Raw genomic sequence first — 66606 nt, 5'->3', positions numbered from 1 at the left:
TAACTATTGTTACACAATTAAAATGAAAACTAGAAAAATTGCAAATCAAAAATTGAAGAAATAAAAAACTGAAGAATCGAAAAATTGAAGAAACAAAAAAATTAGAAAATTCAAAAGCTAAAAAATTTCAGCCAGTTTTTCAATTTTTCAAGTTCTTCATGTGTATTTTTCATTTCCTTGATTTTTTAATTTTCATTTTCATTATCTCGCCACAATTTTTCGCTCTCTCATTTCTTTTATTTTTTCAATGTTTCTTTCGATTTTATAATTTTTTGTTTATTCAATTTTTCATTTCTGCAATTTTTCGTTTCCGATTTTTCTATATTTCATTTTTTTGTTTCATCAATTTTTAGTTTTTTATTTTCTTTATACAATTTTTCGATTTTCCATTGTTTTGGTTGCATAGTTTTTTGATTTTCCAATTTTTCGTTTCTTCAATTTTTCGATTTGGGAATTTTCAATTTTCCGACTTCCATAATTTTTTAATAAAAATATCGACTGCAGATTTTTCTTGGTATTTCTCGAGTTTTCAGACTGATGTTTCTCAGTTTAAATTTTTTGGACTTTTCCATTTTTTGTGCCCTTAGTTTTTGGATGTTTCATTTTTTGAATTTTTCAGTTTTCCGATTTTTCAATTTTTCGTTTCTTCAATTTTTCGATTTGCATTTTTCAATTTTTCATTTTTGTTTCTTGAGTTTTTCAATTTTCAAAAATCGAATAAATGAAAAAGTTTTAAAATCCAGTAAGTAATAGAAAAATGGAAAAATTTTGAAGTCGTAAAATTGAAAGACTTTTTTTCCTTTTAATTATAACTCTAATTACACAATTCAAATAAAACTAGCAAAATTGCAAACCAAAAATTGAAGAAATAAAACGCCGAAGAAACGAAAAATTAAAACATCCAAAAATTGAAAAATTTCACCTCGGTTTTTCAATTTTTCAAGTTTTCAGTTTCTCAATTTTTCAAGTTTTTCTTGTGATTTTCTTTTAATTTTCATTTACCCGATTTTTTAATTTTCATTTTTTCGATTTTATTTTTCGCTTTCTCATTTCCTTAATTTTTTTAAAGTTTGTTTCGATTTTATGTTTTGTTTATTCAGTTTTTCAAATTTTCAATTTTTGATTTTTCAATTCCTCGATTTTCCTACTTTTGAATTTTAAATTTTGCAGTTTTAGAATGTTGCAATTATCCGATTTTCCGATTTTTTTAATTTTCAATATTTGTTTTACAATTTTTTTTTTTGATTTCGCACTTTTTTGTTTCTTCAGTTTTTCAAGTTGTTCATTTCCAATTTTTTGATTTTTCAAAGTTTTCTTTTTGGACTTTCGCTTTTTCATTTTTATTTTCCAACTTTATAATGTTGCAATTTTTCCGATTTTTTTTTCTAAAAAATCGGAAAAATTGAAAAATTGAAAAAACTAAAAAAAAATCGGAAAAATTGAAAAATCGGAAAACTAAAAAAACGAGAAATTGCAAAATCGAAAAGTTGCAAATTGAAGAACTGAAGAAACGGAAAATTGCAACATTCAAAAACTAAAAATCTAGAAAAAAAATCGAAAAACTGGAAAGAAGAAAAAACGAATCGAATCGAAAAATTGGAAAACCCAAAAACTGTAAACTCGAAACATTACAGAATCATAAAAATTCAAAAGTCGAAAAACTGTAATACTGAAAGATCGCAAAACTGAAAAGTTAAATATCGAGAAATTCAAAAACTACAAGTAGAAAAATCGAAAATCGAATAAATGAAAAAAAAGGAATTGAAAAATGGAAAAAATTTAAAATCGTAAAATTATTATTACACATTTCAAATAAAACTAAAAAAATTGCAAATCAAAAATTGAAGAAATAAAAAATTGAAGAAACGAAACATTGAAGAAACGAAATATTAGAAAATCCAAAAAGTGAAAAATTTCACCTCAATTTTTCAGGTTTTCAGTTTCTCAATTTTTAACTTTTCGATTTTTCAATTTTTTGTTTTCTCAATTTTTCTATTTTCTCATGTGTATTTTTCATTTCCCCGCTTTGATTGTCACAATTCTTCGCTTTCTCATTTCTTTTATTTTTTCAATGTTTCTTTCGATTTTATAATTTTTTGCTTATTCAATTTTTCAAATTTTCAATTTTTGATTTTCCTATTTTTAAATTTTCAGCACATTTTGCACTTTTTCGTTTCTTCAGTTTTTCAAGATCTTTGTTTTCAATTTTTAGGTTTTTCAAAAGTTTTCTTTTTATAATTTTTTATTTTTGACTTTCCAAATTTACAATGTAGCAGTTTTTCAATTTTTTTGATTCGAAAAGTTGTAAAATCGGAAAACTGAAAAATAGAATAAACTAAAAAATCGGAAAAAATTGAAAAATTGACAAACTGAAAAAACGAGAATTTGCAAAATCGAAAAACTGGAAAATCGAAAAATTGCAAACCGAAAAACTGAAGAAACGACAATTACAATAATCGAAATCTAAAAATCGAGAAAAAAATCGAAAAATTGGAAAACCCAAAAACTGTAAAAAATTACAGAATCATCAAAATTGTAAAGTAAGAAAATTGTAATATTGAAAGATAACGAAATTGAATAAATATAGAGAAATTAGAAAACTACACACAAATAGAACAATCTAAAAACATTTTTCTATTATTATAAATCCAAAAACTGAAAAATTTCACATTGAAAAATAAAATAAAATCAGAACATTGAAAAACCGAAAAATTGAAAAAATAAAGAAATTTAAAAACCTAAAAAAATCGTAAAATTGAACTATTACTTATTACAAAATTAAAATGAAAACTAGAAAAATTGCAAATCAAAAATTGAAGAAATAAAAAACCAAAGAAACGAAAAATTAAAAAATCCAAAAACTAAAAAATTTCACCTCAGTTTTTCAATTTCTCAAATTTTCAGTTTCCCAATTTTAAATTTTTTGATTGTTCAATTTTTTGTTTTCTCAATTTTTCAAGTTCTTCAGGTTTATTTTTCATTTACCCGATTTTTTAGTTTTCGTTTTCTTGATTTTATGTCACAATTTTTCGCTTTCCCATTTGTTTTATTTTTTCAATGTTTCTATCGATTTTATAATTTTTTGTTTATTCAATTTTTCAAAATTTCATTCCTCGGTTTTCCTATTTTTAAATTTTAAATTTTGCATTTTTTGGATTTCTCAGTACTGGAAAATCGAAAAGTTGCAAACCGAAGAACTGAAGAAACGAAAAACTGGAAAGAAGAAAAAACGAATCGAATCGAAAAACTGGAAAACCCAAAAACTGTAAAATCGAAAAATTACAGAATCATTAAAATTGTAAAGTCAAAAAACTGTAAGATAACAAAATTGAAAAGTTAAATATCGAGTAATTCACAAACTACAAATTGAACAATCGAAAAATCCAATAAATGAAAAAGTTTTAAAATCCAGTAATTGAAAAATGGAAAAATTCTAAAATCGTAAAATTGAAAAAGTGACTTTTTTAAATTATAAATATTATTACATATTTAAAATAAATCTAGAAAAAATGCAAATCAAAAATTGAAGAAATAAAAAACTGAAGAAATGAAAAATTGAAGAATCGAAAAATTAGAAAATCCAAAAACTGAAAAATTTCACCTCAGTTTTTCAATGCTTCAAGTTTTCAGTTCCCCAATTTTTAATTTTTTGATTTTTCAATTTTTTGCGTTCTCAATTTTTTGCGTTCTTCATGTTCATTTACCCGATTTTTTAGTTTCCGTTTTCCCGATTTTGTCACAATCTTTCGCTTTCTCGAATTTGTTTTATTTTTTTAATGTTTCTATCGATGTTATAATTTTTTTTTGTTTTTGATTTCTCAGTAATCCAATTTTCCTGATTTCTTTAATTTTCAATATTTCCGTTTTACGATATCTCGTTTTTTTCGATTTTGCACTTTTTCGTTTCGTCAATTTTTCAAGTTTTCGTTTCCAATTTTCAGATTTTTCAAAGTTTTCTTTTTACACTTATTCGTTTTTTCATTTCTGATTTTCCAACTTCACAATGTTGCAATTTTTCAATTTTTCAATTCGAAAAGTTGTAAAATCGAAAACTAAAAAATCAAAAATTAAAAATAGAAAAACTGAAAAATCGGAAAACTTGAAAAATCCAAAAACTAAAAAAAAACGAAATACGGGAAAACCGAAAACTTCAATAACTAAAAATCGAGAAAAAAAAAATCGAAAAAATGGAACGAACAAAAAACGAATCGAATCGAAAAAGAAAGATCGCAAAATTCAAAAGTTAAATATCGAGAAAATCAAAAACTACAAATGGAACAATCGAAAAATCCAATAAATGAAAAAAATTTTAAATCCAGTAATTGAAAAATGGAAAAATTCTAAAATCGTAAAATTGGAAAAGTGACTTTTTTTAATTATAAATATTATTACATATTTCGAACAAAATTAGAAAAATTGCAAATCAAAAATTGAAGAAATAAAAAACTGAAGAAGTGAAAAAAATTTTATTTTTTTGTTTTCTCAATTTTTCAAGTTCTTCATGTTTATTTTTCATTTTCCCGATTTTCTAATTTTCATTTTCCCGATTTTCACAATTTTACGCTTTCTCATTTGTTTTATTTTTTCAAAGTTTCTTTCGATTTTATAACTTTTTCTTATTCAATTTTCCAAATTTTCAATTATTAATTTTTCAATTTCTCGATTTTCCTATTTTTAAATTTTAAATTTAGCATTTTTTGGATTTCTCAATTATTCGCTTTTCCGATTTCTTTAATTTTCAATATTTTTACTTAACAACATTTCGCTTTTTAGAATTTGCACTTTTTCGTTTCTTCAGTTTTTCAAGTTCATCATTTCCAATTTTTAGATTTTTCAAAGTTTTCTTTTTATACTTTTTCGTCTTTTAATTTTTGATTTTCCAACTTTACATTGTCGTAATTTTTCAGTTTTCTTGATTCGAAAAGTTGTGAAAAAATGGAAAAACAAGAATTTGCAAAATCGGAAAACTGGAAAATCGAAAAATTGCAAACCGAAGAACTGAAGAAACGACAAATTGCAACATTCGAAAACTAAAAATCTAAAACAAAAATCGAAAATTTGGAAAAAAGAAAAATCGAATCTAATCGAAAAATTGGAAAACCCAAAAATTGTTAACTGAAAAAATTACAGAATCATCAAAATTGTAAAGTCGAAAAACGGTAAAATTTCATACTGAAAGAAAAATGATAAAATCAGAACACTGAAAAACCGAAAAATTGAAAAAATAAAGAAAATAAAAAACCGAAACGAAAAACGGAAGAAATGAAAATTGAAAAATCGAAAAATCGAAAAAAAAAACAAAAAAATTATAAAATCGGAACGTTGAACAATCGAAAAATTGTAAAAATAAAGAAAATAAAACATAGAAATGAAAAATTGCGAAAAATTTGAAGAAAATCGAAAAATAAAAAACTAAAAATTCAAAAAATTTTAAATCGAAAAATTAATTCGCACAATGCAGTTTTATAATTTTATTGCCAAGTGTAACAGGAGCCAAGGATCCAAGGAAGCTCCGTCTACATGACCTTCAGGCCCAAACATAATGCAAGAAATAAGACATAAAAAAATTAAGTAAGAAATACCAAATAATAATGTTCAATATAAAATACTGTGGATCGGATTTTTAGGATTTTTTTTTCTGAAAACTCTCTTATAAAATTTTATATAATAGGACGGATACGGTCCTGGCGAAAACTGGGTCATCTTATTAGTATGCCGATCTATAATTTAGAGTTTCCAAGACAGACGTAAAGTTCATTGGTATGCATAGCGTAAGTACATAAAAATATCGTCAAAAATCTACTCAATAATTTTATTTTCATCCTGAAAAAACTCAGAACTGATGAAATAAAAAAATCTCTATAAACAGTTGCAGTTTCAATTTTAAGTGTGTCGGAGGCATTTAAATAGAACTAAGTTTTACGTAAATAAAAAACAAAGTTTTCAAAATCAATAATGAACAGAAAAACGAAACTTTTTATTTTTATCGCTTTGACAGCTTCACGACACCAGCTCCCTCTACCAATCTTACAAGAATCACAGCTACCGTAAAGATCCCACAGGTGGCGCAGGCGTCATTTCCCCGCTACCAACCCAACACTCGAAATTCTCCTTTGGTGAATTTAATCAACATTCCAAATTTTTCACACCACATTCTCAACCAAAAAAATTCCAACCCCATCGCCCCGACCCAAACCCCGTCGGCCGCCCCGTCACATTCCCCGAATTTCGAAAACCAAGATGGTGTCACCAGCTGACATTCATACGTCAAATTGACCCCGTTCCCTCCGTCATAAATTCAAGGATGTTTGTAAAATCAGTGAAAAATTCACAGAGATTGAAAAAATAACCACTCGAAACCCGCAAAACCGCCAAGACCTCCAACCCCCGCAAAACTCCCTCGACGAGGTGACAAAAAATAAAATTTATTAATAAGCCCCCCCAACCAGCCCAGCATTCAGGATTCGTGTTTATGTTGTGACAGAGAAATTTTGCGCATTATTTTTAGAAACGCTTTGTCATTTCCAACTGTCAGTTTTGAGCGAAGATGTCTTTGAAACCGCGCCGTGTTGATTTTAACCAAACTTGGGGGGCTATCAGGGACACGATCAAAGGGGTCATCACGCTGGACCACGTGCCGAGGCCCATATGGAACGACCGCTTCTCGTAAGTACCCGACGCCGCTAAAACGACCACGGCTATAAAACCGCCCTTAGGGACGTCTACTCGCTGTGTGTGGCCCACCCGGAGCCCATGGCCGATAGGCTGTATGCGGAGACGAAGCAGTACCTCATCGACCACGTCTCCAAGCTCCTGGTCCAGGTGCAAGAGGAGGGCGAACAAAGCTTGATCAAAAGTTACTACCATTACTGGTCGCAGTACTCCGTGGGCAGCCAGTACCTGCACAGTCTGTATTTGTATTTAAATCAACAACATATAAGGACGCAGAAGATGTCGGACGCTGAAATTATTTACGGCAGCTCGGACTCGTCAGGTGGCGAACAAATGGAGATCGGGGAGTTGGCGCTGGAAGTGTGGCAGTCTGGGATGATAGCCCCATTGGGGCAGCGGTTGGTGAAGCTGCTGCTGGAGGCGATCGGGGAGGACAGGACCCAGAAGACGTGCTCGATACCCATAGATGCAGTGCGAGGCACCATCTTGAGCTTTGTCGAGGTAATTACAACCAATCAAATTTAAATATGAAATGGGAACGGTTGCCGCAATTTCAATAAAAGAAACATTGCCAATTTTTCGCAATTTCCATATTTGTATTTAAAATGAGTGAGTTATGAGGTCACACACTGTTTTTGTTTTTATTCAAAGGTTACAATAAAAATGAAAACAATTTGGAAAGCAACCATGTTCAGTAAATAAGAACCTCAAATAATACGTAACTCTTTAATGACAAGTGATTGAACGTTTGTTTGAATTAACTTAGTTTTTGTTTTTGTTTGGCGTAGCCACTTGCGAGCCCAAATTTAATGCGCAATCGTTAATGAGGTTAAATCTATTTTTGAACAAACTGCTTAGTCACACGTAAGAAAAATACAAAGAGAAATTTTGGCGTTCACCAAATTTGAGCTCTTGACCAGCTATAAAAAACAAAGACAAAATCATTTTAATTTTAAATGACGTCCTTATATTTTTACTTCCAAACATGGTAAATCGCCAATCCAAATCTGTTTATTCCCTTTCAAACCTTGATGACGCGTCTCGAAATTTCGCCAGATAAAACAAAATATAAATTTTTGTTGTACGACAAATGTTCAGCTGTACAGTTAATACTATAGGAATCATTGTTTGATGAATGATGACTACCAAACCTTGATGACGCGTCTCGAAATTTCGCCAGATAAAACAAAATATAAATTTTTGTTGTACGACAAATGTTCAGCTGTACAGTTAATACTATAGGAATCATTGTTTGATGAATGATGACTACCAAATTTTCTTTCTTCATTTGGCAATTTTGACATATTTTCTTAGAGAGTATTTCTTTTACCAAAATCAGTTTTATCTTATCAGGTACTACCCCCGCCCACCCACCCTCTGTCTCTTTTCTTAGAGGGTATTTCTTTTACCAAAATCAGTTTTATCTTATCAGGTAGTAGCCCCCCCACCCGCCCTCTCTTTTTTTAGGGATTATCTCATTTGCCAAAATCAGTTTTATCTTATCAGGTAGTAGCCCCGCCCACCCGCCCTCTCTTTTTTTCGATGGTATCCCATTTGCCAAAATTACTCTTATCTTAGCAGGTACCAGCCCCACCCACCCACCCTCCGTCTCTTTTCTTAGAGGGTATTGATGCGACGTTGCCACATTTTATTCCAATTTTCTTGATTTTTTTTAGTAGTGGAAGTTAGCGCAAAAACTCAATTTAAAGATATATTTAATGATATACAGGGTGAGTCACTAAGCGCACGGTCCTCGATTATTCATTAATTCCTAAAGGTATAAAAAAGTCACAGACCACAGTTACACGATTTTTTGAGTAGTATACATCAAAATTATTCTGGAATATACAGAGTGTTTTGTTTATGAGGCTAACGTACAACTTAGTTTTTTTTATATATAAAACACCCTATATATTTTCAGATATTCCCATTGGCCTCTTCCTAGACATTATAATCATAGTTTATTTTCGAAACTCTAATGCAACGTTGCCATATTTATTTTCTTGAATTTTTTTGTAGTGGAAGTTAGCCCAAAAGTTGAAAATTTAAAGAGATTTGATATATTGGGTGAGTCACTAAGCGCGCAGTCCCCGATTTTCATTAATTCTTAGAGGTATAAAAAAGTCTCAGACACGGGTTTTTGATGAGTATACATCAAAATTATTCTGGAATATACAGAGTGTTTTGTTTATGAGGCATAACATGCAACATAGTTTTTTTATATATAAAACACCCTATATATTTTCAGATATTCCGATTGGCCTCTTCCTAGACATTATAATCGTAGTTTATATTTTTGAAACTGCAATGCGACGTTGCCACATTTATTTTCTTGAATTTTTTTGGTAGTGGAAGTTAACCCAAAAACGCAAAATTTAAGATTCTAATATACAGGGTGAGTGACTAAGCGCACGGTCTTAGATTAATCATTAATTATTAAAGATATAACAAAGTCAGACTAGAATTACACTGAAATTATTCTCGACTATACAGAGTGTGTTGTTTTTGAAGCACAACATACAAATTAGTTTTTTATATAAAACACCCTATATATTTTTAGAAATTCCCATTAGCTTCTTCCTAGATTTTATAACTAGTTTATTTTTGAAAATCCGATGCGACATTGCCATGTTTTATTCCAACTTTCTTGAATTTTTTTGGTAGCGGAAGTTAGCCCAAAAATTCAAAATTGAAAGAAATTTTGATATACAGAGTGAGTCATTAACCGGGCGGTTCTAGAGTATTAATTAATTATTAGAGATATAAAAAAGTCAAAGACTACAGTTACACGGTTTTTTGAACATATGCATTGAAATTATCGTCGAATATTCAGATTTTGTTTTTGAGGCACAACATACAACTTAGTTTTTTTTTCTGTATAACCGTAGTATATTTTCGAAATTCCTATGCGACGTTGCCATGTTTTATTCCAATTTTCTTGAATTTTTTGGTAGCGCAAGTAGCCCAAAAACTCAAAATTTAGAGAAATTTTGATATACAGGGTGTATCACCAAGGGTGCGGTTCTAGATTATTCATTAATATATAAGATATAAAAAAGTCAGAGCCTACTGTTACTATGGTTTTTTGATTAGTATACACTGAAATTATTCTCGACTATACAGACTGTTTTGTTTTTAAAGCATAACATACAACTTAGTCCCTTTTATATAAAACACCCTATCTATTTTTAGATATTTCCCATTATTTTCTTTCTAGACTTTATAACTGTAGTTAATTTGGAAACTCCGATGCGACGTTGCCACGTTTTATTCCAACTTTCTTGAATTTTTTTGGTAGCGGAAGTTAGCCCAAAAATTAAAAATCTAAAGAGATTTTGATATACAGGGTGAGTCATTAACCGCGCGGTCCTAGATTATTCATCAATTATTGGAGATATAAAAAAGTCAAAGACTACAGTTTTATAGTTTTTTTGAACAATATACACTGAAATTATCCTCGACTATTCAGATATTGTTTTTGAAGCATAACATACAACTTAGTTTTTCTTCTAATATAGAACACCCTATATATTTTTAGATGTTTCCATTAACTACATCCTACACGTTATAACCATAGTATATTTTTGAAATTCCTATGCGACGTTGTCACGTTTTATTTCAATTTTGTTGAATTTTTTGGTAGCTCAAAATTTAAGGAGATTTTGATATACAGGGTATATCACTAAGCGGCTCTACATTATTCATTAATATATAATATATAAAAAAAGTCAAACTACAGTTATATGATTTTTTGATTCGTCTACACTGACATTTATTCAATTTGTTTTTGAAGCACAACATATAAATTAGTTTTTTTTTAATGTAAAACACCCTATATATTTGTAGATATCCCCATTAGTTCTTCCTAGACTTTATAACTGTAGTTTATTTTTGAAACTCCGATGCGACGTTGCCACGTTTTATTCGAATTTTCTTGAATTTTTTTTGGTAGTGGAAGTTAGACTATTCAGATTTTGTTTTTGAGACACAACATACAACTTTTTTTTTTTAATATAGACCACCCTATATATTTTTAGATGTTTCCGTAAACCACGTCCTAGACTTTGCAATCGTAGTATATTTTCGAAAATCCTATGCGACGTTGCCACGTTTTATTTCAATTTTCTTGAATTTTTTTGGTTAACCCAAACACTCAAAATTTAAGATTTTGATATACAGGGTGAGTGACTAAGCGCAAGATTCTAAATTACTTATTAATTCTTAAAGATATAAAAAAAGTCTGAAACTACAGTTATATGATTTTTTGATCAGTAGTGTACATTGAAGTTATTCTCGACCATACAGAGTGTTTTGTTTTTAAAGCATAACATACAACTTGATTCATTTTATATAAAACACCCTATATATTTTTAGATATTCCCATTAGCGTCTTCCTAGACTTTATAACTATGTATAGTTTATTTTTGAAATTCTAATGCAAGGTTGCCACGTTTTATTCCAACTTTCTTGAATTTTTTTTGGTAGTGGAAGTTAGACTATTCAGATTTTGTTTTTGAGGCACAACATACAACTTTTTTTTTTAATATACACCACCCTATATATTTTTAGATGTTTCCATAAACTACATCCCAGACTTTATAACCGTAGTATATTTTTGAAAATCCTATGCAACGTTGCCACGTTTTATTTCAATTTTCTTGAATTTTTTTGGTAGTGGAAGTTAACCCAAAAACACAAAATTTAAGATTTTGATATACAGGGTGAGTGACTAAGCGCACGATTCTAAATTACTCATTAATTCTTAAAGATAGATAAAAGTCTGAAACTACAGTTATATGGTTTTTTGATTAGTAGTATACACTGAAATTATTCTCGACCATACAGAGTGTTTTGTTTTTAAAGCATAACATACAACTTGGTTGCTTTTGTATAATTATAAATTTGAATTTTTTTTGGTAGTGGAAGTTAGACTATTTAGATTTTGTTTTTGAGGCACAACATACAACTTTTTTTTTTAATATAGACCACCCTATATATTTTTAGATGTTTCCATAAACTACATCCCAGACTTTATAACCGTAGTATATTTTTGAAAATCCTATGCGACGTTGCCACGTTTTATTTCAATTTTCTTAAATTTTTTTGGTAGTGGAAGTTAACCCAAAAACGCAAAATTTAAGATTTTGATATACAGGGTGAGTGACTAAGCGCACGGTCCTAAGTTACTCATTAATTCTTAAAGATACAAAAAAGTCTGAAACTACAGTTATATGGTTGTTTGATTAGTAGTATACACTGAAATTATTCTCGACCATACAGAGTGTTTTGTTTTTAAAGCATAACATACAACTTGGTTCCTTTTATTCCAACTTTCTTGAATTTTTTTTTGGTAGCGGAAGTTAGACTATTCAGATTTTGTTTTTGAGGTACGACATACAACTTAGTTTTTTTTTCTAATATAGACCACCCAATATATTTTTAGATGTTCCCGTAAACTACATCCTAGACTTTATAACCGTAGTATATTTTTGAAAATCCTGTGCTACGTTGCCACGTTTTATTTCAATTTTCTTGATTTTTTTTGGTAGTGGAACTTGGCTCAAAAACTCAAAATTTAAGGGAGATTTTGATATACAGGGTGAGTCACTAAGCGTGTGGTCCTAGATTATTCATTAATATCTAAGATAAAAGTCGGAGACTACAGTTATATGGTTTTTTGATTAGTATATACTGAAAATTTTCTCGACTATACAGAGTGTTTTGTTTTTGAAGCATAACGTACAACTTAGTTTTTTCTAGATATAAAACACCCTATATATTTTTAGATATTCGCATTAGCCTCATCCGAGACTTTATAACCGTACTTAATTTTTGAAACTCCGATGCGACGTTGCCACGTTTTATTCCAATTTTCTTGAATATTTTTGGCAGCGGAAGTTAAAAAAAACTCAAAATTTAAGGAGATTTAGTTATACAGGGTGAGTCACTAATCGCGCGGTCCTAGATTATTCATTAATTATGTGTTTTGGTTTTGTGGGATAACACAACTTTGTTTTTTATATATAAACCAGCCTATATATTTTTAGATATTCCCATTAACCTCTTCCGAGATTTTATAATCGTAGTTTATTTTTGATGCCATGTTGCCACGTTTTATTTCAATTTTCTTGAATTTTTTGGCAATGGAAGTTAAATAATTCAAAATTTAAGGAAATTTGGATATACAATGTGAGTCACTAAGCGCGCAGTCCTAAATTATTCATTAATTAATAGAGATACAAAAAAGTCACAGTTATAAGGTTTTTTTGAGTAGTATGCATTAAAATTATTCTCAAATATACAGAAAGTTTTGTTTGTGAGACATAAATATCATAGGACTTAGTTTTTTTGTTATACATAAAACACCTTATATATTTAATATCTATAGATCTTCCCACTGTCCTCTTCGTAGACTTTATACCCGTAGTTTATTTTTGAAAATCCGATGCGACGTTGCCAGGTTTTATTCGAATTTTCTTGAATTTTTTCTTTAGAGGTAGAGTCCACGAAAAAAATTACAATGTTATTTTTATGATCTGTTTTGAAATATATATGGAGTGATAAACAGAGGTACACACGTTGTTCTGTAATATCGATATTTTAGTGTTTTACTTGAGAAAAACTAACTAAAACATCAACATTTGACAACTGTAATTATTAAAAAAAATATATAAACACTCTGTATATTAAGATTCTATTTTATTTATACCACAATAAAGTAAATTGGAGTAATGTGGCAACGTTGCATCGGAATTTTAAACATAAACTGTTGGTATAGGAAATACTTAAAGAAAAAAAAATTAGATGTGAACATTTAAAAATTTAAAGTTTTAGATTTTTTATTATTTTAAAAATGGAATAATTTGGCAATATCGTAAATTCAAAAATAAAATATATATGTGTATAGGGTGTACCATTAAAAAAAAAAGTTCTATATTGTTCCTCACACTGTCCCATACAAAAGCACAGAGTGGCAAAAAACTGTATATTTATCGTAAACTACTGAAAAGCCACAAAGTTGTATTTTTCAAAATGTGGCATATATGTATTATACAGATTTAAATTTTCAACGAAACTCGGAAAAAAGATATCAGAGACAAGATTTTTTATATAATAGTTGTCAAAATATTTGCATTTGTAAGGAGAAAATGGTTTTATTTAAAAATTTACAGTTCGGCCATTTTTAAAGATGGAGGTTTGGAATGATACACGAGAGTTTTATTTACATTGTGCGTAAAAATTGAACGTACTATACTATATACATTTGAAAAATACGAGAAAACTATTTGTAAATTTATTCACCCTGTATAAATAAATTAAAACAATGTTACTCAAAAAAATACGCCTGACTCATCTTTCTTCAAGTTTTGATAAAAAAATATAAATTTATAGAAATATACAGGTGTTATGTTTTGAATAATTCACAAACAACGTTGAGACACCCTGTATATAATTTTACAAATACTTTCTCGATGGCGGAAAATATAAATATACAGGGACGAAATCTCATTATTATTGTTATTAGAAATGGAAAAAAGTCCAAAACTATACAAAGGCGGAACACAGCTTACAAAGGTGTCCCGAAAACAACACTCTCAACACATCAGTTTGAAATTTCTCGTATACATATGGCCTAATCTTTCTCCCTCAAGGTTCAAGGCTACAAAAAGAAAGGCCAACTGCAACTCTACCAAGAACTCTTCGAAGAGCCCTTCTTGAAAGAAAGTGGCGAACACTTCAAGCGCGACGCCGCCAAACTCCTCCAAGAAAAAAACGTCAGTTTGTACATGGAACGGGTCAAAGCCAAAATCGAAGAGGAACTTCTTCGGGCCAGACGCTTCCTCCACGCCAGCTCTCTATCGAAAGTATCTCAAAGATGCGAAACCCACATGGTCGCCGAACACTTGGAGTTCCTCTACAGCGAGTGCACGGCCATGGTACAGGGCGAACGCAAAAAGGACCTCTCAAATATGTACGATTTGCTCAAGAGCGTGCAAAACGCGATGGTTCTCCTGATCGATACGGTCTTGGACCACATCAAAACGCAAGGATTGGCCGTAAGTTGGATTTTTGGGTTTGGTTGGGGGGGTTTATGGTCGTTTTTGGTCGCAGGCTATAGGTAACATCGACACGGAGAATATTCATATTACGTTCGTGGAGAACATGCTGGGGGTTTATAAGAAGTATAAGTTGCTGATTCAGGAGGTGTTCAAGTCGGACCAGAATTTCATGGGTGCGTTGGATAGGGCTTGCAGTAGTGTGATTAATCACAAGTTTGGGAAGCCGGTGTGCAAGAGTCCGGAGTTTTTGGCTAAGTATTGTGATGCGCTGCTGAGGAAGTCCAGTAAGGGAATTAGCGACTCTGAGGTAAGTCCATTTATGATTAATAAATAATAATGACTTAGAACACATGTCAAAATAAAATATAAATAAATAGAAAATTACGATGAACTAAATTCCAAATTGAAATGTAAAAAAGAAAATCATTAAATGATAGATGCTGCAGGTTACTATCCCCGTAACACCGAAAATTTCAACAAAAACTGTTGCGTTTCAACAGCTACGCTGTCATATTTTAATGATCTCGGGTGTTTTTTCGATATTAACATTTTTCATTTTTCGATTTTTCAGTTTCTCAATTTTTCATTTTTCCTTTTTTTTCAATTTTGCAATTTTTGGATTTCTCCATTATCCGATTTTCCGATTTCTTTAATTTTCAATATTTTGATTTTGCACGTTTTCGATTTTATAAATATTTCTCAATTTTTAGTCTTTCGATTTTTCAATTTTTCGTTTCTTCAATTGTCTTAGTTCTTGATTTCCAATTTTTAAATGTTTTAAAGTTTTCATTTTTCGATTTCCAATTTTTGATTTTTCAATTTTACAATTTTTCCATTTTTTTCGATCGAAAAGCTGACAATTTGAAAAAGTGAAAATCAAAAAATTGAAGAGCTCAAGAAAACAGAATTGAAACATTGAAAAACTAAAAAAAAGTGAATTAAACGAAAAATTGGAAAATCCAAAAATTGTAAACATTTACAGAATCGTCAAAATTGTAAAGTCGAAAAACTGTAACAATGAAAAATCGAATAAATGAAAAAGTTTTAAAATCCAATAACTGAAAAATGGTAATATTGGGAAAGTGAAAAATTGAAAATTGAGAAACTGAAGAATCTAAAAATTAAAAAATCGAAATATTGAAAAATTTAAAAATTGAATAATTTTACATTAAAAAAAGAATAATTATGAGCGAAAAATTGAAAAAATAAAGGAAATGAAAAACCAAAACGAAAAATTGAAGAAATGAAAAACGAAAAATTGGAAAATCGCGAAATTGAAAAAGTGAAAAATTTTAAAAATTATAATTATTATTACATATTAAAATGAAAACTAGAAAAATTGCAAATCAAAAATTAAAGGAACGAAAAATTAAAAGATCTAAAAGTTGAAACACCGAAAAATTCAAATCGAACTATCGAAAAATCCAAAAATTGAAAATTTCTAATTCAAAAAAGGAAAATTATAAAATCAGAACATTGAAAAACCGAAAAATTGAAAGATGGAAAAATTGAAAAATTAAATATCCTGACATTTGAGACACTGAATTGAAAATTGAGAAACTGGAAAATCAAAAAATTAAAAACTCGAATTATGTATGCAAAAATTGAATAATTTTACATTAAAAAAAGAAAAATTACAGGATAAGAACATTGAAAAACCGAAAAATTGAAAAAAAAAAATGAAAAATCGAAAAAATTAAAAAGTGTTAATTTTTCGAAAAATCCTGATTTAATTACCGTCGACCAATTTTTTGGCATCAATTTTTCGATATTAACATTTTTCATTTTTCCTTTATTTTTTTTTCAATTTTGCAATTTTTGGATTTCTCCACTATCCGATTTTCCAATTTCTTTTCAATCTGTTGATTTTATAATATTTCTTTTTTTTTATTTTGCACTTTTTCGATTTTTATAAGTGTTTCTCAATTTTTAGTCTTTCGATTTTTCAATTTTTCGTTTCTTCAATTTTCTTAGTTCTGGATTTCCAATTTTTAAATGTTTGAAAGTTTTCATTTTATTCTTTTTCGATTTCTCATTTTTGGTTTCTCAATTTTACAATTTTTCAATTTTTCCAATCCGAAAAGTTGATAAATCGAAAAACTGAAAATTGAGAAATTGAAGAACTGAAAAAAAACAAAATTGAAACATTGAAAAACTAAAAATTGAAAAAATGAATTTATCGAAAAAATGGAAAATCCAAAAATTGTAAACATAAAGATATATTGTATATATAAACATAAAATTGAGAAATCGAAAAAATGGAAATGTTTTAAAATCGTGAAATTGAAAAAGTGAAATTTTTTTTAAACTAAATTATTATTACATATTAAAATGAAAACCAGGAAAATTGCGAATCAAAAATTGCAGAATTGAGAAATTGAGAAACTAAAAAATCTAAAAGTTGAAAAATCGAAACACAAAACCAAAAAATTGCAAATCAAAATTTTGAGAAATCAAAAAATTTTAAAATTATACATTGAAAAAAAATATATAAAATCACAATAATGGAAAATCCAAAATTTGATAAAATAAAGAAAGTAAAAACCGAAACGAAAAATCGAAGAAATGAAAGATTGAAAAAATCGAAAAATTGAAAAAACTCGTGAAAATGCAAATCACAAAAATTGCTAATTGTAAGATTGAAAAAATTTAAATTAAAAAAACAAAACATGATTAAATCGGGACATCTAAAACTCGAAAAATTGTAAAAGAAAATAAAAACTGAAATGAAAAATTGCAAATTGAATAAATAAAGAAAATAAGAACCGAAACGAAAAATTGCAAATCGAAAAATTAAAAGATTAAAAATTGAAAAATCGAAAAAATTTAAAAATCCAATAATTGAAAAATGAAAAAATTCTAAAATCGTAAAATTGAGAAAGTGAAGAATTTTAAAAATTGCTAATCCAAAAAAAGTTGAAAAATCCAAAAATTGACGAAAAAAATCAAAACATTGAAAAACCCAAAAATTGAAAAAATATAGAAAATAAAAACCGAAAGGAAAAATCGAAAAATGAAAAAATTTTAAAATCCAATTATTGAAAAAAGAAAAAATTGTAAAATTGAGAAAGTGAAAACTAAAAAAAAATTTATTATTATTACATATTAAAACGAAAACCAGAAAAATTGCTAATGAAAAATTGAAGAATTGAGAAATTAAGAAACTTAAAAATCTAAAAGTTGAAAAATCGAAACACAAAACCAAAAAACTGAAAAACAAAATATTGAGCAATCCAAAAATCGAAAAACTTTCCCTTGAAAAAAAAGGAAAATTATAACATCAGAACATTGAAAAACCGAAAAATTGAAAAAATAAAGAAATCAAAAATCCGAAACGGAAAATCGAAAAAATGAAAGTTTTAAAATCCAATTATGGAAAAATGAAAAAATTCTAAATTCTAAATAAAAATTGAGAAAGTGAAAAATTGAGGAACTGAAAAATCAAAAAATCTAAAAGTTGAAAAATCGAAAAATAAAACAAAAAATTGCAAATCAAAATAGTGAGAAATCCAAAAATTGAAAAATTTTACATTGGAAATAAGGAAAATGAAAAACCGAAACGGAAAATCGAAAAAATGAGAAGTTTGAAAATCCAATTATTGAAAAATGAAAAAATTCTATAATCGTAAAATTGAGAAATTGAAAAATTGAGGAATTGAAAAATTTTACATTGAAAAAAAGGAAAATTGTAAGATCAGAACATTGAAAAACCGAAAATTTGAAAAAATAAAGAAAATGATAAACCAAAACGAAAAATTGAAAAAATGAAAAACCGAACCGAAACGAAAAATTGAAGAATAAAAAACGAAAAATCGAAAAAATGAAAAAGTTTTAAAATCCAATTCTTGAAAAATGAAAAAAAATTTAAAATAGAGAAAGTGAAAAAAATTTTAAATATAAATTATTATTATATATTAAAATGAAAACCAGAAGAATTGCGAATCAAACATTGAAGAATTGAGAAATTGAGAAACTAAAAAATCTAAAAGTTGAGAAACCAAAAAATAAAACAAAAATTCAAATTGAAAAAAGGAAAATTATAAAATGAGAACATTGAAAAACCGAAAAATTAAAATATGAAAAAATTGAAAAATTAAATGCCCTGAAATTTAGAAAGTAAAAATCGAATAAATGAAAAAGTTTAAAAATCCAATAATTGAAAAATGGAAAAATTCTAAAATCGTAATATTGAGAAAGTGAAAAATTGTAAAAATTATAATTATTATCGTATTTTAAAATGAAAACTAAAAAAATTGCGAATCAAAAATTGAAGAATTGAAAAATTGAGGAACTGACAAATCCAAAAATAGAAAAAAAAATCCAAATCAAAATTTTGAGAAATCCAAAAATTGAAAGATTTTACATTGAAAAAGAGGAAAATTATAAGATCAGAACATTGAAAAACCGAAAAATTGAAAAAATAAAGCAAATAAAAAACCGAAATGGAAAATCGAAAAAATGAAAAAATTTTAAAATCCAGTTATTGAAAAATGAAAAAATTCTAAAATCGTAAAATTGAGAAAGTGAAAAAAATTTTAAATATATATAATTATTAAGAGTATTAGAAAAATTACGAATCAAAAAATGGATTGAGAAATTGAGAAACTAAAAAATCTAAAAGTTGAAAAATCGAAACACAAAACCAAAAAATTGAAAATCAAAATATTGAGAAATCCAAAAATTGAAAAATTTTACATTGAAAGAAAGGAAAATTATAAGATCAGAGCATTGAAAAACCGAAAAATTAAAAAGATAAAGAAAATAAACCGAAACGGAAAATCTAAAAAATGAAAAAGTTTTGAAATCCAATTATTGAAAAATGAAAAAATTCTAAAATCGTAAAATTGAGAAAGTGAAAAATTTTAAAAATAATGATTATTAAGAGTATTAGAAAAAATACGAATCAAAAAATAGATTGAGAAATTGAGAAACTAAAAAATCCAAAAGTTGAAAAATCGAGACACAAAACCAAAAAATTGAAAATCAAAATATTGACAAATTCAAAAATTTTATATCGAAAAAAAGGATAATTGTAAGATCAGAACATTGGAAAACCGAAAAATTGAAAAGATAAAGAAACGAAGAATTGAAGAAATGAAAAATTGAGGTATTGAAAAATCTAAAAATTTAAAATTCTAAAAGTTGAAAAACCGACAGAACTGGAAAATGCAAAATCGAAAAAAGTCCAATAATTGAAACATGAAACAATTCTAAAATCATAAAATTGAGAAAGTGAAAAATTTTAAAAATTACAATTTTTATCGCATATTAAAGTGAAAACTCGAAAAATTGCAAATCAAAAATTGAAGGAACAAAAAATTAAAAAACTAAAAGTTGAGAAACCGAAAAACTGGAAACTGAAAAATTGCAAATCAAAAATTGAAAATTTTCAAATTTAAAAAAGAAAAATTATAAAATCAGAACACTGAAAAACAAAGAAAATGAAAAGTCGAAACCAAAAATTGCATTGAAGAAACTCAAGATTGAAACATTGGAAAACTAAAAATCGAAAAAATGAAAAATCTAATAAATGAAAAAGTTTTCAAATTGAAAAAGTGAAATTTTGTTTAAATTATAATTATACATTTAAATTCAAAACCAAAGAATTGAAAATGAACAATGGAAAAATGGAAAAATTCCAAAATCGCAATATTGAGAAAGTGAAAAATTGCAAAAATTACAATTATTATTACATATTAAAATGAAAACTCGAAAAATTGCAAATCAAAAATTGAAGAATTGAAAAATTGAGGAACTGAAAAATCAAAAAATGTAAAAGTTGAAAAATTGAAAAAAAGCAAAAATTATAAGATCACAACATTGGAAAAGTGAAAACTATAATTATTATTACATACTAAAATGTAAACTAGAAAAATTGCAAAACGATCTATTGAAAAATCCAAAAATTGAAAATTTTCAAATTGAAAAAGTAAAATTATAAAATTAGAACATTGAAAAAACCGAAAAATTGAAAGAACAAAGAAAATGAAAAACCGAAACCAAAAATTGCGCTCAAGAAACCCAAGATTGAAACATTGAAAAAATAAAATTCTAATAAATGAAAAAGTTTTAAAATCCAATAATTGAAAGTGATTTTTTTACTTATAATTATATATTTAAATTCAAAACCAAAAAATTTCAAATTTCACATTGAAAAAAAGAACAACTATAAAATCACAGTAATGGAAAATCGAAAAACTTAAAAAATAAAGAAAATGAAAAATCGAAACAATTCAAAAAAGTCCAATAATGGAAAAATGAAAAAAATCGAAAATCGAAAAATTGAGAAACTACACATTTTTTTAAATAATAATTTTGATTACATATTAAAGTGAAAACTCGAAAAAATCAAATATTGAAGGAACGAGAAAATTAAAACATCTAAAAGTTGGACAACCGAAAAATTGCAAATCGGAATTATTGAAAAATCCAAAAATTGAAAAATTAAATATTCTGAAATTCAGAAAAATAACAATCGAAAAATTGATAAATAGAGTAAATGAAAACATTTTAAAGTCCAATAACTGAAAAATGGAAAATTTCTAAAATCGTAATATTGAGAAAGTGAAAACTTGCAAAAATTATAATTATTATTGCATATTAAAATGAAAACTAGAAAAATTGCAAATCAAAAATCAAAGAATTGAAAACTCCAAAAATTGAAAAGTTTTACATTGAAAAAAAGAAACATTATAAGATCAGAATATTGGAAAACCGAAAAAGTGAACAAATAAAGAAAATGCAAAACCAAAACGAAAAATTGAAGAAATGAAAAACGAAAAATTCTAAAATCGTAAAATTGAGAAAGTGAAAAATTTTAAAAACTATTATTATTAGGAGTATTACATATTAAAATGAAAACTAGAAAAATTGAAAGAACAAAGAAAATGAAAAATTTAAAAACTAAAAATCGAAAAAATTAAAAATCTAATAGATGAAAAAGTTTTAAAATCCAATAATTGAAAAAGTATTTTATTTTTTTAAATTATAATTGTATATTTAAATTCAATGAAATCCAAAAATTGAAAAAAAAACTATAAAATCAGAATAATGGAAAATCTAAAATTTGATAAAATACAGAAAACTCGTGAAAATGCAAATCACAAAAATTGAAAGATCTAAAAGTTGGAAAATCGAAAAACTGAAAAAATGAAAACTCGAAGAGTTGCATGTCGTAAAATTGAAGCAACAAAAAAAATGAAAAATTAAAGAATCGAAAAATTGAAAAAATTTAAAATTTAAAAATCGAAGAAATAAAATGAAAAATTGCGTATCGGAAATTTGAAGAAACGAAAAATTGAAGAAACAAAAAATTATAAAATCCAAACGTTGGAAAATCGAATAATTGAAAAAATAAAGAAAATAATAAGCCGAAAAGAAAAATTACAGCTCGAAAAATTGAAAAATTCAAAACTTGAAAGCCCGGGAATCCCAGGTATTTTCATTTTGAAAAAGTTTGAAAGAATTTTGGGAGGCGCTAGTGTCATTTTTAAAAAAATTGAAAGATTATCGGGAGCCCCTTTTTGAAGTTCAAATGTTCTTTTGAGGACTTGAGTGTTTCATTATTTTTACCTTAAGTCGTTCAACATCCAAGCCACAACAATTATTCAGATTTAAAATTGTGTCCCTCACCTCAATAAATATAACCTTTTTTAAATTGAATGAAAAATTAGTGATAGCTAATTAGTGATGCTAATTTAATTTTGTCTACATTTAGTAAGTCATTAAAGCACGTGGAAAATATAAGTATAATATAAATTAAATTCCACACCCTCTTTACATCAGTAGAGTCAAAAACCAATAACTCACAAGTCACAACCGACCAAAAACCTATCCATTTTCCCCAGGTGGACGAAAAACTCGCCGAAAGCATAACAATCTTCAAGTACATCGACGACAAAGACGTTTTCCAAAAATTCTACTCCCGAATGCTCGCCAAACGCCTCATCCACCAGCAAACCCAGAGCATGGACGCCGAAGAAGCCATGATAAACCGCCTGAAGCAAGCCTGCGGCTACGAATTCACCAGCAAACTCCACCGAATGTTTACAGACATGTCCGTCAGCGCAGATCTCAACAACAAATTCAACGCGTTCTTGAAGCAAGACAACATCGACCTAGGCATCAATTTTAGCATATACGTACTACAAGCCGGGGCCTGGCCTCTGGGCCAAACCGTGACCACGCCCTTCACCTACCCCAGACAACTCGAGAAAAGCGTGCAAATGGTAAGCAGATTTTTACTACGACCATCAATAAACGCGTGCGTTGCAGTTCGAAAATTTCTACCACAATCGCTTCAACGGGCGCAAGCTGACTTGGCTACACAATTTGTGTCAAGCGGAACTCAAACTAGGCCACTTGAAAAAATCGTATTTGGTGACGATGCAGACCTTCCAAATGGCGACTTTGTTGTTGTTCGAGCATACGGACTCTCTCACGTTTAGGGAGATTAAGGAGAGCTTGCAGCTAACGTCGGAACAGTATCATAGGTATGCGGCTAGTCTCATCGATTGTAAATTATTAATAGCAGATAGCACGGTAAGGGTGTGGATTTTGGAGGGATGTAGCTAATTGGGGGTTGTAGGAGCTCAAACCGGAGACTATTTTACGTTTAAACATGGAGTACAACAACAAGCGGACGAAGTTTAGGATAAACGCAGCCGTACAGAAAGAGTCGCCGCAGGAAATTGAACAAACGATGAACTCGGTCGAAGAAGACAGGAAAATGTACCTGCAGGCAGCGATTGTTAGAATTATGAAATCAAGGAAAATACTCAAACATAACGCGTTAATACAAGAGGTGGGTCCGTATTTATTTAGTTTGATTGGGTTTTATTAAAGTGTTCGTTTTAGGTATATGCACAGTCGAAAGTCTCCTTCGCCCCCAGTATTCAGCTGATCAAAAAATGCATCGAGTCGCTGATCGATAAACAATATATTGAAAGGACACCGCATTCTAGTGAAGAGTATAGTTATGTAGCTTAATTTACGAACTAACTTAATTTATTTAACTGTTTGGAATGACATTTTTTTGTTTGGTAAAGCGCTACCAGGAAATTCAAAAATTCTACTTGTATTATACGTGTAAATAAATATTGTGTTGAAAAGTAATCTAGCTCGAATCAATATCGATCTTTATTTTGATTCAAGTACTGTATATTTTAACATGAATGTAATTTGCCCTTTGTGATAATTAAATATTACCACTTTTCAATGGGGTTTGCATTTGCGTGAAAATGTAAAGGAAACACGTACTTACCGACTCGGGGGGCCGTTTTGTGGGGCTTCTTGGGGCACTTTCAAACTCGCGATTGACAGATCGATCACTGACAGGAGTGCCAACTTCACCTGTCACCAAAATAGTTTTCGGGATTTTTAGCCAGAAGGGCGAAAATTAAGATCGTCACGTTACTTACAACATTTTAATCGAAATATACATAATAGAACAACATTACAATTTCCATAAAATTTACGCAACAAAGTACAAATCATTTATTTAAAAACATCTCTCCTTTGTTAAATAAAAAAAAACTTGTAGTACCAACGTGTCGTACAAAAAATCCCTAAAAAATCTGGCGAGTATTAAAAATATTTGCAGTACAAATATTAACAACTATACAGGATGATTCTTACTGCTCTCTGCTCCACTTACTATTTTTCTTGTTCTTCCTTTTGTCTTCCTTCAACTTCTTGAGTATCTGGGGCCCAAAAAATTGCCCCAACCGAACTGCCAAAGAAGCCGAATTCGTAACTTTAGGATTCATCACTCCTATCATAAACTCATGAATTGTTTTAAACGTGTCGTTGAAGCTTTCCGTCGTTAATTGTGGGGTTGCTGAATGTACGGCGTTTAACCACGACATACTTAAATCCTGGGGTTGCTCAACCCGCAATTTTTTATCCGGAGACGAGTTCTCTTCGGAAGGGTTCGTCGGTCTTTTTAGATTCTGAATTCTATGTGATTCTGTTTCTATTTTCCGACTGGTGCTTGGTTGTTGTAGTTTGCTCGTTACAGTCTCAATTCTCTGAGGAACTTTGTGACAGTCTTTCCTAGATGAAGATACGTCCGAAGTGTTTGTATTCTGGAGATTCTTTACTTCCCTGTATTGCATGTATAGAACTAGAGTGCGTTCTAGAAATCTGGCCTGATCGTAAATGTTATCTTGGGGTACTTCTAGGTTTCTAACAATAATTATTTCCCACAATTGTTGCTCCATGGCTCGAAGTTTCTCGTCTACACAGACAGATCTATCAAGATGTGCTTCTAGATGTCTAGAATCTCTCTGATCTTTCGGTTCACTCAAGTTCCGAGTAATCATGTGCCATAAGCACTGTTGTATAAGTCGAAGTTTACCGTCACACCCAAAAAATGTGTTTTGTTGTTTTAGTCTTGGATCCCTACCATGGTAGTTTTGTCTAGATGGGTTTATCTGTGATAACTGAATACGCATATCTCGAAGAAGGTCGTCTTCGTCGTACAAATGGTGTGTTTCTGGGTGTCTTACTCCTTCTGGAGTATTCTGAAAATTTGACTGAGGTGCTTCTATGTTTTCTACTCTATGTGTTCTAGACAAAAAATTGTTTATTTCGTACATAACCGAAGCCTGGAACTGACGTTCAGAATCAGAATTTCCTTCTACGTATCCATTCTCTGATACACTTGAACAGGAATTTGGGATTCTACTTACTCGAAGTCTTGAAAGATCTAGCTTGCTTGAAGATTGACAATGTTGATTAGAATGTCTAGAATCTGAAGATTGTGGAGAGATATATGGATTTAGATGACGTGGACTCTGCATAGATGGACTGACTTCTGAATGTGTAGAACTGGAATTTCTTCTAAAAGATGAACTGCCAGGTACATTTTGAGCTACTTCTAGATCTCTATTGTGTTTTTGAAATTCAGAACAATATTGCTTAGATGGTACGTCGTTAATGTGATATGTAGAAGAGAGAGAGGATTGCACGTAATGACTAGAAACCTGAGATTTTTCAGGATATATTTTCTCTTCTCCTTCTAGGCAATGTATTTGCTGTATTTTTGCTTTATTGCTAGTTACGGATTCTAGATGAACACTTTTATTCGTGTTTTGATAAACATTTCTAAGAGTGACTTCTGTCTGAGGAACACTCACTGGAAGGCCTGGAATTCGATCCACATTTGCAATTTTAGACAAACTCTCTGTAGATTGTGTCTTTGTGAACTGAAAGCTCATTCTATTGTCAAGCCTCTGAGATAACCTAGCTAATTTTCGCCGATTTTCCCCCAAAGTAGAGGTTGACATTTTGGGTACTTTCGGAATTTCTTGATCAGAAATCAACTTCTTAGATGTGGCGCCCATTGTTGCCCATTTGTTTGGTTGATGGTTTCGCTTAATCAAATTTTTCACGTTTTTTTTACGATCAGTAGAATCTTGTTTAGAAGATGAAGCACTATTTTGACTCTGCGCATTTGAAACAGAGCTATGCTCTAGCGAATTTGTATGTACCTTCTGAACACCATTCCTTCTGATGCTGCTTGAAGGGAGTGCTTCAATAGAAGTAGATTTTGAGTGATAAATATCTAAGCTTGAATGAGGAGGGTTCAATGGATTATTAGGAGCCACGTTGGACGAATTACATTTGCTAGTGCTACTTTTGAGATCTATCTTCTGGTTTTCTTTAGATCTAGATTTGTTTGAAAACGGTGCAGAACTATTTAAATTGCTGTAACCGTAATTTTGGCCCGATGTTAAAACAGAAATATGTATGTCAGGTAAACCTTCTATCTTCTGAATATCTTCCTCTCTAGCACTACTTGAAGACGGTATTTCGATATGACGAGATTCACTGTTGTTTCTAGATCTAGAGAAACTGTTTAAACTTGTTGACGTATTTTGGCAAAGATCTAAACGAAAATCTTGCCTAGAAGTTGGACAGATGCTTGGATTTTCCCTATTTGGAACTGACTGAAGATTCAGAGAATTAATCTGAACTGTGTCTGCAGTATTAATTTTGTTAAATGAAGTATGCATCTTCTGAATTTCTTCATTCCTAGATTTATTTACGGGTGCTTCATTCTTACGAGTCTTATCTACACGGACATTCGAACGATCTTGCCTAGAATCCGCATTTGAAACTAAGCAGAGATTCACACGATTATTTTGAACCGTACTTGCGGAATTACGTCTCTTAGGGATAGCTTTACTATGTATCTTCTGGATTTCTTCTTTTTTGGCACTGCTTGACTGCTGTGCTTCAATCTGAAGAGATACACAAGAAGTTTTCAAATTTTCCCGAGGAAATGAAGCAGAACTCTGCCTAGAGTCTGAAGGGTTAGTCGAAGCACCAACTTCACGACTTTCTTCACTTTTGTCAGTATCCAAAGCCGGCTCGTTCTTCACAGAAATGATCAACGCATCTATTTTAGAAAGAATATCCTTGGTCACCACAGGAGCTTTCTTTTTAGTCGCCAGCGAAGAAACAGATGGACGACAAGTTGTTGACTTTGTGGAAGCAGAAGTTTGCTTTTTCTTCTGGTTTGAAGTGATTTTCGGATTTTGGAACTCTGAAGAGGAAGAACGTCTTTCCAGTGATTTTTTCTTTTCTTCAGCTATCTTTGGCGAAGGCGGCTTGCGCGGAACGCTAGGTTTCGTAACTGGTGGATCTTGAAACTCCGACGATGAAGAAGTTCTTCTCAATTGCTTAGTTTCTTCATCTTTTGATGAAGCATTGCGTACTTCTCGTTTCTTGTTCGGGTTAACTATAGCGACTGGATCTTGAAATTCTGACGACGAAGATGCAGTTGAGGAAGTTTCAACGGGAGGTGAAGAAAGCGACAATTTCGCGTTCTGGTTTTGAGGGACTTTGGAATTTGGTGCGTTATCTTCTTCTTTGGATGGTGATGTTTCTGCAGATGAACTTACGTTCTCTGTATCTACAGCGTTTGAGGTAGGTGCGGTTAAATCGGGAGTTTGCTTATCTTCTGCTTCTATGGGGTCTTCCGTTAAATCAATTATTTCTAATTTGGCACCTTGGTTCTGAGGAATTTCTTCATCTTCTACATCTATGGGGTCTTCAATCAAATCAACTGTTCCCAGTGTGTTAAATTGTTTGTTCCGATTATCGTTATATGGACATTCTTCGTTCGTATCTTCATCTTCGTCTTTTATAACGTAAACATTTTTAACAACGTCATAAGAATATCCACTAGTTTTTTCCGTCCAGTCTTCACAATCATAAATTTCTATTTCTTCTTTTTTGTCCACAGACTTTGAATCAGTACACCAAAAAGACGGACTTGTTGGCACTTGTTGCTCAAGATTTCCTGTATTTTCAACTATAACCGATTGTCCTCTTTCAGTCTTTTCATGGCTTGTACTCGTCATTTCTATTTTTGTTTGTACTTTAGGCCCAGTGACACTACCACAGTCACTGCTTTTTCTAAAAAAATACAAATAAAACAAATAAAACATTTATACAGAACTTACATATTTTTTGATGGGTTGTCCTTTTGTACGTTTTGTTTATCACAATTTGTTGCATCTAATGGTTCGTCCTTAAATTCTCTCTTTTGTGACAAGTCAACATTTTTGGTAAACCATACTTGAGGTTCCTCGACTTTAATAGTCTCCTCAGTAATAAAATGGTTATCTTCACATTTAGCCCTGCAATTTTTATATTAAATGTAGTATCCAAAGTAAACTGAAACTTCGTTGAACATTTGTTGTCATACTTTCAATTTTATAGCAAATCAAACATATTCGAGATAATCTTAGAATATTGGTAAATACGGAAAATTCGGAATCAACTTGATTACCATGATTGATTTAAAATCCAAATCCACGAGATAATAATAATAATAATAATAATATTTTTAATAATTTTCAAGTGTCGATCTCGCTGAAAATAAAAAAATAAAATTTGACAACAATCGGCCTAGTACTTTCGGAGATTATCTGTCTAATAAAAATCCGGGACGGCAGACAGACGGACAGACAGACGGAAATGGGAGACCTAACAGAAACCGGTAAAAAATATTGATTCGACAAAATTGTAAACTGATTATGTCATTATTGTTTTAGAGGGACATAAACGAAAAAAAATTGATTAAGGATAACCTTAAAACGTTTGAAAAATGAACTTTTTCCGTACTTACAATTCAATGGTGTCCCCAATTGCTCCTCCTTTAACTTCGTCTTTTCTGAAAAACAGTTCTTATTATCTGTTCACAAACTATTTGACTCTAAATACATGCGGTCCGTATTATTGGCAGGAACTATTTTTGTATTTTTATTTTTTTCTTGTAGCTCTATTTTTACACCGACATTACCAACTGCATTTTGTGTACACTGCGAACGGTTCTCCATACTAAAATAAATAAACGAAAAAAAGATGATTGTGCCTACAAAACAATTCAACGGGTTTACGTTTTCAAAACGAATTTGAAATCTGTATCTTCAACGACATCGATTGTGAAAGTTTCGTCCACGATGACCCTGTTGTTGTTCATTTTTTAAAAGTTTATCAAAACATAACCACACTTTTGGGACTGATCACAACTACTACACACGTATTACATTCGACACACTTTAAAATTGACTGTTTGTAATAGTAATAAATTACTAATAATAGTAACGCACTATCAAGTAGCTTCTTGAAAGTTTGTTTGAAGCGAAAATTAAATGATCATAGACATGCTTTCAAAAACCTGCAGCCGTCTTTGATCGTTTTTTTACAGCCAACTGTATTTAAGTCTGGATCGTCGGACCCAGTGACATCTTCCCCATATTAAAATAATAACGAGCGCTCAAATAAAACGTCAAGTTGGCTTTGTAAATGTCAATTTACGGCTTCGTTCACATTTCCAAAGCCAACTTGACGTCGTTTTTATTTGAACGTTCGTTACATTGCGTGGCTGCGTTGATAAAGTTCATCTCCATCTATAGTTGGATTCATATATCTTTTGACACACGTGACCAAAGTATCATACTAGCTCAGACAGCACCTACCATTGGAATCTTTGTTGTAAGGATTACAAAAATTACGAGTCAGACAAATAGGGGAAAGGTGTCTAAAATGATCCCCCTAAGGGAGAAATTCTTTAAAAAATACAAATTATTATTATTCATGTAAAACTGTAGCATTATTTGTAAGAACATTGATTTATCTAGGTGACAGTATAAGCCAATTGGTGATTCGATAATTATAAAAAAAGTTACTAACGTTTTTCCAGGACCTTACAAAAGGATCATTTTAGGCATCCCCATAGGTAAAATGATCCCTCGGCATGGGCATAATGATCCCTTTGAATTTTGACCATAAGGGGACAGCATCAACAAGAAAAATCAAATCATGACTTAACTGATAAATATTTTATTTCAAAAATTAACAAAAAAATAAATTCTTAAAAAAAATAAACAAAAAAAGTTTGAAAAGCACCGAAAATACGGGGTGTATAATTTCTGGAAGAGTTTGAGACAATACTTTAGTCATCAGTACGTGCTAAGATAAGACTAATTTTTTTGAGAGGGCGGGTGGGCGGGCCTACTACCCGCTAAGATAAAACTAAATTTGGCAATTGATATACCCTCTAAGAAAAGAGAGCGTGGGTGGGTGGGGCTAGTAACTGCTAGGATAAGACTGAATTTGACAAATGATATACCCTCTAAGCAAAGAGAGGGTGGGTGGGTGGAGCTAGTAACTGCTAAGATAAAACTGAATTTGGCAAATGACATACACTCTAAGAAAAAAGAGGGTCGGTGGGTGGGGTTAGTAAGTGCTAAGATAAGACTGAATTTGGCAAATGATATAGCCTTTAAGAAAAGAGAGGGCGGGTGGGCGGGTCTACTAACTGCTAAGATAAAACTGAATTTGGCAAATGATATACCCTCTAAGAAAAGAGAGGGTGGGTGGGTGGGGCTAATACTTGCTAATATAAAACTGATTTTGGCAAATGAGATACCCTTTAAGAAAAGTGACGGCGGGTGACTGGGATTAGTACCTCTTAAGACTGAGAATTTCCCAAAAATAGAACACGAAAATCCCTAAAATTCTTTTAAATTATTTAAATTTCCCCGTCTTAAGAGGTACTAGCTCCACCCACCCTCCCTCTCCTCCCTTAGAGGGTATTTCATTTGCGAAAATCAGTTTTATTTTAGCAGGTAGTAGGTGGGTGGGGCTAGTAACTGCTAAGATAAAACTGGTATTGGCAAATGGTATTCCCTCGAAGAAACTAAAGGGTGGGTGGGCGGGGTTAGAGGATATGTCATCTGCAAAAATCAGTCTTATCTTAGCAGGTAGTAGCCCCGCCCACCCACCCTCTCTTTTCTTGGAGGATATGTCATTTGCGAAAATCAGTCTTATCTTATTAGGTACTAGCCCTCTAACAAGATAAAGGGCGGATGGGCCGAGCTAGTGCTTGGCAAGATAAGGCTGATATTGGCAAATAACATACATCCTAAGAAAATAACGGGCGGGTGGGTGGGATTATTACTTGCTAAGATAAAACTTATATTGGCAAATGGTATTCCCTCAAAGAAAATAAAGAGTAGGTGGGCGGAGTTAGAGGATATGTTATCTGCAAAAATCAGTCTTATCTTAGCAGGTACTAGCCCCGCCCAATGATCCGAGATCATTTTGCCTCAAGAAAAAGGGATCATTTCGCCTTAGGTAGCATATCCGCATTCAAAAATTGTAAACTAACCTTCAATTTTTACATGCGGTAAAAAGATCATAACTAACCTACGACTGAAATGTATCTAATTCTGTCAAAACAACTACCACCGCTATAAGACCTTTCAAATGGAAGTAATGGACTTTTAAAATATATCTTACCTTAGATCAGAGGTGCTTATTTTACATATTTTGGCACAAAACTGTGCAGAATACACAGAACGCCATCAAACTTTCAGAAGGTACTAATTACAGAGCGCTTAATCAAATGACAGTTATGTTTGGTAGATGGAGCCACAAATTTTCTTACAATTGATGGGGATCATTTGACCTGAGGGGATCATTTTAGGCACTTTTCCCCTAGTAGATATTTTGCATTAATTTGTCGTATATTTTTACTCTAATAAATACATTATTATTTAAATAAATTGTACCACTAACAAACATTTAATGACTCTGCGGCCTGTAAAAAGTGATGCTTTGTCACTGTGAGAATTTTCAAGCGATTCTATGATGACTCAAAAAACTTGAAAAACATACAATGTTCCTTTTTACTTCCCGAGCGTAAGCAAAGGAAGTATTGTAATCGAGTCCGTCTAAAGTCACTAGATCTACTATTACTTTTAGAAAGTACGGCAAACTGCCTGTGGTCGGAATTCGACAGAGAGGAACCTAACCTATGTGTTAAACAAAGATAGCGCGAGGCTAGTAATTTTCGCTATCTGTCAACGAAAGTTTGATGTGTTTACGATTTGAGGTTACGACAGACTGTACTAGAATTATTGAGTTAACGGACCGGAAAGAACATTATTCCAGTCACAAAGTAACTCCAGCCCTATTCAACGAAAAAGTGTCACCGGTAACCAGCAAACAGTCGTGGAAGACGTGTTACCACCAAGGCAATTGACGGCCAAATGACAGTAACAGGATCGCCATACTGGAAGCAAAAAATACCTGCTGTCGAAAAGACGGAGCATAACAAGGACAGAGATATATTTCTATTTCATAAAAGTCACTAATTGCCACACATTTCAAGATCGAGTCACATTAAGTCCGTCGGCCGACTCTCTACTTTTACGTTTTCTCGATCTTTCATGACCTCTAGAAGACGAAGAAATAGGTCTCCCATTTCCGTCTGTCTGTCCGTCTGTCCGTCCGTCTGTCCGTCCGTCTGTCCGTCCGTCTGTCCGTCCGTCTGTCCGTCTGTCCGTCTGCCCCCGGATTTTTATTAGACAGATAATCTCCGAAAGTACTCGACCGATTGTTGTGAAATTTTGTATTTATATTAAGAATATCATGTAGATGGTAAAACGCTAACCAAAATTTGTCTAATCATCCCCACCACTAATCCGATGACGTCACTTCAAAATTGTACATAGTAAATGGGTTTTCAATTGTATAAAATAACATAGTCCTACACGTGTAGTTTACAACTCTGAATCGACTTTTCACCCGAAACGTCCAGATTTTTGGAAAAAAAATCAAAATTATAAAACAACATTTTGAAATTTAATTTTTAATCTGCTAACCAGAATGCTTTGAAATGTTGCAGATGTGTTAAGGCTATAAAGAGCATCATAAATCTTTAGTCAAAAAATATTTGCTTATCCCCTCCAAAAACTTGATGACGTCAGCTCAAAAGTTTGTGGAATAAATCATATCTAAAATATACAAAATATGATGAGTCTGTACTTGTGATCTATCACTCCATTCATATTTTTTGGATTTGCATATACAGGGTGATTCAAAAAAATTAATGAATGCGTAAATATATTTTATTGATTTAATCAGGAACTACAAAACCGAATGCTCTCAAATCTTGCAGATGTTTTAAGGTCATAAAGAGCATAATAAATGTTTAGTCAAAATATATTTGCTTATCCCCTCCAAAAACTTGATGACGTCAGCTCGAAAGTTTGCTAAATAAATCATATCTAAAATGTACAAAATATGATCAGTCTGTACTTGTGATCTATCACTCCATTCATATTTTTTGGATTTGCATATACAGGGTGATTCAAGAAAATAAATGAAAGCGTAAATTTATTTTACTGATTTACTCAGGAACTACAAAACCGAATGCTTCGAAATCTTGAAGATATTTTAAAATTATCATAAGCATGGTAAATTTTTGATCAAAACGTATTTGGTCGTCCCCCTTAAAAAATTTATGACGTCACCACAAAATTTTGCTGAATAAATCCTATCTAAAATGTACAAAATATGGTGAGTCTCTTCTTGTGATTTATCATTCCATTCAAATTTTTTCGATTTGCATATACAGGGTGACTCAAAAAAATTAATGAATGCGTAAATTTATTTTATTGATTTAATCAGGAACTACAAAACCGAATGCTTTGAAATCTTGCAGATGTTTTAAGGTTATAAAGAGCATAATAAATTTTTAGTCAAAATATATTTGGTTATCTTCTACAAAAAACTGATGACGTCAGCTCAAAAGTTTGCCGAATAAATCGTATCTAAAATGTACAAAATATGATGAGTCTGTACTTGTGATTTATCATTCCATTCATATTTTTGGATTTGCATATGCAGGGTGACTCAAAAAAATTAATGAAGGCGTGAATTTACTCTATCGATTTAATCAGGAATTACAAAACCGAATGCTTTGAAATCTTGGGAATATTTTAAAGTTATTATAAGCATGGTAAACTTTTGTTCAAAATGTATTTGTTCATCCCTCCTAAAAAAATTGATGACGTCACCCTTAAATTTTGCTGAATAAATCCTATCTAAAATGCAAAAAATATGATGAGTTTGTACTTGTGATTTATCATTCCATTCATATTTTTTAGATTTTCTTAAGAGGTGGTTCAAAAAAATTAATGAAGTCAATTTATTTTATTGATTAAATTAAAGGCAACACTTATTATTAGTATTACACCCCAACCAACCCAATTTGGTAGACACAAAATTTGTTAAAGGAAAAACTCGGTTGAAACATAAGGGTAGCACGCTTATTTACATCGACTTTAACATTACAGACCTGCATTCGTTTTATGCGCTCACTTGGTTCCGCGAATGTGAAATAGACATGTTTATAATCAGCCAATTGTGAATTTCACCGTCAAAAATTAAAATAAAACCCAATGTTTTATATAATAAGCGGAAGTCGAAGCAATAAAACCGGTGGTCGTTTTGTTTACAGTTTCTCTGTTTGACTCTCACGTATGCTGTTACGCCTGTCATCTTAAATTAAGAATGTTTATACATACACGATTTTCAGTTGCCTCTGATACGTATACGTGAGTAAATTGTTTCGTTATTTTATTGATTATTACAAATCAATATTCAAAACGACCCAATTCATTTTCCCGAAAATTTGAGAATATAATAATTTTATTCTTAGTATTACACTACATCTATCCCAACTGATATACGTGTACTTGCAAAAATGTTGATGACGTCATCGCAATTTTTTTTTAAATTCCCACTACAAAAATGTAATGAGAAAAAAAACACAATAGGCATGCAGTCGTCCAGTTTCCGACATCGAGGGAAGTACTGTCTAAACTCTTTAGACCAATTTTTGAATGCGGATATGCTACCTAAGGCGAAATGATCCCTTTTTCTTGAGGCAAAATGATCCCGGATCATTGGGCGGGGCTAGTACCTGCTAAGATAAGACTGATTTTTGCAAATCATATACCCTCTAAGAAAAGAGAGGGTGGGTGGGCGGGGCTAGTACCTGCTAAGATAAGACTGATTTTTGCAGATAACATATCCTCTAACCCCGCCCACCTACTCTTTATTTTCTTTGAGGGAATACCATTTTCCAATATCAGTTTTATCTTAGCAAGTACTAACCCCACCCACCCGCCCGTTATTTTCTTAGAATGTATGTTATTTGCCAATATCAGCCTTATCTTGCCAAGCACTAGCTCGGCCCATCCGCCCTTTATCTTGTTAGAGGGCTAGTACCTAATAAGATAAGACTGATTTTCGCAAATGACATCCTCCAAGAAAAGAGAGGGTGGGTGGGCGGGGCTACTACCTGCTAAGATAAGACTGATTTTTACAGATGACATATCCTTTAACCCCGCCCACCCACCCTTTAGTTTCTTCGAGGGAATACCATTTGCCAATACCAGTTTTATGTTAGCAGTTACTAGCCCCACCCACCTACTACCTGCTAAAAGAAAACTGATTTTCGCAAATGAAATACCCTCTAAGAGAGGAGAGGGAGGGTGGGTGGAGCTAGTAAGACGGGGAAATTTAAATAATTTAAAAGAATTTTAGGGATTTTCGTGATCTATTTTTGGGAAATTCTCAGTCTTAAGAGGTACTAATCCCAGTCACCCGCCGTCACTTTTCTTAAAGGGTATCTCATTTGCCAAAATCAGTTTTATATTAGCAAGTATTAGCCCTATCCACCCACCCTCTCTTTTCTTAGAGGGTATATCATTTGCCAAATTCAGTTTTATCTTAGCAGTTACTAGTCCCACCCACCCACCCTCTCTTTGCTTAGAGGGTATATCATTTGCCAAATTCAGTCTTATCCTGGCAGTTACTAGCCCCACCCACCCACCCTCTCTTTTCTTAGAGGGTATATCATTTGCCAAATTCAGTTTTATCTTAGCAGGTAGTAGGCCCGCCCACCCGCCCTCTCTTTTCTTGGAGGGTATCCCATTTGGCAAAATTAGTCTTATCTTAGCACGTACTGATGACTAAAGTATTGTTTCAAACTCTTCCAGAAATTATACACCCCGTATTTTCGGTGCTTTTCAAACTTTTTTTGTTTATTTTTTTTAAGAATTTATTTTTTTGTAAATTTTTGAAATAAAATATTTATCAGTTAAGTCATGATTTGATTTTTCTTGTTGATGCTGTCCCCTTATGGTCAATGCCGAGGGATCATTTTACCTATGGGGATGCCTAAAATGATCCTTTTGTAAGGTCCTGGAAAAACGTTAATAACTTTTTTTATAATTATCGAATCACCAATTGGCTTATACTGTCACCTAGATAAATCAATGTTCTTACAAATAATGCTACAGTTTTACATGAATAATAATAATTTGTATTTTTTAAAGAATTTCTCCCTTAGGGGGATCATTTTAGGCACCTTTCCCCTACAATTTCGAAGTGACGTCATCACATTAGTGACGGACAGACAGACGGAAACGGGAGACCTATTTCTTCGTCCTCTAGGGGTCATGATAGGTTGAGAAAATGCAAAAGTAGAGAGTCGGCTTACGCTTGGGAAGAAAAAAAAACAAGTAATATGCAAAATTTAACGTCTGACTTTATTTGGGAACAGTTTCACATCTTTCAAAGAAATAAAAATCCAAAACTAACTAGACTGAGACTGATCAAACTAAAAAAACAAACCTATATATACAAATATTGGTATAAAGTGATGTCAAGTGACAAGCTAAACTTAAAATGAGTTACCATAAATAAAAAAAAAAAAGTATCAAGTTAAATCCTATCCATGAACGACTGAAACGTAACGTTATTGATACAAGTAACCTGATTACTTTGCACGACCCCCCCACCACTCAACTGACTAACAGCTTGCAAAATATTTGTATAACTGTACCCCTGGAACTGACTCTGGGGCCCCAAAAACGACGAATTCCCCCCATTCCCGCAACCACTGGCCCACACATTGGGCCTATTTTGCCACCTTTCCATCCACTTCTGCTTCTTTCTCCTTCTCCGACTCCGTGGAACGTAGGGAACCAATGACCGCTCGACTTGCGCATTCTGCGCCATCTGTTGCTCAAGCGCCTGATTTAAAGCGCCCAAAATGGCGGAGTACGTCTGCCAATCAGAGCAAGCGTTTTGGTTGTCCATGGAGGGACCGTTCCAAAACCCTTGTGGTCTTGTTTCGCTTTCCATTTCGTAGAAAGATTTAGAACCCAGACGACGACGTCGATTCCACATCGAGGTTTTCGGGGGGTCGTTTCGTGATTTGTTCTTATATTTGTGGGGTTTCCTCCTGTCTAGAGGTTCTCTACGGTTTTTATTGCGATGGGGTTTTTGTTGTTGTTTTTGGGTCGAGTGGTTGTTCTGTGGTTTAGCTGCATGCGTACTGTGTTTAGGGCGAAAAGGCTTTGGGGGTTTTTTATGTGTTGATTTTTCTTTTTTTACTGTAGTTGGTTTCTCATCTTTCACAATATTGCTCTTTACGGTATATTTTTTTGGTTTTTCTTGTTTATCCTCTGTTTTTATTTCAGTGTCTTCTTTTTTTATGTTAAATTTATTTTCTTTCTCTTCTATGGTGTATTTTGTTTCGACTTTCACTTTCACATCTTCCTTTGGTGCTTCTTTCTCTGTACTATCGTGTTCTGTTTTTACTTGTTCTATACTATTTACTGTGTGAATAATCGTTTCTTGCTTTATACTATTGTCTTTTGTGTTTTCTTCTTCTATACTATCTATACTGCGAAATTTCGTTTTCTTTTCCTCTATAACAGTCGTTTCTTGCTCTATACTATTATCTTTTGTTTTTTCTTCTTCTATACTATCTATACTGCAAAGTTTCATTTTCTCTTCCTCTATATTAATAGCTTCCATTTTTACTTCCTCTACGCTATCGTCTTTCGTTTTTTGTTCCTCTGCTTCTATGTTGACTAAATTCTCCTCAAAATCTAACCCAAGTTCAGTCTTTAGTTTGTCCAAATCCATAAACACGCCCTCTCCTATGTAATTATCTTCAAAATCTATCTCCTCTTTAATGTGAATGTCGCAACTGAGGCTACAATTAAATAATGTTGTAGAACAAAAATAAACAAGAATAAAAAACTACTTACTGGTAGTTTGTATCGTCTTCGAAATGCCATTCTGGTTCAGTTTCCAGATTAATATGTTTTTCGTAAACGATTTCCAAGTCGTCTTCGTCTTCATCTTCAACGTCGATTGTAAAATCGTCATCGATTATTATTATTGGCGAACCCATGTTTTTGGGATTTTAGGTTAGGTTTTGAGCATTATATGGCTGGGGAAAAATATTACGGTTAGAATTTGTGATTCTGATTTACATTGTGGAAATACTACAGTGCTACGATGTTGGTGTGTGGTAAAGGCTAGATTGAATGGTAAGTTACGTAGTGTAAAAAATGGAGCCAAAAGTAAGTATGTAATTTAATAATTGTAAAAATTGGTTGAACGTTATTTAGACAGAACTTTCTTCGCCCAATTAATCCCGCTTAATCTCGTTTCTACAGTTCTTCGATTTGCAATTTATCGTTTTTTTAGTTTTTCGATTTTTCAAATTTTCAAATCAAAAAAACAGAAAAATGAAAAAACGAAAAAGAATAAAATGAAAACTTAGAAAACTCTTAAAATTGGAAATAAAGAATTTGAAAAATTGAAGAACGAAAAATTGAGAAATTCAAAAATTCCAAAATTGAAAAATGAAAAATCGCAGAACTGAAAAATTAAAGACTGAAAATTTGAAGAACTGAATAAACAAATAATAATTGAATCAAAGGAAACATTTAAAAAATAAACAACGAAAAATTGTGATATAAAATTGAGAAAATGAACATTAAAAAATCAGGAAACTGAAAAATAAACATTTAGAACTTGAAAAATTGGGGAAAGGTAAAACTGAAAAACTAAAAAATCGGAAAACGAAAGATTGTAATATTGAAAAGTTGCAAATCTAAAAAAAATTGGAGAAACGAAAAATCAAAAATTTGGAAGACGAGAAATTGAAAAAAGTAAAGTTGAAAAAACGAAAAATTTTGAACCTGCAACATTGAAAAATGGAAAAATTGAAAAATTAAAGAAAACGAAACCAAAAATTGTGGCATCAAAGAAATGGTTGAAGGTAAGTGTGGCTTTTTGATTTTTCCGATCAAAAAAAAATTGAAAAACTGAAAAAAACAGTATAACGTGAAAACTTTGAAAAGTCTAAAAATTGGAAATTAAGAGATTGGAAAACTGAAAAATCGAGAAATACTGAAATCTTTAATTTTCCACTTTTCCAATTCTTTAATTTTTCATTTCCTCAACCTTCCCGATTTGCAATTTTTGGTTTCGGTTTTTATTTTCTTTATTTTTACAGTTTTTGGGTTTTCCAATTTTTCAAATTATTAATTTTTTTCGATTTTTAAGTTTCCTGATTTTTGGTTTTTCAATGTTTCGATTTTTTGTTTCTTTAATTCTTCGATTTTTCAGGTTAAATTTTCAGTTTTCCATTGTTCCAACTTCTGAATTTTTCAATTTTTCGATTTGTAATTTTTCGTTTCAGTTTTTTATTTTCTTTATTTATTTCATTTTTCGATTTTTCTAGTTTTCATGGTTTTTGTTGTTTCAATTTTTAGATTTTGCAATTTTTCGTTCTAAAACTTCCCGAGTTTTCAATTTTTAATTTTCCATTTTTTTCTTTCTTCAACTTTTTGATTTGCAATTGTTAGTTTCAGTTATTTATTTTCTTTATTTTTACAACTTTCCGATTTTTCAATGTTCCCTGATTTTCTAATTTTCGTTTTTTTCAATACTGAATTTTTCAATTTTTGGAATTTTCAATTTTTCGGTTTTAAATTTTTTGATTTTCCAATTCAAATTTTTCAGTTGTTCGTATTTCCAACTTTTGAATTTTTCGGTTTTTGAATTGCAATTTTTCTGGTTTCACATGTTTTTGTTTCTTCAACTTTTCTATTTGCAATTTTTGGTTTCAGTTACTTTCTTTATTTTTACAACTTTTAGATTTTTCAATGTTCTCTGATTTTCTAATTTTTTTGTTTTTCAATTTTTGGATTTTTCAATTTTTCGATTTTTCAGTTTAAATTTTCAGTTTTCCTTATTTTCAACTTTTGAATTTTTCAATTTTTCGATTTGTAATTTTTCGTTTGAGTTTTTTATTTTGTTTATTTGTTCAATTTTTCGATTTTTTTAGTTTTCATGGTTTTTGTTTTTTCAATTTTTAGATTTTGCAATTTTTCTCTCTAAAATTTCCCGAGTTTTCAATTTTTAATTTTCCATTTTTTTATTTCTTCAACTTTTCGATTTTTCAATGTTCTCTGATTTTCTAATTTTTGCATTTTTCAATACTGAATTTTTCAATTTTTCGATTTTCCAGGTTAAATTTTCAGTTTTTTATTTTCTTTATTTGTTCAATTTTTCGATTTTTCTAGTTTTCATGGTTTTTGTTTTTTCAATTTTTAGATTTTGCAATTTTTCGCTCTAAAATTTCCCGAGTTGTCAATTTTTAATTTTTCATTTTTTTATTTCTTCAACTTTTCGATTTTTCAATGTTCTCTGATTTTCTAATTTTCGTTTTTTTCAATGCTGAATTTTTCAATTTTTGGAATTTTCAATTTTTCGGTTTTAAATTTTTTGATTTTCCAATTTAAATTTTTCAGTTTTTCGTATTTCCAACTTTTGAATTTTTCAGTTTTTGAATTGCAATTTTTCTGGTTTTCAATGTTTTTGTTTCTTCAACTTTTCTATTTGCAATTTTTGGTTTCAGTTATTTTCTTTGCTTTTACAACTTTTAGATTTTTCAATGTTCTCTGATTTTCTAATTTTTTTGTTTTTCAATTTTCCAGGTTAAATTTTCAGTTTTTCATAATTTCAACTTTTGAATTTTTCAATTTTTCGATTTGTAATTTTTCGTTTCAGTTTTTTATTTTCTTTACTTTTTCAATTTTTCGATTTTTCTAGTTTTCATGGTTTTTGTTTTTTCAATTTGTAGATTTTGCAATTTTTCGCTCTAAAATTTCCCGAGTTTTCAATTTTTAATTTTCCAATTTTTTTATTTCTTCAACTTTTCGATTTGCAATTTTTAGTTTCAGTTATTTATTTTCTTTATTTTTACAACTTTTAGATTTTTCAATGTTCTCTGATCTTCTAATTTTTGTTTTTTTCAATACTGAATTTTTCAATTTTTGGAATTTTCAATTTTTCGGTTATAAATTTTTTGATTTTCCAATTTAAATTTTTCAGTTTTTCATATTACCAACTTTTGAATTTCTCAATTTTTCGATTTGTAATTTTTCGTTTCAGTTTTTTATATTCATTATTTGTTTAATTTTTCTAGTTTTCTAGTTTTCATGGTTTCTGTTTTTTCAATTTTTAGATTTTGCAATTTTTCGCTCTGAAAAATCCCGGGTTTTCAATTTTTAATTTTCCATTTTTTTATTTCTTCAACTTTTCGATTTGCAATTTTTAGTTTCAGTTATTTATATTCTTTGCTTTTACAACTTTTAGATTTTCCAATGTTCTCTGATTTTCGAATTTTTTTGTTTTGCAACTTTTTGGATTTTTCAATTTTTCGATTTTCGAGGTTAAATTTTCAGTTTTTCATATTTCCAACTTTTGAATTTTTCAATTTTTCGATTTGTAATTTTTCGTTTCAGTTTTTTATTTTCATTATTTGTTCAATTTTTCGATTTTGCAATTTTTCGCTCTAAAATTTCCCGAGTTTTCAATTTTTAATTTTCCATTTTTTTATTTCTTCAACTTTTCGATTTTTCAATGTTCTCTGATTTTCGAATTTTTTTGTTTTTCAATTTTTGGATTTTTCAATTTTTCGATTTTCCAGGTTAAATTTTCAGTTTTTCATATTTCCAACTTTTGAATTTTTCAATTTTTCGATTTGTAATTTTTCGTTTCAGTTTTTCATGTTCTTTATTTGTTCAATTTTTCGATTTTTCTAGTTTTCATGGTTTTGGTTTTTTCAATTTTTAGATTTTGCAATTTTTCGCTCTAAAATTTCCCGAGTTTTCAATTTTTAATTTTCCAATTTTTTTATTTCTTCAGTTATTTATATTCTTTATTTTTACAACTTTTCGATTTTTCAATGTGTTCTGATTTTCTAATTTTTGTTTTTTTCAATACTGAATTTTTCAATTTTTTATTTCTTCAACTTTTCTATTTAGAATTTTTGGTTTCAGTTATTTATTTTCTTTATTTTTACAACGATTCGATTTTTCAATGTTCTCTGATCTTCCAATTTTTCTGTTTTTCACTGTTGAATTTTTCAAGTTTTCTAGTTTTCATTGTTTTTGTTTCTTCAATTTTTAGATTTTGAAATTCTTCAATTCTTTAATTTTTATTCCTTTTGCAATTTTTTAATCTTTCAGTGTTTTTCGAATTTTCAGTTTTGACGATTCTATAATTTTTCGATTCGTTAACTTTTTTTCAATTTCCATTTTTCGTTTCTTTGGTTCTTCGATTTGCAATTTTTCGAATTTTCAACTTTTCGAATAAAAAAAAAATATATAAAATTTGGAAATCAAAAATTTGAAAAATTAAGATTTGATTTTGCGAATTTTATTTTTTTATACTAACCCCTATAAAAAGTAAATGTAAAGAAGCGTGCTGCACGTATATTTTTATTAATTTTTTGAGTCACCCTGTATAAGTAATTCTAAAATCTATAAGTCGTAAAGTCGTAATATTTTGCACATTTCAGAGAAGATTTATTCGACAAAGTTTTGAGCAGACGTCATCAATTTTCTGGAAGGGGATAGTGAAAACTCAACACGGATTCATACACCACAAATATAGGAGGATCTCGTTTTATAAAAATTAAAGCAAATCCGGACAGACGGCAGACAGACAAACAGACGGAAACGGGAGACCTATTTCTCCGGACTCTAGGAGTCATGAAAGGTCGAGAAGCAAAAATCCTCTTTATTAGTTTACATTTATTAAATACACGATACAGTATTTATATACGTAAATCTCAGTTATTACTACTGTAATTTAATCACTAGAATAGCACAGGACCAACTTTGAAATACAACACCGGAAGTGAGGACAAATGTCACTGACGTAAAACATTAACATCAAATTACCCTATATTTCCAAATGTTACTAGATCTCAAAAATTCGACAAATGACACGTAATTACCCTTCACGCTACATTAGTTTAAAAAAACGTGGCAATTTCAGAAAAACTTCTATCAGATCTTTTTGACGTTTGATTTTCATCCCTCCTAGGAAATTTTACATCCTCACGTTTTTTCCAACGCCACCTACTAAAACACGAAGATTTAGATTCCAAAAATTGATCAATTACGACATTAAAAATGGCCACAACGTCACTAGAAAAACCCTGAATGGTGAAAAATAATCGTCAAGAATGAAAATTCACTTCTTGACGTGCGTTTTCATGTGTATTCCCATCCCCCCCTTCACGCCGGTGGTAAAGTCGCACAGACTACACTTCCAAGTCCGATTCACTGTCCGATGACTCTGCTGCCGGTGTTTGAACAGCCACCGCTTCCTCGAGGTCACGAAATCGCAGTCGTCACACTTAAGCTCGTACTCTGGGTGTTTCTCTTCGGTGTGTTCGGCTAAGACGACCTCATCATCGTTTCTAAACTCACACAGGTCACACTTATCGTCCATCCCGCTTCCGTCCCCCTTTCTGCACGCCTTCTTGTGTTCTTCGATCTCTTTATCATCATCACTGTAAAACTTGCAGCTGATACAAGCGAACTTAGCCGTGTGTCTCAGCATGTGTCGTCTGAAATTTTTGTTTCGGACGGTCACGAACGAGCAATGGGGGCACGACCTCTTGTACTTATACACGCAGCGAGCTCGATGCATCGTAAGATTGCCTTTCGAGAACGCCACATAGTTGCAAACGTTACACCTGTACTCCTTTTGCTGCGTTAAATGGTTGTTTACATGGTTCTGAATCACCGAGAACCGATCGGTTTTGTACTGGCAGATTGGACATTCGAATGGACGTTTTAGTAGGCCTTCGGCCACCATGTCTTTGTACTCTCGGAGGATCGATTGCGTTTTGAACTCCAAAGCGGCTTTTTCCACTGGGGTTTGCTTGCCTTTGGGGTCAGTCTTCTTGTTCCTGGCGAAAAAGTGGTGGAGTTCTTTTTTGGTCTCGAGGGGTATTGCTTCGTCGTTGCAGTGGAGGTCGAGCTCGTCTTTAACTATGATGGGTTTGGTGTCTTCTGGTTCTTGTTTGATTGCGGCGACGGTGGAGTCGGTGTCGGCTTCCTCGTGCACCTCCATGGTGAAGTCGTCGTCGACGGTGAAGCTCGAGCGGTTTGACATGGTTTTCTTGTCAGAAGAACACCGAAAGACGCCGATGAAGAGTTGACTACATAACCTCACTGTTTCGCGTCGGCTGTCAATTCTTTTGACGTTTGGAGGGGGAGCCGCCCGTGTGGGTTGGCAGCGCTGAACTGGGTTAAAAACCCCAAAGGCTTTCAAGTTTATTTTTTTGATTTTTGAACTTTTGAATTTTTCAGTTTTAAAGTTTATGCAGTTTTTGAAATTGCCAATTTCTCGATTTTTAATATTTCGATTTTCAAGTTTATCGAAATTTTATGAATGTTTGTTTCTTCAGTTTTTGATTTTCCACTTTTTCGATTTTGCAAGTTTTTCAGTTTTCAATTTTAAGTTTTTCAAAAATTTTGATTTTTCTATATTTGATTTTTTTAAATTTAATTTTCAACTTTTCGATTTCACAGTTAGCTCAATTTGTCGATTTCTAAATTAAGAGCTTGAATAATTGAAGAAACGAAAAACTGAAAAATTGGAATTTAAAAACTGAAATTTCTAAATCGAGAACACGAAATACTGAAATTTTTAATTTTACAATTTTTCAATTGTTTAATTTTTTATTTCTTCTATCCCCCGATTTGCAATCGTTGGTTTCGGTTATTATTTTCTTTATTTTTACAACTTTTCGATTTTTCACTGCTTTGATATTCTAATTTTTCTAATTTTCAATGTGAAATTTTTGAGTTTTTGGATTCTTCAATTTTTCGGTTTTCAATTTTTCAATTTTTAAACTTTTAGATTAGTTGAACCCATTTTCGAATTTTTGAAAATTATGCACTTTTTGGTTTTACGATTTCTCAGTTTTTCGAGTTTTATTTTGCAATTTTTTATTTGTACAATGCTTCGATTTGCAAGTTTCTGAGTTTTCAATTTTAAGTTTTTCAAAATTTTGATTCATCGATATTTGATTTTTTCAATTTAATTGACAATTTTTCGATTTCACAGTTAGCTCAATTTGTCGATTTCTAAATTAAGAGCTTGAAAAATTGAAGAAACGAAAAATTGAAAAATCGAAATATTAAAAATTGAAAAAACATCAAAGTCGAGAACACGAAATATTGAAATTTTTAATTTTACAATTTTTTAATTCTCTAATTCTTTATTTCCTCTATCCCCCGATTTGCAATCTTTGGGTTCGGTTTTTATTTTCTCTATTTTTACAACTTTTCGATTTTTCACTACTTTGATATTCTAATTTTTCTAATTTTCAATGTGAAATTTTTGAGTTTTTGGATGCTTCAATTTTTCGGTTTTCAATTTTTCGATTTTTAAACTTTTAGATTAATAGAACCCATTTTCGAATTTTTGAAAATTATACACTTTTTGGTTTTACGATTTCTCAGTTTTTCGAGTTTTATTTTGCAATTTTTTAGTTGTACCATGTTTCGATTTGCAAGTTTTTGAGTTTCAAATTTTATGTTTTTCAAAATTTTGATTTATCGATATCTGATTTTTTCAATTTAATTGACAATTTTTCGATTTCACAGTTAGCTCAATTTGTCGATTTCTAAATTAAGAGCTTGAAAAATTGAAGAAACGGAAAATTGAAAAATCGGAATTTAAAAATTGTGAAATTTCAAAATCGAGAACACGAAATACTGAAATTTTTAATTTTACAATTTTAATTTTACAATTTTTCAATTCTTTAATTTTTTATTTCCTCTATCCCCCGATTTGCAATCTTTGGTTTCGGTTTTCATTTTCTTTATTTTAAAACTTTTCGATTTTTCACTGTTTTTATATTCTAATTTTTCTAATTTTCAATGTGAATTTTTTCAATTTTTGAGATGCTTCAACTTTTCCGTTTTCAATTTTTCGACTTTTAAACTTTTAGATTAATAGAACCCATTTTCAAATTTTTGAAAATAATACACTTTTTGGTTTTACGATTTCTCAATTTTTCGGTTTTTATTTTGCAATTTTTTAATTGTACAATGTTTCGATTTGCAAGTTTTTGAGTTTTCAATTTTAAGTTTTTCAAAATTGTGATTTATCAATATTTGATTTTTTCAATTTAATTTACAATTTCTCGATTTCACAGTTGGCTCAATTTGTCGATTTCTAAATTATGAGTTTGAATAATTGAAGAAAAGAAAAATTGAAAAATCGAAATATTAAAAATTGAGAAACTACAAAATCGAGAACACGAAATATTGAAATTTTTGATTTTCCAATTTTTCAATTCTTTAATTTTTTATTTCTTCTATCTCCCGATTTGCAATCTTTGGTTTCGGTTTTTATTTTCTTTATTTTTACAACTTTTCGATCTTTCACTGTTTTGATATTCTAATTTTTCTAATTTTCAATGTGAAATTTTTCAATTTTCGGATGCTTCAATTTTTCGATTTTTAAATTTTTAGATTAATACAACCCATTTTCGAATTTTTGAAAATTCTACACTTTTTGGTCTTACGATTTTCCAGTTTTTCGATTTTTATTTTGCAATTTTTTTTTCAAAATTTTGATTTATCAATATTTGGTTTTTCCAATTTTTTAATTTACAATTTTTCGATTTTACAGTTTGCTCGATTTGTCGATTTGTTTATTCAGTTTTCGGATTTTCCGGTTTCACGTTTATTAATATTTTTTTATTTTTGTTTCTTGAATTTTTCGACTTTATAGTTTTCCGATTTTAGGTTTTCTAGTTTTCGATCTTTAATTTTTCAATTTTACAATTTATGGAAATTTATATTTTTTGGTTTTGTCTCTCAGATTTTGGATTTGTAGTTATTCAATAATTAAATTTTTCAATTTGTAGACATTTTAATTGTTCCTTATTTCAATTAATCGAGTTCTCAATTTTTTAATGTTTTAATTTAAATAATTCGAAAAGAACAAATTTATTAAAACTGCAATTTTGACGATTTTACAGTTTTTGGATTTTTCAATTTTTTTATTTAAATTTTTCTTAATTACTTAATTTTTAATTGCTTCCACCATTGCTTTGTATAGTGCTGACTGGGCATTTTTAATAACACCCATTTTTGAGTTTTAAATTTTTTTTAGTTTTACGATTTTACAATTTCTCGAATTTCTCATTTTTCTTAGATTTTCAATTTTTCGAGTTTTGCTTCAAGTTTTTCAAAGTTTTTATTTATCAAGTCTCGAATTTTTCAATTTTTGGATTTTATAGTTACTTAGATTTTTAAAAAATTTAAACAGAAACTCGAAAATTGCAAATCAAAAAATTGCGGAAACGAAAAATTGAAAATCAAAAAACCGAAAATTCGGAAAAAAGTTAAAAAGCAAAATTTTAAATTTGAAATTAAAAAAAAATGCAACACGAGAAATTGAAGAACCGAAAAATTCAAAAATAGAAAAAGTGTGGAAACTAGAAACTGCAAATCTTAAAGGTGAAGTAACGAAATATTGAAAAATCGAAAAATTCAAAAGTGCTAAATCTAAGAATTAAAAAATTTAAACTGGAAACTCAAAAAATTGCGGAAACGAAAAATTAAAAATCGAAAAACTGAAAATTCCAAAAAAATGAAAAAGCAAAATTTTAAATTTGAACTTTCAAAAAAATGCAACACGAGAAATTGAAGAAAAGAAAAATTCAAAAATTGTAAAATTGTGTAGTTTGGAATTGCAAGAAGTAATGAAGTATTGACAAATCGAAAAATTCAAAAGAGCAAAATGTAAAATTTAAAAAATTTAAACTGGAAACTCAAAAAATGCAGAAACGAAAAATTAAAAATCGAAAAACTGAAAAACTGAAAATTCGAAAAAAGAAATGCAACACGAGAAATTGAAGAACCGAAAAATTCAAAAATAGAAAAACTGTGGAATCTAGAAATTGCAAATCTCAAAATAATATTGAAAAATCTAAAAATTCAAAAGCGCAAAATCTAAAAATTAAAAATCGAAAAACGAATATTCCAAAAAAATAAAAAGCAAAATTTTAAATTTGAAATTTCAAAAAATTGCAACACTAGGAATTGAAGAACCGAAAAATTCAAAAATAGAAAAACTGTGAATCTAGAAATTGCAAATCTCAAAGATGAAGTAACCAAATATGGAAAAATCGAAAAATTCAAAATGCAAAATCTAAAAATTAAAAAATGTGAACTGGAAACTTAAAAAATTGCAAATCAAAAAACTGCGGAAACGAAAAATTAAAAATCGAAAAACCGAAAATTCGAAAAAAATTAAAAAGCAAAATTTTAAATTTGAAATCTCAAATAAATCGCAACACGAGAAATTGAACAACCGAAAAATTAAAAAATAAAAAAACTGTGGAACCTAGAAATTGCAAATCTCAAACGAAATTTTGAAAAATCGAAAAATTTAAAAGTGCAAAATCTAAAAATTAAAAAATTTAAACTGGAAACTCAAAAAATTGCAAATCAAAAAATTGTGGAAACGAAAAATTAAAAATCGCAAAAATGAAAATTAAAAAAAAATAGCAAAATTTTAAATCTGAAATTACAAAAAAATGCAACACGAGGAATTGAAGAACAGAAAAATTCAAAAATAGAAAAACTGTGGAATCTAAAAATTGCAAATCTCAAAAGAAATATTGAAAAATCGAAAACTTCAAAAGTGCAAAATCTAAAAATTAAAAAATTTAAACTGGAAACTCAAAAAATTGCAAATCAAAAAATTGTGGAAACGAAAAATTAAAAATCGAAAAAATGAAAATTAAAAATAATGGAATCTAGAAATTGTAAATCTCAAAGGTGAAGTAACGAAATACTGAAAAATTTAAAAATTCAAAAGTGCAAAATCTAAAAATTAAAAAAATTAAACTTGAAACTCAAAAAATTGCAAATCAAAAAATTGCGGAAACGAAAAATAAAAAATCAAAAAACTGAAAATTCTGAAAATTCAAAAAGCAAAATTTTAAATTTAAAATTTCAAAAAAAGTGCAACACGAGAAATTGAAGAACCGAAAAATTCAAAAATAGAAAAACAATGGAATCTAGAAATTGTAAATCTCAAAGGTGAAGTAGCAAAAAATTGCAAATGAAAATATTGGAGAAAGAAAAAATTAAAAATCCGAAAATCTTTCTAGGATAATATTTTGGAGATTTTTCGTTCCCCCAAGACGAACTATTCATTGCGTGTTTCTAAAAATATTTTTATTCGCACCAATTTAATTAAAATTAAAATAGGACAGCCAATAAAAGTGACTTTCTACGTTTTACCGTCTACATACAAAATTTGACAACAATGTAAAAAGTGTAAAAAAAAACAGTTTGTTTTATTGGTTATAAAACACGTTTTCTGTGTTTAAACATAGGATAGTTTTTTTAACAACGTTAAAAGAACTTGTTTGTGAGGTTACAACTCACGTTTTTAATTTTTTTAAAATTCAAATTGTCACAGTTGACAGGTTATGGAATTGTCAATTACCGACTGAGCGGACGAATTTTCTTTAATTTTCACAACATAATTTCGGTCGAGAAAAGCTTCTTTTGAATTAACCAACTGGTCTACTTGAACTAGTTAAAGCAAGCAAATTAATTTTTTCTAGTTTTGGCATTATGAGTTAGGTATTACCGTAAACAATATTGGGCATACTCGACAAGCAAGACTCATCATCTCTTTAATTTCTTCTATACACACTAATCTATTTCTTTTAAATCTAAACAATAGCTTGATATGTACATACCTGATTTCGACGACGTTGCTTTTTTTAAAGCTATCTGGAACACAATTGAAAAAGCAATCTGTTGGTATGGAAATTCAGGGACCTCAATGATTACCAACGTTAACACGTTCCCCTAAAACGACACAATTACTTATTTAACAACAATTTTACCTGTTTAATACCTGATTTACTTTTTCACAACTTAAAAAACATAACCTTTCTTCGTACGCAGGTTATCCAGGAAAAATAACCAACCAATACCAACCGTCAGACAAAAGACACTAAGTTTCACCGGGAGTACAGACTTGAACAGAATTAACGTACAAGTGTGCTACGTAACATAATAATGGTGACCACTGATTTAGTTTTTTATTTTTATTAAAAAAAAATATATATATACAAAAGTGATTTTAAACTTGTTTGGGAAAATAATCAGTATAGAACAAATTCCAGCAGATTCCGACTAACATCAATATCATATAAATAGCCACGGCAATCCACCACATCACGTTTTCTTTCTTTGTGAGTTTCAGGTTCCTTAGAACAACTATCCCGACTAAGAGACCTGCCAAAGCCCCTGTAACATGAGCAGCGTATCCGGTTTGCTCGTCTTCTTTGACCCAATAGCGATTGTAGATGGAAATACTGAAGTCTCCACCAGTTATAATAATGAAAATTATGAGTTGTATTACAGGAAAGCTCATTTCTGCCCAATTCTGGAAAAGCGTTACTCTAATATTGTAAAAAGTTAGATTTTGGGTTTACCATGATTATAGTAGCGATGTGAGCAGTGACTAGAGAGTAGACGCCTCCGCTAGCCCCCGCTAATTTGAAAGTCGGGTTTGTAATAGACGTCCCAAGGGAGCCAGCAATCACTCCTGCGAAGTAGATAAGGAGAACCCGCCACCAACCGTGGACCATTTCAAGCGGTATACCAATGAAGATTTGTACTACCAGATTGTAAACAAGATGTGAATAACTTTGGAAAAACACAAATTTTCAATGATTTTATAATAAATGCTCACCCAATATGCACGAACATGTACGTCAAGTACCTCCAGAACTCGTATCTCTTTGTCGGGTCATAAATAAACAACTTAGCCATGGGTCCCGTGGCAGAATTCGTGGAATTCGTCTCCTTCAATTCATCAATGAAGAAAAAAATGATTTCGATGCAGGAAATAATGACCATCCCGAGTCTAGGGGGCCAACACGAATATTCTTCTTCGTAGATAGTTTCCAGATATGGTTCTTCCGATTCTTCTGGTTGTCTCCTAGGAACTACGAAATTCACGTATTTGGTTACGTATCGCTCGAAAATCGAGTAATTTTTGGGATCGTTGAGCATGTCTACGAATTCGCGGTAGTCTAGGTGTCCATCGTGGTTGATGTCGGCGACTTGGTGGATTTTTCGCACTATATGGGACGGGATGGGCTTTTCAGTTAGGTGGTTATTGTTGATCATGGTGCAGAGCTCCTGAATTGTGATGTAGCCATCGTGGTCGATGTCTGCCTGTAAACGAAAAACACGTCAGTTTTCGCCGTCAAGGTTGAACACACTTACCTCGTCAAAAATACTTTTATAGTACGACTCAGCTCCAGCCCTTGACGTCTGAATCTTGGTCAAAGGAATATTTTCATCACCATCATTCGGTATTGGCACACGTGTCGGAGAACCCGATCTTGTGTATCTTTCTTCCATGTCTCAGAAACGAATAACTTATCAGATATAGAAATAACATATCTTATCTACTATGTGTTCACAAATAAAAAGTGCAATTATAAATATAACGGGCAAATTTCAAGTACACGGAAATTATTTACTTATGTTTATTTTGTTTATCGAAGTTAGCCGACACAAATTTCAAATATGACATGACTGTCACTCACTTTTTAAAAAACGCGCCACGATTATAATGCGGTTCGTTTTTGGAGAAGGCGGCACATTTTCCTGCAATGACAATAAAACAAACGATGTATTTTTTCATTTTTATTAAAAATTCGCTACAAAAGTCGTTTTACACTTGTTTCGGGAAATAATCAGTATAGAAAATGTTCCAGAAGATGAAAACCAACATCAGTATCATATAAATAGCCCCAACAATCCACCAAATTGTATGTTGTCTCTTTGTAACTATTAAATTCTCGGGGGTAACTAGACTGACTAAGACACCTGCCACAACTCCAAATAAATACAAAAAGTGCATACTATATGACACGCTAAAGATTAAAATAGCGATGCTTGAACCAGTCGCAAGGGTGAAAAATATGAATCGTACTGTTCGGTTTCTCGTAGTGACCCAGTCCTAGAAGAACAAAAACAGAACCCTTTTATGATAAACACTTAGTTAGATTATAATTTTACCATGATTGGAAAGGCAACATTTAAAACCATAAACAAGAGTGCGATGAAAGTGCCCTCTGTTAGTTTGAAAGTGGGTACTGCTATGGACACCCCCAAGGAGGTACTAACCGCTGCTCCAAAGTAGTAGACGAGAGTGCGCCGCCAACCGTTGACCCTTTCGAAATAGGTGCCCCAAGTCATCTGTATTATAAGGGTGAGAACGCAAGGCACAGATCTTTTAAAGCAAAAAAAAGTCACTACTTTCAGAGTCCAACTCCTCACCTTGTATGAACAAACATATACGTCAAGTATCTCCAAAACTCGTATCTGTGGGCCGGGTCATAAAACAACACTTTACCCATGGGTCTCGTCGTAGAATTGACTTCATCGACCAAGAAGACAATAACCTGGATGATAGAAATTATTGTCATTGAGACCCCTGGAGGCCAACACGAATTGAAGACACTTGGCAGCCTTTTTGTAGTATTAAAATCCGCATTTTTGGTGACGTATGAGTTGAAACTGGATTCAAATTTTGGGTCGTTCATCAAGTTTCCGAGTTCGTTCCAACTCAGACGTGCGATTTGGCGAAATTTTTGCGCTATGTAGTGTGGAACTGGCTTTTCAGAAAAACTGATTCTGGAGATGCTGGTTTCGAGATCCTCAAGTGTGACGAAGCCGTTGTGGTCGGGGCATGCCTGCAAATGAAAACAACACACTTTTTAGTTTTATTTTTACGGTCTTGTGGGGAGAATTATGGTTCTTTTTGAGATAGAGTTGGACCTGAATAAATTGACTTATAAGGGTGGTTTGCTTAAGCCGCTTAAGTCATAAAAGTTTTACAAGGTGTATGTCAAATGAGGTTACTTTATGACCCGCATCCCGTAATTGTCTATCCCTTTTACTCATCTTACCAAACCCAAAATCCACTTACCCTCTCAAAACTAGCCCTAAAATAGTGCATACTCGTAGAAGACGGAGGCGTGTTGTCTTGATAGTCCTCCGGAATATTAACGTCGTTCGCCTTCTCCATTGTCGAAGGAATCGAAATACTTACTTGTATTCTTTTGCGGCCACAGTTCAGACACTAATAATAGCGATATCGACAAGAGATCTTTTTCTGAACAACGCGTTCAAAAAATACGTTCCATTATTATTTTTAACAGTGCAGTCATCTATTTCTATTAGTTTGAGACTGACGAGTTTTATGAAGTAGTTTATCTATATCAGTTTATCAGCAGGCGTTATATTTACTGAAGCAAACTTGATTTCGATAATTCAATGTTTGTCTGATAGGTACCGATAATTTAAATAATAACCGCCAATTGTTATAATAGTACTATTGGAATTAGATTTACACAAACGATATCTTTTTGTAAATATTGATGGTTTCAAATCCACACTAGTTATTTTATAGAGAGCGGATTTTATGAAATTTGCATATCCGTTATTTTTTGCATATAAGTCTTGATATTTAATATGTGAACGAATCATGCTAATTAAAAATGAATACAGCTATAAAAAAATTGCATATTTGCATATATTTCTGCTGCATATTTCACGGAACGGGTGCATATTTTGCATTTTTATCAATTTTTGTGCTAAATTGACAAAAAAATGATTGCCATTCTATCGGCATTTATCTAGAAAGACGAAATTTTATTAATCATATTGCAAATATTGTCCTGACCTTCAAACAAGTAGGAAAGGTTTGGGTTTTATGGTAGTTTGGAGACACCACTGGGTGTTAAGCCATCCTTCCAGGTAAATTCGCGCCCTAATTACTTTTGGAAATACCGTTCGTTCCCAATATTTTTGTTCGTTAGTTAAGTGTATTAATGGTATGTTTAGTGGTGGTCGAAGAAACGTTATACTATTATTTTTCATCGTGAGTTTGTATTGAAAGCAGTTAAAGGGATACAGGTGTATCAATATGTCGAAGATAACTCAAATCAATTTATGGATTAAACCTTTTCCTGAACTTATTCTTTAAGAACGAACTGTGTTTTGTCGCGCCTGCTCTAAACCGGGAAGTATTTTTACATCTGTGGACGTAGTACTCAGTTTTTCTATTTACAAATACATATACTTTAGAATCACCGGAAAAACTTTTTGTTAGAATATTTAGAAAAATTTTTAAAAATAAATTGATACCAAAATAGTAATCAAATAGTGGATTACTATTTCTTAATTTGTTCTGTTTATTATATTTATTTTTTAGTATAAGAATGTTATCTCTGAAAATGTAATTAATGTGTTAATAGATGCACCTAATTAAACACTTTGCAATGTGATTTATGTAAGCGTAAGCTCGGGAAACCTGTTTTTGTAATTTATAAATAAATCTAGTTCGCTTATTAAGCTTTTTTTAATTTTTGGAGCATATGCAACTGCATATCTCTGCATATATTAGGAAAGTTACTGCATATTTGCATAAATTTGGTGCATATCATATGATCATATTTCTCAAAATTTTGCTGCATATTTTCCACTCTCTAATTATTTATTTCAGGAACTAGAGCTCCTCAAGGTTCATCCTGGGACTGATTTTATTTGGTGAATATATTAATGACATTGTCAATGTAAATAATCGGAATTCTCTTTCATTGTTCAAAAACTACTGATTTCTTTACGCCACAAATTAAATTAAAACACGAGGTGATTTTGTAAAATTTTATTAAAAAAAAAACATAAAAAGCACGCTTTAAATTTGTTTGGGGAAATAATCACTGTAAAAAATGTTCCAACAGATTCCGACCAGCATCAATATCATATAAACAGCCGCGGCAATCCACCACGTTACGTTTTCTTTCTCTGTAAGTTTTAGATTCTTTAAAACAACTACGCCGACTAAGAAACCTGCCAAAGCCCCAATAAAATGAGCAGTGTGTGCGGTTTGGTCGGCCTCATTGAACCAATAGCTGCTGCAGATGGGAAAACCGAGGGTTACAACAGTAACAAGAACGAACATTGTGAGTTGTATTTCTGGAAGGCGCGTTTTTGGCCAATTCTGGAAAAGTGTTATATTTGTATTGTAAGTTAGATTTGGAGTTTACCATGGTTATGGCAGCGATGTGGGCAGTGAGAATTGAGAAGGCACCGCCGCTGGCCCCCGCCAGTGTACGGGTGGGATTTGTAATAGAAGTACCCAGGGAACCAGCAACTACTCCTGCGAGATAAATAACGAGAACCCGCCACCAGCCGTGGGTCTTCTCAAGAAGATTGCTGAGTGAGATTTGTACTACCAGATTCTGAATGAGATGGTCATAACTTTGGGAAAAAACATCAATTTTCAACATTAGATAATAATTAAATGCTCACCCTCTATGCACGAACATGTACGTCAAGTACCTCCAAAACTCGTATCTCTTCATCGGGTCATAAATAAACAGCTTGCCAATGGGTCCCATCGCAGAATTCCCCTTTTTACTTTCATCAATGAAGAAAAAAAATATTTGGAAACAAGAAATAATTATCATTTCGAGTCTAGGAGGCCACCACAATTTCCACATAGTTCGCAAATCTAACTCCTCCGATTCTTTTCGTTTTCTTTTGGAAACTACGACATTACTCAGATCCTCGAGGATGACTACGTATTCGCGGTGGTCTAGGTGTGCATCGTGGTCGATGTCTGCCTGTACATGAAAAATACGGGCTGTAAGTCGTCAATTTTCATCCTTATAGTCTCGTTAATACGGATCAACGTTGCCGAAATTACTGTCATTTTTTGGGTATTCTCTCACAAAGCTAAAAAGACTCACCTCGTCAAAACAATTTTCATAACGCGACTCAGCTCCAGCCCTTGACGTCTGAATCTTAGTCAATGGAATATTTTCATCATCATTCTGTATTAGCACACGCGTCGGCAAACACGATTTCCTGCATCCTTCTTCCATGTCTCATTAACGAACACAGACTACTAACGACTAACTTGTGACAAAATAGAAATAAAGAAAAAAATAAAGTGCAGTTAAAAAGGTAAATAGAGATTGGCTACATTTTTATACGTTGTTATCGTTTGCCAGTAGCAAGCATTTTTGTTCTAATATTTATACAATCTATCTAAGTATTATCTTATAATAAATCTTATACAGGGTCATTATAAAATATTGTAGTCGAAGAAGGCCATGACTTTGGTGACATTGTGTGCCGCCTTTTTCAGTTTTGTGGAAAGGATTACACTAATATTGGAATTTTTATTTTTAACGCCACATTAGTATGACCAGAGATAACTTCGAGATGTGCAACTGTGTGTAAATTTTTACTCCTAACAACTTAGCTGGGCGATTGTAATCTCAAGTGAAAGCAGATGGCGCTGTTAGCGTCTTACCGCGAAGATTTTGAAATTTGATTGCTCTGATTGCGTTAATTTTTCTATCGTTTGCACTGAACAGCAATATCTCACTTCGGTTCAACGTCATTGCAATTGAGCTCAACAGTGAAATGACTTTAAACGGAAGTAACATATCTGATGTTCAGTACACAAAAAAAAAACCTGTCATAGGACTAATTACGCAAAAACTTCATAAATAGGAGAGTATAATATAGCAACAAGTGCTACATGAAGCATAATGTGACATTAACGACTATGAAAATTCAATCCCAAATATAACTTGGTGTACTCTCAGCACGTGATAGGCCTTCAATCCCCTTGAACAACGGGCGCTTTCGTTTTTCACTTCGAGATGTACTCGCGATTGGTATTTCTTGCGATGTTCTGGGGATGGCTATTAATGGTTGTATTGAGGAACTGGGCACTAGTGGTGTATCTTCTACAAGTGAGGAAGCAACTACGTCGACAGTTGTTGATATTGTCTGCATAGACAAAGTATGTATTAAACCAATTGTGATATATTTATTTGAATACGAGGGTCAGTCAAATATAAACCGGAATTATTTTTTATTAATTTAATAATGCAAAACAAAAGTACAAACGATGTCTAGAATTTTTCTACGTAGTCTCCCTGAAGGGCTACACATTTTTGCCAACGTCCAGGAAGCTTTTTAATTCCTTTATCATAAAATATTTGAGGCTGTGTCACAACCCAGTTGCGCACGAACCGCTCCACATCGTTGTCGCTTTCGAAACGCTGCCCTCCCATTGCCCCTTTTCAGTGGACCAAACAAATGATAGTCACAGGACGACAAATCTGGGCTACAGGCGGGATGTTCGAAGACTTGCCAAAGTCAATCAATTTTTATGACGTTAAAAGGGCTGTGTGCGGTCGAGCGTTTTCGTGAAGCAAAATTACGTCTCGGATTGGAGTTTGGCGTCTTTTGGATCTGTACGCGGCTTTTGCATCATCCAAAAGCTGGCAGTACTATGGAGCATTTACAGTACGACGTTCATGAAGAAGTCGACAAGCAATATTCCTCTCCAGTCACAAAAAAAAAAAATGGTTGTGAGGACTATGGTGACTCTCATTTTCAACCTTTTCACGCCCCTCCTTAAATTTTCTGGACCATTCGTACACTTGAGTTTTTGACAACGTTTCTTCCCCGAAGTGTGCAAGCAATTTGGTTAAAATTTCGGAGGATTTGACGCCCTCTTTTGCGAGAAATTTAATGATAATGCGTTGTGCAACCGACGCTGGCACTGGTTGCTTCGACATGATGCTACTGCTCATTGCAAAAAGATATCGGCTGCCGCTATGGCCACATCCCTTCTCTACATTCCTACCTTCATATTCTATTTATGGCAGTGGCGGCTCGTGACTGTCTGATGTGGTGAGGCGATGATAGAAATTTGACAATAATAGTAATATTACTTGGTCTTACTAGTTAGTAATGATAGAAGTCTTGCCTGAATACCGGTCATTCCCGGGTCAGTGGTAGGCCCTAATAATAATAATAATAATAATAATAACACCCATAACACATTGAATCAACAATGTTTTTACAAGTCAAAATTTTGTTGAAAGTAGTACTTTCTTGGAGGGATTCGGGCATAGTTGTTGTATTCTTTTCTAAACGTTTTAAGCCCATGAAATTTTTAATGTGTACTTTGGAACTTTCATGTAACTTTGCACTTCGGATGAAATTCTTTAAATCGTCATATCCCGGGATGTTGTGTAAATATTACGGCAAAGCCATTTATATGTTTCACAGGTACCAAGTTGATTTAAAAGACTTGGAGGACTGACGATTCTGTCGCTTATCAGTGGAAGTTAAATGAATTAACGGTTTTGACTGCCCGATATTTAGCAAAATTCGCCGACGTTCTAGCTCGGTTCGCCGTGAAACCGGAGTTTCAAAAAGCAACATGACGATATCGTACTCGGGATTCATTTTTCAGTCACCTGTACCTATGAAAGAGACAATAACACAAAACACCAACACGTGGGTTTTTATTCACGTTCATGCTAATTACCCACGCACCCCGCAACCCTACCGTTCTGTAAAATACATGGAAAAATAGTTTAATGAGTATGCCGAAATTGGCCGAGAAGCACCGAAGATATCGCCTCAGTTCCGAGCGAACGCATGTATAGGAGTATAGGAGCTGAGCCATGGAAATCCGTGTCTCTGATTGGGCTTCGCTGGTTCAAGTGAACCGACGTTCTGGCCGCTGCAGTTAAAGAACTAGGGGCATAAATCGTACGGTATTCAACGGAAAATGTCAGCAGGAAGCGTAAAAAATAAAAAATCATGTACAGATTTGTCATTTCAACAAATTTTAGTAACTAAAAATGCATTGAAAGCTCTTTTTTAATTATAAATTAAGTCAATCTGTTCTTAAGATATATGCTGTGAGGCGCCGCCTCACTTGCCTCATCTGACGAGCCGCCACTGATTTATGGCAGCTTATTAGAATTAGTACAGTTTTCGAAAAAACAGAATTCCGGTTCATAATTGACTGACCCTCGTACAATACATGACATTTCCTAATAATCATGATTCGTAACTGTAATAAATCTAGCTAAAGTAAATTTCGCAATATAAAAGAACTGTGTGATCACATTAAGCGGCGTCCACTGTATATATAAATATATATATACAGGGTGTCTCAGAAATAAGTACATTAATTTTAACCAGTAACAGAACTCGTGAAACGGAACAACTTTTTTATCTACCATTTTTTCGAAAACTCAAGTCGAATTTCGAATTTTCCCACCCATATATTCACGAGCCGTCTATGTTCACCTTAAATAATAATTTAAATAATAACAACACTACAACAATGAAGAAGGTACCCCAGCAACCGTTTTGACACTGACAATCATTTTTATGTCAAGTGTATGTTATTAAACGTTGTCTCTTTAAAGTTTGTTTGGCACAGGTTTCTAATTTATAGACGAAATGTGTTGAAATGGCTTTGTTTTCAAATTTGGAATGCACCGATATCGTTTTAACGTACGGTGAAGCTCGGGGAAACGACACTCGCGCCCAAAGAATTTTTTCAGAAAGCCTCCCAAATCGTCTGCCAAATATGCGCACTTTTAAGAGCGTTGCAGCATCTTCGAGAGTGCGGATCTTTTAAAGTTGCACCTCAGGATCAGGGTAAGTTACGTAGTAATATGTAGAATTGCTAATATTGAAGAGGCTGTTTTGAAGAGTGTCGAAGCTCGACCGAGCACTAGCACGCATCACTGTCTAGTGTGATGTATCGGAGAGTATTATTTGGAGGATACTCAGAGAACAAATGTACCCCTTTCAGAACCAGAAAATTCAGTTATTGAAACTAACAGACTTACCACGTAGGCAAAACTTTTGTGAGTAGGTTAATAGAAAAATAAACGAACAAGCAAATTTTGTATCTTTTATACCATCAACTGATGAGGTCCGTTACACGAGGGAATGTGTAATCAACACCCACATTTGGGCCGATGAAATTCCGTACGCCATTAGGGAGCAGGATTTTCAATTTCTCTCTAAATGTTTGTCACATTGACAAGATTAGGAAAATATGTATCCTAGTAACTGTTTTTGACCATAAATTATTAATTATAATAATTATTAGTGTCCATGGGTGACTGAGGATCCATGGGCGGGTAACCTTAATTGGGATAAAACTTGAACAATTTTTAACTTGATAATTAAAAAGTTCTTGACAAAACTCTATTAAAAAAAGTTGTTGAGTTCAATGAGCTCTATAACTGATTAAAATTAATGTACTTATTTCTGAGACACCCTGTATAATGGGTTTCTCGAAATTTACAGGTTGGGGGTTTTTTGGGTCAAGAAATCGATTGATCGTAGTTTTAACTTCTGAAAATTACAGCTTCATACATTTTCAGCAATTTTCAGGCAGTGAATTATATTTGTTGCTAGGCAACATCAGATGACACTACACGAACACGAGATTGTTTTATAACACAAGGGTGGGTGACAGTCTGACAGTGCGTTTTTTATCTTCAGTTGTACGTACCGAAACATACTCCATAGTCCCTGCTCCACAGTATAGAGCAGTGGCGGCTCGTGGTGATTTTTGATGGGTGGGCAAAGCATTATAGGTAGGTTATAACATGTATGAAAAAAATTGGTCTAAAGAGTTTAGACAGTACTTCCCTCGCTGTCGGAAACTTGACGACTGCATGCCTATTGTGTTTTTTTTCTCATTACATTTTTGTAGTGGGAATTTAAAAAAAAATTGCGATGACGTCATCAACATTTTTGCAAGGACACGTATATCAGTTGGGATAGATGTAGTGTAATACTAAGAATAAAATTATTATATTCTCAAATTTTCGGGAAAATGAATTGGGTCGTTTGAATATTGATTTGTAATAATCAATAAAATAACGAAACAATTTACTCACGTATACCTACGTATCAGAGGCAACTGAAAATCGTGTATGTATAAACATTGTTAATTTAAGATGACAGGCGTAACAGCATACGTGAGAGCCAAACACAGAAACTGTAAACAAAACGACCGTCGGTTTTATTGCTTCGACTTCCGCTTATTATATAAAACATTGGGTTTTATTTTAATTCTTGACGGTGAAATTCACAATTGGTTGATTATAAACATGTCTATTTCACATTCGCGGAATCAAGTGAACGCATAAAACAAATGCAGGTCTGTAATGTTAAAGTCGATGTAAATAAGCGTGCTACCCTTATGTTTCAACCGAGTTTTTCCTTTAACAAATTTTGTGTCTACCAAATTGGGTTGGTTGGGGTGTAATACTAATAATAAGTGTTGCCTTTAATTTAATCAATAAAATAAATTGACTTCATTAATTTTTTTGAACCACCTCTTAAGAAAATCTAAAAAATATGAATGGAATGATAAATCACAAGTACAAACTCATCGTATTTTTTGCATTTTAGATAGGATTTATTCAGCAAAATTTAAGGGTGACGTCATCAATTTTTTTAGGAGGGATGAACAAATACATTTTGAACAAAAGTTTACCATGCTTATAATAACTTTAAAATATTCCCAAGATTTCAAAGCATTCGGTTTTGTAATTCCTGATTAAATCGATAAAATAAATTCACGCCTTCATTAATTTTTTTGAGTCACCCTGCATATGCAAATCCAAAAATATGAATGGAATGATAAATCACAAGTACAGACTCATCATATTTTGTACATTTTAGATACGATTTATTCGGAAAACTTTTGAGCTGACGTCATCAGTTTTTTGTAGAAGATAACCAAATATATTTTGACTAAAAATTTATTATGCTCTCTATAACCTTAAAACATCTGCAAGATTTCAAAGCATTCGGTTTTGTAGTTCCTGATTAAATCAATAAAATAAATTTACGCATTCATTAATTTTTTTGAGTCACTCTGTATATGCAAATCCAAAAAATATGAATGGAGTGATAAATGACAAGTACAGGCTCATCATATTTTGTACATTTTAGATATGATTTATTCGGCAAACTTTCGAGCTGACGTCATCAAGTTTTTGGAGGGGATAAGCAAATATATTTTGACTAAACATTTATTATGCTCTTTATGACCTTAAAACATCTGCAAGATTTCAGAGCATTCGGTTTTGTAGTTCCTGATTAAATCAATAAAATATATTTACGCATTCATTAATTTTTTTGAGTCACCCTGTATATGCAAATCCAAAAAATATGAATGGAGTGATAGTTCACAAGTACAGACTCATCATATTTTGTACATTTTAGATATGATTTATTCCACAAACTTTTGAGCTGACGTCATCAAGTTTTTGGAGGGGATAAGCAAATATTTTTTGACTAAAGATTTATGATGCTCTTTATAGCCTTAAAACATCTGCAACATTTCAAAGCATTCTGGTTAGCAGATTAAAAATTAAATTTCAAAATGTTGTTTTATAATTTTGATTTTTTTTCCAAAAATCTGGACGTTTCGGGTGAAAAGTCGATTCAGAGTTGTAAACTACATGTGTAGGACTATGTTATTTTATACAATTGAAAACCCATTTACTATGTACAGTTTTGAAGTGACGTCATCGCTTTAGTGGTGGGGATGATTCGACAAATTTTGGTTAGCGTTTTACCATCTACATGATATTCTTAATATAAGTACAAAATTTCACAACAATCGGTCGAGTACTTTCGGAGATTATCTGTCTAATAAAAATCCGTGACAACAGACGGACAGACGGACAGACGGACAGACGGACAGACGGACGGACAGACGGACAGACAGACGGAAATGGGAGACCTATTTCTTCGTCTTCTAGGGGTCATGAAAGATCGAGAAAACGTAAAAGTAGAGAGTCGGCCGACGGACTCGATTACAATACTTCCTTTGCTTACGCTCGGGAAGTAAAAAAATATATATACATATACATAATTAATCATTTTTGTGAGAACGTGTTTTTGTTTTGGTGCTGCATGTCAATCAATATAATATAACAAATATTTTATGTATATTACATATATATTATTTTATAAATGTTACTTACAATGTCGGTCAGCAAGAACCAACGAGAACGTCGAAGACTCTTGCTAGAAGAGGAAAGAGGAACAAAAAAAAGGTTCAGCACATAAATAGATTTGTTAGGTGTTTATAGAACTATAAACTCAAATAATGATCCGAACATGTAAAGATTTTGAAATAACATGACGAGAAAACATTAAATTTTAAACCTTTGAGATAAGCTACACTTAGAAAAATCAGCAATTTGGAAAATTATTGTAAAAGCAAAATTAAAAATGCCAAATGAAACAAAAAATAAATTCTCAAAATACTAACAAAGTTAACAATAACAAATAAAATAAAAATAATTCCAAAATAATCGTTCTGAAGACCACTAATTACCAAAGAATCCTCCAAAAAACTTTTTAAATTTATCATCGAATTTACTTTAAGAGAAATTTGCGATTCATCTTGTCCCCGAAATGTATGTTTTTGTGTAGCCAAGAAAATTATCATATCGAATAAACGCCGAATTTAAGAGAATTTTCTATAGTTTCACTTCGTTTTCCAAGTAATTTTCGTTTATTGGTCATGTTTTTGTAAAGCAGTAGCAATATATTTTATATCGCTCTTCTTGTGCAATTTTAAAATGTTCGTAATTTAATTTTATGTTAAATAGCAGATAATTCCAACAGTTTTGTTTGTTGTTTCACTACCGATCAACCAATATTTATTGTCCGAACTTTGATTAAAGCCTTTATTACTGCCACGAGAGTTTGTGATGACCAATTGTTTCATTTCGGGACATGATCTTAATTTATAAACAAATAATTCATAAATATCAAGTTCCATACTACTGAATTTATTTATTAAAAACAAAAACTCAATGTCTTTAATGCCTTTTTTACCACCTCTCTAATATTATTTGCACAGCTTACAGTAGGATTTGCCATTAAAAAAAATTGCTAGAAAGTACCTACTTTGGTACCCGCCTAACTATTTGGTAATTTGAATAAGCTACATTTTATAATTAAATGCACTATCCACAATGCAGTTTCTGATCTGACTGAATTGAATTGAGTCGTGTCTCCGACGAGGACGAACCATGCCGAGTGCTTCCGATTTTCAGGGTGGATTTCCCCACCCATGCTAGAGCGAACGCGTAACAAACCTGTGCGGAGAGTCGGAATTAAATAATAAATTAAGCGTATATTTAACTTTTGTTGACTCTGCTACAGTTATATTTATGAAACAAAACTGCATATGTAATAATAAAAAAATACACATGTCAGATACGTACTGTAAATGTATTACTTATTCTCATCATTGTTTATTCGGATTTTTAAATTTATAATTCATTATAAAGTTTACACGGTGTCATAATACAAGAATATGGTTATTACAAATTTTCATTTGAAATGAAAAAGTATTTATTAATTATTATGGTGTTGCTCTTTTCTGTAACAATAGTATTCAAGAATTTTCGCATAACATTATTTTCCTTACTACCTTACCCATATTTCAATAGAGTAATAAAAATAATTACCTCTATACTTTTACAATACAGAAGAAGTAAAAAAATCGAAATTAATTTATTGAATCCTTGAATCGAATATCGAGAGATCCGATTCTGCAGCGTTTGAGATATACGTTGAGGCCAGGGCGTCCTGCCCCGCTTGAAGCGAGAAAACACGGATATGCAAAGACGCGCGTTTCGAATTCTTTACTCTCAATTACGTACATAGAAAACCGCACGTTTGTCGTTGCTTACAATCAAGAGGGTGGACCTCACATGAACCGTATAACGCCGAGATCTGACGCACTTTTTTACAACTGCAATTTCTCAGTTGCGGAAACTGCGGGATGTAATGAAGAAAATCCGTTGGCTTAAATGATGTTTACGACGATAATTATTTGTGTATATGTTACAGTCAAAGCGTACATTTCAGCGAATGTATACACTGACTACTCAATGTATACATTGACGTACGGTTTTAGCCAAAGTATTCACTGCGCATGGAAATGGATACTTTTACTAGTAAATGTATACATTCAGTAGACAGTGTATGCATTTACTGCAGTCTGTTAGTCAAAGCTTCAATAAAAAGAAATACTTAAATATCACAATTGAGGAGCTCAGAGAAGAAGTAGTACAAGTGACATTTTTATTAAAAATGAGTTAAGTGCTGAACAGTATATTCACTAATGCTTATGGAGAAATAGAAATAACATAAAATGTTAAACATTCTATGTTGTTCTCTAAACCTGTACAGATAAGATGGAATAAATGAAAAAACTTCCAGGAATTACTCCCACATGTAGCTAGTTTTTTTTAAGTTTGCAGATGATAATAAATTAATAAAAGAAAGGGTTAGCATGTCGAAATCGATTACGAAGAAGACAACAAACTTTGTTTTTATTGCAGTTTTAACCATTGTAGATAATATTAAAGTAACACTTAATATGTACTACACACCACACAAAAACAATAAATCACAAATACCGCTAAAACATCAGTAGGTACAATGTGAGGTTATGTCACCATGTATTATTTGGTGCATACTTTGACTAAGCGGGAACCGTTAATGTATACATTGACTAGGTAAAGCTTACACATCGTCCATTGTGAACACATTTACTGAGCAAATCAGTCAATGCATACATTGGCAAGTCAGTGTATACATTGACGGAATGAACACTTTGACTGTAACATATAGGTACATATAAAATATTTTAAAAAAGAAAAAAAATCAATATTTTACTTCGTATCATAAACAATCAAATAGGGTGGGCATTGCCCACCCTGCCCACCCCGAGGAGCCGCCACTATTTTATACATATATTGTTATTATTATTAATGAAGACTCTACAAACTTAAAAAATAATAAAATTGAAATCAACAAAGAAATCAGGAGATGAAAAATAATGTGTACTTCGCACACATTTGTTTTAATAGACACAACAAATATGCATTCATCGTTCAAGTAAGAAGCGTCTCGGTTATGTACGAGTAAATTTTAGCCTTCCGAGCGTGAATGTGTTAAATTTATTTATTTTTGGTGATACAATATTAGGATGAATCAGAACAATTATTATCATTGCCGTAACAATCAAGGTTGTTTGCTGTGCATCTTGGATTTTATGATTTCATATCAAATTAAATAAGGTACCGGATTTTTTTGAGAAATTATCTGTGTCCCAATTGACCCTTTTCCTGTAAGCAAAGTGAGTAGACATTATATAAATACCAATAATACAGAGTGAGACAACATAGCGCAGGCGAAGTCAGATTTTTAGAGCGCCAAGTTAAAATTAACCAATGAGCGACCGATTACGCATGTGTAGCCGGTTGCATTCTGTCAAAGCGGTTTGTTGTCACAGGCCTTTGCTCTGCTGCCGGAGTGCCGGATACTATTTCCAACCAAAGTCATTTAATAGATCTCTATTAACT

The 66606-nt window shown here is 31.5% G+C and overlaps 7 protein-coding genes across 8 annotated transcripts; 1 reads left to right on the top strand and 6 right to left on the bottom strand.

Moving 5' to 3' along the window:
• The first annotated feature begins 6120 nt into the window (after positions 1-6120).
• On the top strand, positions 6121-23949 carry LOC135140037 (cullin-2). The gene is made up of 8 exons (XM_064070419.1): positions 6121-6666; positions 6717-7173; positions 14325-14729; positions 14785-15039; positions 22580-22960; positions 23007-23273; positions 23320-23535; positions 23589-23949. Exons 1-8 carry the CDS (start codon positions 6548-6550, stop codon positions 23718-23720), a joined length of 2232 nt encoding a protein of 743 aa, XP_063926489.1. The 5' UTR covers positions 6121-6547; the 3' UTR covers positions 23721-23949.
• A 298-nt stretch (positions 23950-24247) lies between these two features.
• Positions 24248-29708, bottom strand: LOC135140132 (uncharacterized). Of its 2 annotated transcripts, XM_064070548.1 has the most exons (6): positions 29357-29708; positions 29144-29303; positions 28968-29084; positions 28873-28917; positions 28205-28381; positions 24248-28157 (listed from the first exon to the last, which is right to left on the bottom strand). In XM_064070548.1, exons 2-6 carry the CDS (start codon positions 29224-29226, stop codon positions 24365-24367), a joined length of 4215 nt encoding a protein of 1404 aa, XP_063926618.1. In that variant the 5' UTR covers positions 29227-29303; positions 29357-29708; the 3' UTR covers positions 24248-24364. The 2 variants fall into 2 exon arrangements, with proteins under 2 accessions (XP_063926618.1, XP_063926615.1); XM_064070545.1 differs by having other exon boundaries at positions 29144-29708.
• Positions 29709-36636: 6928 nt separating this feature from the next.
• On the bottom strand, positions 36637-50255 carry LOC135139979 (BAG domain-containing protein Samui-like). The gene is made up of 4 exons (XM_064070350.1): positions 50178-50255; positions 50017-50128; positions 38168-38352; positions 36637-38112 (listed from the first exon to the last, which is right to left on the bottom strand). The coding sequence occupies exons 3-4, from the start codon at positions 38311-38313 to the stop codon at positions 36831-36833; spliced, it is 1428 nt and encodes a 475-aa protein (XP_063926420.1). The 5' UTR covers positions 38314-38352; positions 50017-50128; positions 50178-50255; the 3' UTR covers positions 36637-36830.
• On the bottom strand, positions 43461-44390 carry LOC135139959 (RE1-silencing transcription factor-like). The gene has a single exon (XM_064070325.1). The coding sequence runs from the start codon at positions 44388-44390 to the stop codon at positions 43461-43463; it is 930 nt and encodes a 309-aa protein (XP_063926395.1).
• A 100-nt stretch (positions 50256-50355) lies between the features above and the next one.
• Positions 50356-51697, bottom strand: LOC135140174 (rhomboid-related protein 2-like). Its single transcript, XM_064070603.1, has 4 exons — positions 51560-51697; positions 51021-51508; positions 50761-50974; positions 50356-50711 (listed from the first exon to the last, which is right to left on the bottom strand). Exons 1-4 carry the CDS (start codon positions 51695-51697, stop codon positions 50406-50408), a joined length of 1146 nt encoding a protein of 381 aa, XP_063926673.1. The 3' UTR covers positions 50356-50405.
• A 283-nt stretch (positions 51698-51980) lies between these two features.
• LOC135140169 (rhomboid-related protein 3-like) lies at positions 51981-53516 on the bottom strand. Its single transcript, XM_064070598.1, has 4 exons — positions 53274-53516; positions 52622-53037; positions 52361-52574; positions 51981-52301 (listed from the first exon to the last, which is right to left on the bottom strand). The coding sequence occupies exons 1-4, from the start codon at positions 53370-53372 to the stop codon at positions 52014-52016; spliced, it is 1017 nt and encodes a 338-aa protein (XP_063926668.1). The 5' UTR covers positions 53373-53516; the 3' UTR covers positions 51981-52013.
• A 1482-nt stretch (positions 53517-54998) lies between these two features.
• On the bottom strand, positions 54999-56341 carry LOC135140170 (protein rhomboid-like). The gene is made up of 4 exons (XM_064070599.1): positions 56101-56341; positions 55661-55974; positions 55396-55609; positions 54999-55349 (listed from the first exon to the last, which is right to left on the bottom strand). The coding sequence occupies exons 1-4, from the start codon at positions 56233-56235 to the stop codon at positions 55044-55046; spliced, it is 969 nt and encodes a 322-aa protein (XP_063926669.1). The 5' UTR covers positions 56236-56341; the 3' UTR covers positions 54999-55043.
• Between the last annotated feature and the right edge of the window lie 10265 nt (positions 56342-66606).

This window comes from Zophobas morio, unplaced genomic scaffold (assembly GCF_036711695.1).
Source record: "Zophobas morio isolate AGI-343-1 ecotype UQ-CSIRO unplaced genomic scaffold, CSIRO_AGI_Zmor_V1 ptg000038l, whole genome shotgun sequence".
In the NCBI taxonomy this organism is placed as follows: Eukaryota; Metazoa; Arthropoda; class Insecta; order Coleoptera; family Tenebrionidae; genus Zophobas; species Zophobas morio.
Note: the sequence above shows the minus strand (reverse complement) of the source record. Positions and strands in the feature narration are given on the sequence as shown.

What these genes read in the sequence shown, in the direction of transcription:
- LOC135140037 (XM_064070419.1), top strand. Translation starts at nt 6,548, where the DNA reads ATGTCTTTGAAACCGCGCCGTGTTGATTTTAACCAAACTTGGGGGGCT. An exon ending in ATATGGAACGACCGCTTCTC is followed by an intron (nt 6,667 to 6,716) that starts GTAAGTACCCGA and finishes AACCGCCCTTAG; the next exon opens with GGACGTCTACTCGCTGTGTG. An exon ending in ATAACGCGTTAATACAAGAG is followed by an intron (nt 23,536 to 23,588) that starts GTGGGTCCGTAT and finishes TGTTCGTTTTAG; the next exon opens with GTATATGCACAGTCGAAAGT.
- LOC135140132 (XM_064070545.1), bottom strand. Translation starts at nt 29,226, where the DNA reads ATGAACAACAACAGGGTCATCGTGGACGAAACTTTCACAATCGATGTC. An exon ending in TTCAAATTCGTTTTGAAAAC is followed by an intron (nt 29,085 to 29,143) that starts GTAAACCCGTTG and finishes TATTTATTTTAG; the next exon opens with TATGGAGAACCGTTCGCAGT. An exon ending in ATTGGGGACACCATTGAATT is followed by an intron (nt 28,382 to 28,872) that starts GTAAGTACGGAA and finishes TAAAAATTGCAG; the next exon opens with GGCTAAATGTGAAGATAACC.
- LOC135139979 (XM_064070350.1), bottom strand. Translation starts at nt 38,313, where the DNA reads ATGGGTTCGCCAATAATAATAATCGATGACGATTTTACAATCGACGTT. An exon ending in GAAGACGATACAAACTACCA is followed by an intron (nt 38,113 to 38,167) that starts GTAAGTAGTTTT and finishes ATTTAATTGTAG; the next exon opens with CCTCAGTTGCGACATTCACA.
- LOC135139959 (XM_064070325.1), bottom strand. Translation starts at nt 44,390, where the DNA reads ATGTCAAACCGCTCGAGCTTCACCGTCGACGACGACTTCACCATGGAG.
- LOC135140174 (XM_064070603.1), bottom strand. Translation starts at nt 51,697, where the DNA reads ATGGAAGAAAGATACACAAGATCGGGTTCTCCGACACGTGTGCCAATA. An exon ending in ATAAAAGTATTTTTGACGAG is followed by an intron (nt 51,509 to 51,559) that starts GTAAGTGTGTTC and finishes TTTCGTTTACAG; the next exon opens with GCAGACATCGACCACGATGG. An exon ending in ACATCGCTACTATAATCATG is followed by an intron (nt 50,712 to 50,760) that starts GTAAACCCAAAA and finishes ACGCTTTTCCAG; the next exon opens with AATTGGGCAGAAATGAGCTT.
- LOC135140169 (XM_064070598.1), bottom strand. Translation starts at nt 53,372, where the DNA reads ATGGAGAAGGCGAACGACGTTAATATTCCGGAGGACTATCAAGACAAC. An exon ending in TTAGGGCTAGTTTTGAGAGG is followed by an intron (nt 53,038 to 53,273) that starts GTAAGTGGATTT and finishes TTTCATTTGCAG; the next exon opens with GCATGCCCCGACCACAACGG. An exon ending in TATATGTTTGTTCATACAAG is followed by an intron (nt 52,575 to 52,621) that starts GTGAGGAGTTGG and finishes TTGCTTTAAAAG; the next exon opens with ATCTGTGCCTTGCGTTCTCA.
- LOC135140170 (XM_064070599.1), bottom strand. Translation starts at nt 56,235, where the DNA reads ATGGAAGAAGGATGCAGGAAATCGTGTTTGCCGACGCGTGTGCTAATA. An exon ending in ATGAAAATTGTTTTGACGAG is followed by an intron (nt 55,975 to 56,100) that starts GTGAGTCTTTTT and finishes TTTCATGTACAG; the next exon opens with GCAGACATCGACCACGATGC. An exon ending in ACATCGCTGCCATAACCATG is followed by an intron (nt 55,350 to 55,395) that starts GTAAACTCCAAA and finishes ACACTTTTCCAG; the next exon opens with AATTGGCCAAAAACGCGCCT.